Source organism: Sturnus vulgaris, chromosome 6 (genome assembly GCF_052056855.1).
Source record: "Sturnus vulgaris isolate bStuVul1 chromosome 6, bStuVul1.hap1, whole genome shotgun sequence".
NCBI lineage: Eukaryota > Metazoa > Chordata > Aves > Passeriformes > Sturnidae > Sturnus > Sturnus vulgaris.
Window position 1 is genome coordinate 6,177,093 of NC_142248.1, and position 72,089 is coordinate 6,249,181.

At 35.7% G+C, this 72,089-nt stretch overlaps 1 long non-coding RNA gene across 1 annotated transcript; it reads left to right on the forward strand.

Moving 5' to 3' along the window:
• Positions 1 to 14,147: 14,147 nt before the first annotated feature.
• On the forward strand, positions 14,148 to 38,690 carry LOC148223297 (uncharacterized). Its single transcript, XR_015804411.1, has 5 exons — positions 14,148 to 14,771; positions 17,486 to 17,610; positions 30,299 to 30,418; positions 33,577 to 34,447; positions 38,028 to 38,690. It is a non-coding gene; the product is annotated as an uncharacterized LOC148223297 (long non-coding RNA).
• The last annotated feature ends 33,399 nt before the right edge of the window (positions 38,691 to 72,089 follow it).

Sequence of the window (72,089 nt, forward strand, 5' to 3'; positions counted from 1 at the left end):
TATTTTTCTGTGAAGAATAGTCCTTGTCTGTAAATTCTGCAGCACTGAGGACATCCAGTAATGAGTAAGAAAAACTGCTTGTAGGGTTTCCTGGTGTTTCAACATTTCTTTGTAAACAGCTAGGCTGTTCATTGCATCTATCAGCTGGAAAAAGCTGTAACTTATATCTTCTTTTTTCACCTTTTGAGAGAAAGGAAATTTGCATATACCCCTTTTGTAGATGACAGATTTTGCATGTATATTTTCTTCCTCATCTTTTAAATTTCTCCATCTGAAAAGCTTATCTACTAAAACTGCAGTTATGACTGACAGCAGAGAGACTTGCATATGCTCCTGTTGGTCTCAAGTGCTGAAGGTTCTGATTTCTTTTGCACACCAAACAGTTGTTTGTAAAGCAAAAAGATGAGGAAAATGCAGCCAGGCCATCGTCTGTTAATTGTTGCTCAGGTTTGAGGGAAACATGCTCCCTCCAGAAGCACAGCAGAATACACAGAAGTCTGTTGCTGTATTTGTGTGTGAATTTTAAACTATGCTAATTTTATACATAACAGTTGTGCCAGGCAGACTCTATTTACATTATTCCTGTAGTTAGCAAGACATTGATATTTGCTGGCAACGAGTGTTTCCAGAAGAAAACCTGCTATTGTGGTGCCTCATTCCCATGCATCAGTCATATGTTATTATGGCTTGGGAATATCAATTAAACACAAGAACTGAAATTATAACAAATTACAGATCTTTTTCATTACTTGAAGCTAGAAATTTGCAGAAGTATAAAACAAACCATGGTTAAAGGAGCTAATACACAACATTCAGAACTTATGAGCTTGAATGGCTGACAGTGTGGCTCTTCATGACCATAAGCTAAGATCTTTCTGTCACATGAAAGAGAAATGGAGACACTGATTCTACAAGTCTGATCCTTTCTAGCCCTAACAACAGGCTAAATTGAAAGAAATCTGTTAAATTTATGCTATGATAAAGTGATGAAAAGGTGGTGCTTAATCTTTATAATCAAGAGCTGGATTTGATTGCATTTGGCTCCCTGTGTTTGTCAGAGACATTCTTCTCCTGGTCTCTCATTGCACAAAGACTCCTTTTTGCCAAGTCTCTGCTACTCATAAAAACATAAGAAATGCATAAATTCATCAATGCAGATTAGGCTATATGCAAATGTGATGTGATTGGATACAAACAGGAAAATGCCAAAGTTCAAAAGGAAGAATTACATAATGGGGAAAACTGTATCTGAAAGCTACAAATAGATTCACCATTGCACCAAATTTTAGTTGTGTACTTATATTAAGAATTGCTGAGAATTTAAATCTGTGGAGTGAGACACTTTCAAAATTTAATTATGATCTCAGGTTGAATAGGTCTGGGCACTAAAATAATCGTTCATCTCATTTTTGTATGTGCACCACAGACCCTTTATAGAGACATAGAATGTGTCTTTTCAAGCCTAAATTTTATCTGAAGCTGTGCAAATCTGGAAATCTTCATTAAAAAAGTGAAACTTCATATACTTTTTTTTTTTTTACTTCTACAGGTGTGGCTATACCTTCTTCTCTAGCACAGTAGTCTAACTTTTATTCATATACAGAAGGATAAATATACCTCTTAATATTTTCTTACCACATTGCTGACTACATGCCTAGCTTGAATTAACCACAGATTTCACATTTCAAAGACAATTTTCTTTCTCTTATTTGTATTTCAATACAGTTGCTCAGATTCAATCAAGAACTAGGCTATGAACCAGAGATTAGAGCATCACTTGATGTTTTTACCCTGCATTGCAACTCAGAATATCCCATGATTTTGTGATTCTGTGATTGCACTTCTGAATGGCCTTTAAAAAGCTGGGCATAGAATCACTAAAGCTTCAGGAGAACCATACTGAAATACTCCTCACCATAAGGGTTGGACAAATGTTGAGAGTTATAAGAATTATTCAGATAGATCAGAAGCTGGGAAGACAGCTGCTGGAACAATGCCAGGAGGGCTGAGAATTTCCTACAGCTTCCAGGCAGGGACTGGTAAAGGCTCAAAGGCTAGGTCACTTAAAGCTGATTAGCTATAGAGTAGATGAGGAGTAAAAAAGAAAATCTTAGGATGCAGAAAGTCAGCAGGGCTGAACCATGGAGACTAACCAGAAGAATATTATGATACAAAGGTAGGAAGAGCCATGCAGAGATGAAATATGTAGGTAGAAGTGTCTTGTACACAGATGTGAAAAGATGTATCTTGGTGAATTATTCATAAGAAGAAAAAATACTGCACAGTTTATCAGCCTTTGATATGGGGGAAACGATCCATTAGCAGATCCATGGATAATGGAGTACTTCATGGGGTGAGACTGGGTTTAGGCACATGTGTAAGCTATTTGTCTTGTAAGAAAATGTTTCCATTGTGTCATGTGACTATACTATTATTATACCAATATTCTCCACAATAGTTATTCTTAGTACACGATGTTTGCAAGAATCTGCTTTTAGTACTACAAAATATATTGTTCATTTGCTATTTGCTGTTAAAATGCAATATTGTCTCAGTTTCCTTTTAGTGTTTTAATAATCTAGAATAGTTTCCACAAGTCACGGAAAAACAGTTCAAATAATCATTAGCAGGAAAAGGTTAGTTCAGCTAAGATGTAACCTTTTTAATATGGATTTCTAATATGATTAAAGGAAATGGGAAGGGTACAGATAAAAACTAAAAAAAAAAAAAAATTGCATTCATTTTCTAAACATTTAATGCAAGTACATTTATTGAGAGGAAACAATGGTGTGCAAAACACCCTCCAGTTAGATTGTGCAATAAACTGAGAGAAAATATTATACTTAACTTCACCTTTGAAAATTTACTCTCATGATGAGCATAATGGAGACTTTCAATAGCTAAGAGTAATTTTTGCTTATGCATATTTTGTGCATTTCTGTGAAACTGCTTTTATTTATTTATGAATAATCAATGTTTTGTGGCAATAGTGTTAAAATACAACCAAATAAAATTCTTTCTTAGCACTTCTTCCGGTCTTTGGAAATAACCTGGCTGTATTTTATGAAGTTGGGTAGTATTAAATTAATTTTAGTCCAGTAGATATGTCATTTTATAAATGTAGCTTATGTAATTTTCCTTTCTTGCCACAGAGTGATTGACTATCCTCTAATACCACTAAACTGTCCTGTATCTCATAACAGAAAATTAATTGTTTAGCAAGTCTATACTTATTTGTACTTTAACTATTCAACTGTGAAGTGACTCAGAAAATTACTTCAATTTAGTATTCCTCCTGTCTGACATAGAAATCTCCGTGGACAGACAAGGGTGTGAGGTTAATCCACTTTCATATGTGAATGGGAAACCTTCCTTTATTCTCAGTGATACAGTTAAAAAGAAAAGCCATGCAATTTCAGCAGCTATATTTAAATGTTGGAGTTGTAATATATTCATCAAATTGTTTGGAACCAAAATAACTTGCTTTAAACTCTAGGAGAGCACCTTGACAAAGGCCTCCTTTGATTTATAATAAACACATTTGTTTTCTACAACTGCATTTAAAAAAAAATAATTAAAATTATCTGCAATATTGAGTAAATCCTCCTGGTGTTATCTTCTCCTTGGGGGAGGACAGTCATAAAGGTGTCATTTCTGACTGTTTCTAAGGTGTGGTCTCATAAGGCATTTAGGGAAATAAATGCAGGAAAAAATAATTAACTGAGAGTTTCTAAAACCCCTGATATGCTGTGCTGAGCTCAGCTTTCTGCGGTTGCTTGCACTGACTCTACAGATTCTTTATGGCATCAGATGCCATTTGAAACGTGGCTAGAATTAATAACCATTGCAGGGATGGTTTCCATGTTCCTTAGAAATTGTCTACAGTCACCAAAGACTAGAATTTATTTTTTAGCTGGAATCAATTAACTCATGCTGCCATCAAAAAGCCACTAATACAATTCATCTTTGGAGAAAGTATGTTCCTCTGGGGAACATGCACTGCATGAAATCTTACAGTTTCTTAGAGAATCTTAATAAAAGCTGCAAGAGACATTGCTCATGAACCCAAAGGAGAATGCAATTAATGGCTGAAATTCCTATAAAACAAAGCATTTCATGGGATGATGCAAGAAGCAAGAATAACTTGGGATAGCCTTTGGTTGGTCTGGAGCAGACTTGGTCGTGAAAGACAGATCCTAAAAACTTTTTCTCTTGCAAAATGTTTAAGTCATAATTTGCAAATACTGAGCAAAACAATCGGGGTCTTGTGCTTTGAGACTATGTAACTGAAGGAAATGTTTTCTTCAACCCTTGGTGGCATTTGCTAGCTCCTTTCAGTGGCATTTCCTCATGAATTGTAAAGACTCTCTCAGTACTGTGACTTTTTGCTTTGTTGAGGTGTGCTACCTTCCAAGTGCTCCCAGGTTACTGATGGTCTCAGCATTATTCATCCACCAGTCCTGGATTTATTTCTTCTCTAATATCGACATATGACAAGATAGCAGTTTCAAGACCTTCTTTATTTACTTTTAATTATTAATATCACTTAAGTAAACTTTTAAATTTGTTTTTCCTAGTTTATCCCAAGTACCCAAGATGCAGGAAATAGGGTCTAAAGACTATGGCAGTGCTTCTCTAGTTGTTTGGAGCAGCACTTCTGTCAGACTACCATAATTAGAAGTCCTGGAAATCACCCCAGATGGAAGGGCAGATGTAGCATGAAGTCCCCTGTCCAGAGGATTTTTTCTCATGGTAATGTTCACCACATCAAATAGAAAATACACAGTAATATTAAGGAGCCATTAGCATGACCTCTGAGATAAATAAGGTAGGCTTTTAAGAGAAGCATGGTTTGTCCAAAGGCATAATTATAGAGTGCACTGAAGTGCCCTTTCTGATGACATCTGTTTGCTGATACATTTTCCTGCATCTTCCGAGTGGGCAATATTGTCAACATAATTATTGTTTAGGCAAAGAAGAAGCTACTTCCATTCTAATCTAAGAATTATTTCATACTTTATTTTGTGGAGGCTGACTGCACTAGCCCTCAATTACCCTTAGATGGTTTATTGATATTCTGTGCTTCAAACCTGCAATTAGTAACTGTATCTGCTGAAAAGCATAAACTAATTCACATCATTGGGTAAGCAAGAGATCAGCAGTGAATTTGCTAAGGAACTGATATTGTAACCTTCATCTTGGAAGAAAATGTGTACTACAGAAAGGTTATCACAGTTTGAAAATTTAAAAAAAAATAGAATCAATTTAAGTGCATTGAGACCAACCCTGCAGAGAAGGACTGGTGGATGTTCATTGAGGAGCTCAGCATGATCTGGCAGTGTCTGCTTACAGCCCAAAAAGCCAACCCCATCCCAGGCTGCATCAAAAGAAGTGTGGGCAGCAGGTCCAGGAAGGGGACTGCACTCAACTCCACTCTTGTGAGACTTCACCTGGAGTGCTGTGTCCACCTCTGAGGCCCCCAGCTTAAGGAAAACATGGACATGCTAAAAGAGAGTTCCAGGGGAGGGTGACAAATATGATCCAAGGGCTGGAGTGTATCTCCTCTACAGACAGGTTCAGAGAGTTGGGGTGGTTCAACCTGGAAAAGAGAATGCTCCATCAGACCTCAGAGCAGCTTTCCAGGACCTAAAGGGGGCCTGCAGGGAATCTGGAGAGGGACTCTTTACAAGCATGTGAAGTGATAGAACAAGGATAATGGCTTTAAACTGAAAGTAGGTTAATATTAGATATTGGGAAGAAATTTGTTTTTACTGTGAGGGTGATGAGACGCTGGCACAGGTTGCCCAGAGAAGTTGGTGATGCTCCCTCCTTGGGGGTGTGCAAGGCTCAAGGCTTTGAGTATCCTGCTCTAGTGGAAAGTGTCCCTGCCCATGGCAGAGGGGTTGGATCTACATAATCTTAAGGTCCCTTCCAACCCAAACCAACCTATGATTCTGAGTTAGCTTTAAATATGACCTGGTATACCCCAGGCATGCCCCCCCCCGCCCCCGACAGAAAATTTTCTTCAGATTTTCCTGTCTCAAACCAAAAGCAGGACTTACTCTAAAAGACAGGACAATAAAAACCATTTTGCAGAAGGAAATGAACAGAGGTTGGAAAAGAAGGCATTCAGTATCTCATCCTTTTCCTGACTCTTTGTCTCTATTTCCTGCCTGTCCCATCCAATAAAGGATGGAGAGTCTCCTTAGCCCTCATATTTTATAGAAACCTTTTTTTTTTTTGCTGTCTCTTAGGGCAGTAGCCAGGTTAGGCTCTAGTATTATTAACATAATACTTATGTTCTTCTTTCTATACCCCATTTGTGTCCTGGGTGGAATTTTAAAATTTTCATAGTTTGATAAGTCATGATTTTTCTCATATTTGATGGTGTTGCACTGCAATTAAAATTGAATATTCTGAAAGAAGTCAGAACTGAAACTTAAATTAACAAAAAATGTCTCTGTGAGCAAAAGCAAAGCATGCCCCCTTTTTTTTTTTAACATGTGATTAACTTTGAAATAATTGTGTTTATTTTACCTAAAGTACTAGCATTTTTATGATTGGTAACAGTGAGAAAGCTCAAGGACAACTATCTTAGTGAATATGCCATCTAGAGTCAGTTAGCATTCAGTTTGTAGGTGAGTGTGCCCTCTTTCATTTGTGGTTGTGTTTTCTGAGCTAAGAAAGAAATTTTCTACCAATGTAAGTAAATAATAGTAGGCATATATTTTTATAACTAGGAAGCAAGGAAAAGTTGGCAGCATTTAATCATGAGCTGTGAAAATCTTTACTACAAGGATTCAGTAATTGATATCCATATATTTCTCACAAAATAACTTTAATAGCATTGGGTAATTTCAGGTCTTGTACAAAATGTGTTTTATGCATGATCAGATAAAGATAATCAAATTTTGTGATTCTGGGTATAGGGAGACCAGTGTAACAGCTGAAAAATGTACAAACCTCTCCCTCCTCTCCTGATAGATACCTTACAGTCTATCACACTACTGGTGTCCCATTTTATTTTGATAAAATTGGGGGTGAGGGGGAAATGGAGGGATGGGTATTTCCCTCTTTCTGTGTTAGGTATTGACCTAAGATGGTGGAGGGATGATTTCAGGTACTAAATTAGTTGTCAGGATGTTGTGGCATATATTGTGTTAGCACTGGAAAACGAAAAACAAGGAAGGTATAAATAAAATGACAAGTTTGATTAGGCAAAAGCTTAATACAGTACAGTACAAATAAAACATAAAAGCATAGTTTCTGACATTTGATTCTATTTTAAATATTTTAACTACTTACAAGTCATTGCCTCACAACTATATTATCTTCCCTTATGTACAGGAAAAATTAGTATCTGACTTTTGCTATAATAGTAGGAAATCTGCCTTCTCCTCAGATTATCATATTCGAGCAGTAGACAGTGGAATGTTATCAGTAAAAGAGAATTTAATGATCTCAATTCATCTGTGTTTTCTGTTCAAATTAATGCAGTGTTGGAGGAAGTAACCAACTTAAAAAGTACCAACTCAAATCCCAGCCTGTTGTTTCTTCCTTTGAGCCCAAAGGTGTTATATGTTACTCCCCCGCTTCTTGCAGCTTCAGTGATGTGAAGAAATGTATTTTCATATAGAGAACACAGGATCCCAATTATGTCAGTCAGCTGAGGTAGTATAAAGCCTTGAGTCAGTTGCAAATAACAGATAATAACATTAAAGTCAGTCTGTCTCATTACTCCAAGAACATATGATGTGTTCCCATTCTTATAATTACATTTCTTCCTATACAATATTTTCTGAGATCTTTCAGTGGCATCCTCCTTTGACAAGATAAAACCTGAACGGTCAGAGTATCCTAAAGTATCTCTAGACTTTTTTCATAATACTGCAAAACTCTTCTGCTGAAAAGAAGAAGAAAAAAAAAAGAATGCTCCAGTTTCTGTAGGTCTTACTGTTCTAATTAGAAGGCATAGCTCCAAGACTTCTTATGCTATTGCAATTAAGATGCTAGACTTATATTGAGGAAATTTGAGTTAATTTCTAGCTTTTCAAAGCACTCTTTCTAACCTTGTCCTCAGATCATGTCTAATTTTTTTACATTTATATGGTAGAGAATGATTGCTATTCCTCAATCTCAGACGATTCAAATTTTCCTGCACTCATGCTGTTCAGACAACACTGCTTGAAGCTATAGAACATCATATCTGTTAAAAACATAATTTATATGTTGTAGAGGAGTTTAAACATCCTTGGGTAGTGGGAGGGTGGCACCTAAAGTGAAACCAGTATTGCCTGTTTGTAATCCCAACCCTCCACATTTCTGGGCATGCTGAGCTTTCTTCAGAATTAAGAATTCATTACCTTGTTTTACTTCTTCCATTTAACAGCCACAGGTGTATCAGACCACAGCTAATGCTTTCCAAAATCCACCGTGAATTATAGTTTGAGTTGAAACATCACTGCAGTTACACTGAGTTTATTCATGGGGGGGAGGGGGGTGAAGAAAATGAAGATTTTTTTTTTTATTGCTATGGAAATATATGATACATGCAGTAATAAGTTCACAAGATAATGCTGTGAAAATACTAATTTTCAAAGTATTTTTCTTTTTTCTTTTATCAATGCTTGAACAAGTTTTCCTTAAATACACAGCGATATATAAAGGCTCTATCAAAATTGCTCAGGATCTCAGTGTCTCTGCAAAAGCAGCATTTCAAGAGAGATGGTAGCCACAGCAAGTCGATGGCTAAATGCCAGTTTGAAAATTTTATTTTGAAAATACACTTCACAGTTCATTTCACAACCATGGACAGACATGCTTCTTGCCTCTAGAGGCAGAAAATTTCTAGGCTAAGAAAATGGGAACTATTCTTTTAAAGACAGATGAAACGCTTTTTTTCTTCTTTTTCAATAATTATTGATCTTATTGGTGCAAAAGTCTCTACAGATAAATTTTAGAACACCTTTATTCCACACAGGTCTACATTACATAATATGTAAACTGCAATCACTGTAACTCCCTTTATTCAGGGTACCTTTTTTTTTCTCTTGTCACTTTCTCTCCCTTTTGCTCTTTGTTCTGCTTTCATTTTCTTCTTTCTGATCTGAATTTGCCTTCTCTTCATAATGCTGTTTATACATATGGTTTAAAAAAAAAAAAAAACAGGTCAAATGCTGCCAAAAGACTAAATAGTCACCAAGGACTTGCTATGAGGCAAGTGCTACAGATATTCCAAATCATGATGTTCATACAGTTAAAATTAAATGAAGTTGATGTTGAATTCCAAGTTTTGTAAGAATGTTCTATGATATAGCTGTGTTTTTCTGGAAATATCAAGAGAGTCATCATAGCCAGTAAAACCCAGATCTGTTTAAATTTCACCTTAAAATTACACTAGCTCTGATTTTCAAAGGCAAAGCGGAATTTCTACAGCAGTCAATGAATGCCTGAAGTGAAGAGAAAGAACCAGGATCTCTGTGTCTGTCATTAGAATTTCCTGTAGAGGATGGGGGGAGAGGCAGAGCACTGACTTTACTTGTTTGTGCTGCAATAAAAATAAATAAATAAATACAGAGAAAATAAGATGGCCAGAAAGGAAGAATAAAAGTGAGCAGCTTACTCAGGAGTGAAGCTGAAACTCTTCTTTTTTGCCCTCTCTAACCTTAGTCCAGCACTGTAGGAGCATTTCAGCTTTTACAGCCTGTGCCCAGGCTGCCCCAGCTCAGTTCAGTGCTTCCATCTGCTAGCAGTCCAAGGGTTTCCCCTATATTGGTGCTTTTCAGCTGAGTTTTGCTACAGTGTAGTCTGATTTTATTCTCTTTTGTGCGCTGACTGAGGAGGAAAAGGAGTCAGTTTTATTTATTTATTTATTTATTTAATTTATTTATTTATTTATTTATTTATTTATTATTAAAAGGCAGTAGAATTAAAAATGACCCAAAAGAATCCCCAAAGCTTTGACTCCTATTATGAAATGGAAATCAGCTGTGCCCTGGTCTCTATCTAGTCCCTTTATTATTAAGGTCAAATGAATGTCTGCATCCAAGTCCTTCTGAGCTTCACTCTCAGGAGGTTAGACCCCTTTCTAATAAAATCAGCTTTTTTTTTTTTTTTCTTTTTAATACACAGAAGGAAAAAATATAATTTCCTTGAATAGAAAATATCATGCTTGACAGAACTTATTTTTTATGGTACAGAATAGGCTGCTGTGACTGCTAAAGAAATCCAGTTTCATGTGCTGTAAGTACTGCCAGGAGAGATCCTGAAATAGGATATGCTCAATAGGGCAGTCCCACTGCACTGAATTTCTGTTGTGCCACAGTGTGCGTTGTCAAAAGTCAGTGGTTTCTTTTGAAAACATAGTAAGCCCTGCAGGTGCTTCATCACTCTCATTCCTTTAAAAAAAAAAAAGAAAACAAATACCAACAAACCAAACCCCTCGTTCCTCCTGCCATCACAGAATACTTTAGGGAAAGAAGATGCTTCTGTTATTTTCATGCACTGTAGAGTTTATTAATGAAAGAACCAATTCCTACCACCATGGCACCTTTAAAATCTTAATAAATTACAGCAATAATTTTCTGTTAGCCATGCTACTGATCCCATTTGGATTTAAAGTTATGGCTCGTTATGTTTAGCATCTGCTTTATGCACAGTGTTTTCTCATTATGAATAAATCAATAAATCAATTGGGGGCAGTGAGCTTTGCAAAGGCTTGCAGTAGAAAAATTGAAGATTATGTTAGTTAACCCATGATGCATCCAAGTAACTGTTTTCCTATTACAGGCCTATCCAGAAAAGAGAGAATACTAATAGTGCCAGCAAATGAAAAATAAGGTATCCCAAACAACAGGGGAAGAGTTTGACATCCCTCTGAATTAGACTTTCAGGCTACCTGGAAGTTTAAATAAATGTGATTAGGAATAGAATTTGTGGGATGGTTAACTGTTCTAAGTCCATGCTCCTTTCACCATTTGGATGGATAAGAAAGTATGGGAAGAAGATTATCTTCCCCATCCTTACAGAGGACTCATTCCCCTTTTGTTGCTGTCAAATTCTTGGGATTATTCTGGCTTCTATAGATGCCTATGCAATGGGAGAATACTGGAGTAGTAATAAGAAGAGTTTTTGTACATGGCACATTTCCAGAGATGCAAAATTCTCTCAAAATTACCTCACAGAGAACATTTGGGTTCTTTTCCCTAAAATCCATTTACAATATCAAAGAAAGACACTTATAGTTTCAGGGGCATTTTTAATGTTCATAAAATGAAACTTATTTGAAATCCACATACAAAAATACCACAAATAGTCCATTAAAAACCCTTACAGCTGAAACTGAAAAGTCCTCTGATAGTTTTCTGTACTTTCTCTGTCATTTCTTCCCTCTGCTCAGGTGACATTGTGTTTCCTTGGAATCAAGAAGATCAAAGCAACATCTGACCTCAGGTGGTTGTTGTGTTGTGAATTATGGAAACAACTACAGCTGATCTTGGAGACTTCCACATTGCCTGAGTTTCAGCTGTAAATTCAGTAGAATAGCAGGAACTTGAGAGTCAGGGAAGGAAAAGCACTTCTGGGAAGAAGGGAGCCTGTGAATTTGTAAATTGTCTAGAATGAACTAATACACTTAACAACTCATAAAAGCTTGTCCTTGAGTTAATTTTTTCTACTTTACATAAAACAGAATGTATTTTGCTGTTCTTCATGGGAGTGGCAAGAAAGTGAGTTGTCTAATTTCCTTCTGTCCTTCCTATTCTGTCTTTCATGTATAAACCAGAAAATAGTTATTTTGATGTTGGTCATTGCTTGTCTAGAATTTTTGCTCTTCTAACATTTTTTCTTGAGTTAATATTTACTTCTCAACTCCTAATCTGATAAATTGCATGCTTCTACCTTAGAAAAATAAAGGAAAAAATAGCCCACAAACAAACCCCCAAACCAGAATAAAGCAAAAAAAAAAAAAAAAAAAAAACCCAACCCCAAATCTCAAAATTATCAATTAATAATTTAATTTGGAAATAATTTCTCTTTACAATATTGCTTAGGTGGTGAGGCACTGAGACAGGATGCCTGGAGAAGTTGTGGATGCCCCATCCTTGGAAGTGTTGAAGGCCAGGTTGGATGGGGCTGTCCATTGGAAGGTTTCCCTTCAACCTAAACTATTCTGTGATTATCTACAAGAATTTGTCATAATTTTTTAATTTTTTTCGAACAAAAACAAAAGCAAATCATTGAAGGCAAGGGAAAATTTACCCATGATGTTTGGCTTTGCTAGAATTTTGATTTTTTATGTCTGCTACTTTAAAATATGGTAATATTTTGCATGTTCTTTGGATGTCAACCTTTGTCTTCCACAAAATATAAGTTTCTCTAGTACAAGAGCTTCACTTATTATCACCAATATTTTCTGTAAGTATGAAAGCCTTCATCTGTAATATTGCTTAATTTTTATGTTTATTTAGCTTTCTGTCTTTTAGTGTTAACTTTTAGTCAGGACTTACTTTGACTGGATATTTTTCTGTTCTGCTCCTTTTGTTCACACCTTAAGAATTTGGCTCTAGTTCCTCAGTCTTTGTGGGAAACATAAAATCTTTACACTTTTTTTGCAGAATTTGTGCACTATTTTTAAAATTATTTTTAATGGTAATTAAGGTAGCCTTGTCCTCAAGGCTTTGAAGATTTGCTGATTTGCTCAGGGCCTGGACTAAAATGTTAATTTGTAGATTTCTTCAGTTAATCAAGAGCAAAATCTCTTGCAGGCAAGCCTCTAAAGATATGTGATTTGTTTCTAAAACAAATTTTACACTATGGTCTTTTGTGCTTGGAATATGCTCCAAAAGTGACTGGGATTCAAAGTTTTCTCTTTGGAGAGTGAAAAATTGTATTGTCTGAGAATCTATACTAGCAAATCTTTCTTTTTACCCCTTCACATTAAGACTTTCCATTCTGTCTGGAGGTATCAGACCCCTTGCTAGATTTCAGATGCCAAGGTGCAGTAGAGCCCTGTAGCAGTTGACCATGAGATTTCCTAAAACAATATATATATTTATATTTATATTTATATTTATATTTATATTTATATTTATATTTATATTTATATTTATATTTATATTATTTATATTTATATTCAATATTTTTGGGGAAGATAAGCAAAAGAGAAACTGGAGACTGAGATATAAGAAGTGCAACTCTGTCAAGGCTTACAGTGACGTGTCAAAATTGAAGTAACCAATTTTTTAACTCTTTTAGGTCTTTGGTCAGTACTCAGATGCTTTCAAAGGACAGAACCAATCCAGTTAACTCTTGAATATTGGTGTTTAGAGAAAGGTAACAAAGAATTTGTTCAAGCCCAGTGAACATTTTGCTATGTGAATTTTGCCCTGCTCTCAATGTATTGTGGCTAAGACTACTGAGAAATGGCTGCAGTCTTTTGCAAATAACAAATCCAGCATCTAATCTTAATATAACTGTTTCCTTTTCTTGAAGTGTAGCATCTTGGGAAAGAAGTGCTTATTAAGCAGTTGAGCATAAATTTAAAAAAAAAAATTCTAAAGTTCCCTCTTCAGCCTTACCTTACTTTTAAAAATTGAGAGTATTCAGTTTTCTGGAAGACAATGTCCGGTAAGAAAAGCACCATCTCACCTATTTTCTAGTTTCATTTCTTTATCAAATACTTGAGAAATGGAAAAAACAATCCATGATGTGTCAAAGAAAATGCCCATGAGTTTATTTTTCAAATCAATTTGCACGAGAAATTTTGCATGAGTTAATTTGAGATAATGTGTACAAATTTGGACACTAAGAAATGAAATGCTACGAAATTCATTGCATAGAAGTTATCTAATTTTTATACAAAGGTTATTTTACATTTTAATTTGTCTGGGTCACAATTAGATGTGGAAATCTGCTGCAAAATCTTTCTGTTAATTTTTAAATTATTATTTATCTTCATGGATTGCTTTTATTCACTCTCTTCTGCCTGTAAACATGTGACAGGCATATTTTTTATCTGATTGTGGCTATAAACACAAGGATATTATATATCTCTCTGAATATGAACATATCTCTCCTAAGTAGCATGAGACAAATATTCTATTTAAATTATTATTAATAATAACAATGACAATAAATAATAATAGTAATAATAATAATAATAATAATAGTCCTGGCTTTTTTTGACCAATATGTCTGATATGGATTTTGACTTTCTTCCCGTCTGTAGTCTGAGTGATGGCCATGAAATATTAATCAGGAGCTCTGAGTACTGATGAATAATAATCATCTTTCCCTTAGGAGATGCTCATTCATTTCTTCATGCTGTCTTTATGCTGACATGAATCAGTGTTTGTTTAGAAAAGAAAGGCTCTACAGGAACCAACACGTCCAATTGTTGGAGCTCACACATTCCAAATTAGTCCATGCACTTTTCACCATAACGGCAATTAAATATTGGAATATCTACAAAGAGAGATAATGGATTCAGCACCTTTTCAGGTCTTTTCAAACCTGGATACTTTTCTAAAAGTTTCAGTATCAGGGAGAGTTGAGTGAAAACATATTGGTTTGCATAGAAGAAGAGTTGGCAGAAGGTGGTTCAGGAATTTCTTCCAGCTTTTTTTTGGCAGAAAGGGTGTCTTGTGCTATATCACATGAAGTTTTCATTGCCCTATTTCAGAGCCTAAATGGAATCGTTGGTGAAATTCTGGCAGCACTCTAGTGTTCCTGAAGCTGAAATCACCATATTCCTGGAATAACAATTCTTAAAGGTTTGTTATATTGCTACTTAAAATCCTACTGCTATTCCAAATTCACTTTTGTTACCTGTATCATCAACTCAGGAGGAATTAGAAATTCTCAAGGAAAATAACTCTACAAACTTGCTGACCTTGTACTCAGTAAAATTTTAATAAATAGCATTACCAGAATTTAATTTCCTCACAGGATTATTATATATATTGTTTATTTCTAAATAAATCAAGCCCAAAGTTTGTAAGAGACAAAACATTTGAAGCATCAATATTTGATGTGAAACAGGAAACAGACTAATAAGTTCTGAGCCTTTTGAACAGCAATGCCCATATGCCTCTTGGTTATGTCTGGAAATTTCAATATCCATTGACACTTTAGGATCTGGTAATTTTGACTGAAACTGAATGAAAACAAGACCATTACAATATTACACATATAATTACACATTACACATTACAGCATTACACACAATTATACACATTTGTATATACAAGTATACAATATTACACAGTATAAAGATATTTATTAAGTAAATGTAGTTTTTAGTAATATTCTTATTAGAATATTTCCTAGATTTTTTGCTTGTTTGTTTTTTTCTTTTTGTACTGTGTCTTTGTGTCTTGCAGCATAATCTAAATTCGAGATGTTCAATATTTACTTGTTCCCTTTTCAAGATTATCATTACAATGATACCTCACTTTTTGTAATTGCTCAGCTCCAGTCAGCCAAGCAGAGAAGTTTCTTCTCTCCATTGTTTTTATTCCTTGGATTCTTAAAACAATCTATATAGAATTCTCAAAAATCAGGCTCGTTCTTGGATCTCTAAGGTAATTCCCAATCTTTAAAGTCCTCCTAATCCATTTCTCCTCTTCTCCTTGGTGCCTTGAGGAGCTGCAACAGAGGCTAAATACAGAGTTGAAGGGAATAAAATGGGTATTTATTGAGAGGCCTAGGAAAGGCCTACAAAAGCCACGCCCTAGCAGTATCAGTGCCTGTCTGGCTCCAGGATGGAAGCAAAGGAGGGCTTGGTCACAGAATCTCACATTTTTATAGGTTTTGGTTCATTTGCATGAACCCACCCTCCACGTTTCCACGTTGTTTGTGCTTAGGGCCTGAAGTTTGGAGAAACTATCCTTGAGTTCTTAACTGGAATAGCACTGTTTTGTCTTCATCACCCTAGCACATCAGAAAAGCACATCTAAGCCGAATGGGAAAAACTTAAAACTTAAGGCACCATCCAGGCATCATTTAGCTGTCAAGTTATTTACAGCACATGTGGCAGGAGCTCAGAAGAAGCTGTGTGTCACAAACCATTGGGAGGCTCTTGAGAAGCCACAGAGATTGGGCTTGTAATAACTGCTCTGCTTCGGTGACAGCAAATTTGGCTGTGGCCAAAGTCACCTCCTCCTGAGGGATGGGGATGGGGACAGAGCCCTCCAGACTGCCACATCCTTGAGGGAACCTGGCCTCAGCAGCAAAAGGTGCAGAACATTCACAGTGCTGTTCTGTGGGTCACAGAATTCCCCTCTTCTGCTCTCCATGGCATCACAAAATTACTTTTCCCTCTGGCTTTGCTCGGCTCAGCCAGAGGAATTTCTCATTTAAATCAAAGCAATAAGGTGTTGGTAATGGACTGCAGAAATAATGAAATAAAATTTATTGCCCCTGTTGAAAACATAGGAGCAATCGAGAAAACAAAATTTATTAAATTTGTTTGGAAAGGGAAGGGAAGGGAAGGGAAGGGAAGGGAAGGGAAGGGAAGGGAAGGGAAGGGAAGGGAAGGAAAGGAAAGGAAAGGAAAGGAAAGGAAAGGAAAGGAAAGGAAAGGAAAGGAAAGGAAAGGAAAGGAAAGGAAAGGAAAGGAAAGGAAAGGAAAGGAAAGGAAAGGAAAGGAAAGGAAAGGAAAGGAAAGGAAAGGAAAGGAAAGGAAAGGAAAGGAAAGGAAAGGAAAGGAAAGGAAAGGAAAGGAAAGGAAAGGAAAGGTTTTTCTCCAGCTGACTATTTCAACAAGACATTGAGTTCCATTTTCTCAATCACTAGGTAGTAAAACTGAGGTGCAGTTATAACCAAGGATTTATTATTATTATAACTAAAATCTAAAATTCTAACAGTTACAGTTTCAAATTCAGCAATGTCTTTCCCTAGGAATTATTACTGAATGAACAGACCCTGTTTATAGATATATGAAAAGTAAATAGTCCTTTCCAAACCTTTATGCTTGCCCACCTCATGTGCTTCATAATGCTGTAGCTGACAAATTCTGTGTAAACCTGTTAATTGTGAAACCCTGAGCTCTATCACTGATGCACTTTTTGCAAGCTCACTGAGAAGTAAGGCAAGTGAAAGCAAGGCAGCTGCCTCACTGTATTTTTGCAATATGCTTTACTTGTGTTGATGCTGTTAAGAAAAAAATATTCCAACACCTAAATCTATTATTGGTCAGATTCATTTTCAATATTAATAAATATTAATTTTCCCTGAAATGAGAATGGAGTGAAAAATGGCAGTAAAACTGTTTATAATTAACAAACAAAAAATTATGCAATATTTCTGCCTGTTTTCATATACTAACTTGGCCTCTGCTTGACAGAAATTTAAAAAGTGCATGGCAACTTTTTCAGTTTAGCAGATGTAATATACAAAGATCCTGTTACTGAGCCTTAGGCTTGATAAGTTCAAAATGTTCTATTATTATCCTTAAGATCACCTTTATGCATTTCTTAATTTTCAGTCTCTAGGAAGAAGACACATAATAAGTAACTCTCCTTCTCTGATTTTGATTTGGAAAGGAAACACTGGGCCTCCTCTTCCACTGTAAGACTTTCTCTCCTGATAAGGAATCTCAGAGTTCACCAGGTGAGTTTTATTTCCAAAGAAGTATTGAGGTGCTGCAGGGCAAATTACAAGAAAATTTTAAGCTTAATTTATATGTGACAGAAAACTAATTTCCACAGAAATAATTTTCATATAATGTAACCAATGTTTAAATGGTACTGTATGAAAATAATTTTTTTCAGTTTTATTGGAAAGGCTATAATGAAATATTCGTTTCAGGAGAGCTCTACAAAGTCCAGCTTATATCCCTTTTTCTTGTTGCTTTCAATGATATTTTGAGCTTGTGAAAACAATTTTGAAGTTCAGCAACTTATTGACTTAAAATAGTGCAATTTTGTAAAACTCGAGGTAAACTTTGAGTTTTACAGAAAGTAAATAACCTGAGAGTGTGAAATGGGGAAACAACTGTTAGGATATAGACAGATTTTGTTGGGGTTTGAAAAAGTCTGCTGAGTTTTAGCTTGTTTGTTTGTATGTCTGGATTTTTTTTGCTAAATCAAGAAGCACTTTTACCTTAATGGTGTCAGCTGAATGGGAAAGCATTTAGACTTCATCTCCTCTGATATTTTGAAAACGAGTGGAATTTTCAACACATAATTTCTGCTGGTTTAGATGTGGTTGTTTGCGTAGTCTAGATTCATTTCAGATGAGCTCCCAGATCTCTAACATCTATCAATATCTGTCAACAACTCAAACTTTCAGCATACTTCATTTAATTTATAAAGCTGTTCTGGAGCACCAGTGTTTGTTTGATCCATGTGTTCTCTGAGTCTTGTAATCTACGTTTTCATCACAAGGTTGAACATTTTATTACATCAAATGTTGAAAAGAATCGAATACTAGTGAAGTTGAAAAAGAAATGTCTTGCTGTATTACATTTGTCAAAGAAATCTGTTTTGATGATGGAACTGAATCTATAGCCCTTATTTGTTGTTTAGTTGACTTAACAGAGTTTTCATATGGAAGAGAGTTTGTACTGAAAAATGCTGATTGCAAAAAATTCCCCTGGATTCTTTGCCATGTATGTCAGCCTGACAAAACTGGTGAACAAAATGCCCAGGTCTCTCCTTTTCTGCAGCCCCAGAGAGGCCAATGGCCAGAGAGTGCTGAGCTCATGCTTTATGCTGTCCCTAAGCACTGGGATTTAAGCTGCTCAGGTGGTGTGGCTTAGAATTTGGAAACCCAGACCTTCAAGGACTTTTATATACTCTGTTACAGAAATAAAAATTTGGAAGACCTACAAATAGTAAATTCTTTCAAGTCCCTACTTGTAAACCACTCGGGAAATTCTGATGTTTGGTTGGATTTCTGTGGCAGTTGGAAAGCAAACTATCAAATCATCTTCAGTAAAGAATAAACAGCCTGTTAGCTCACAAAGGAGCATTGTTTAATGATGAAGCTTAAAAAACGATCTAAACCAAACACTTGTCAGCTATAAACCAAAATCAGATTTTGTTTGTTTGTTTTTGTTTTGTTTTGTTTTGTTTTTTGTTTAACCAGTCAGGTTTTCAAGCTAGATATAGAGCATTGTATGGTCAGATGAAATCACAGATCTAGGAGAGTGAAACATTACATGAGATATGTCCATAGAGATCAGAGACATTCCAAGGCAGGATATACAGTATTGTAAGAGGTCAAAGACACACACATAGGGAAATAAAGATTTAAGGAGAGAGACAGTATTTTTGGGCAGAGTAAGAATTGTTGAAGAAAAGAACAAAATAAATGAGAGCTATTTCAGAATGTAGCTACTTAGATAATGGTCAGAAAAAGTGTCTCTAGTATTTTCCTATGAGCTCTGCAATCCATGGGATATTATTATTTATGAAAATTGATAAAAAATAATCAGATGAGACACCACTTATGGATGTCAAAAGCCAAGCCCCAGTAGTTCAGTTGCCTTAAAATTTTGTGGACAGTTCCTTTAAGACTTTGGACTCTCTGTATGAACTTTGGGGAATGTGGTGATGCTGCCATTATCATCTGTTGACATTTAGAAACAAAATATTCTGTGTCAATTCTGGATTTGACAGCAACAGACTAGAAACCTTAGTTATCTTAAGAAAAGCTAGATTTGACATTATTGATAATCCTCTTCTTTGTATTAATAATGGATACTATTACTGCAGAATAAACAAACAGGAAATGGCTCATCTAGAAAAGACAAAGCTCTTCAAATACAAACATTTAGTTTATTAGAAAAGGACAGAAAAATATCACCAATTACCATATGACATTTGTTTGAGTGAGTGGTGTGTGTGTATCTCCATGCTCGTTTCATCTTCACTGTCATGTGGAAGGAGGTTTTAAAGTGGCACATCAATGGACATGTAATGTAGTGAAAAATAATATTTTGTGTAATCAGTTGTGCATATGAAAGTTTCAAGACATAACAACGTTTTAAAAGAAAACAAAGTAGTCTGGTCCTCCTAGCTATTTTGTTACTCAATTCTTTTATCTAAGGAAGTTCCTGGGGTTTAGAGGATCCCACATTTTATTTAGCCAAATGTCTTTGCTGAATGGTGAATCATTTCCCAGTGTATGCCACTCTTTCAGAAATTGCAGCAGGGCTATCACTTTGATTTGGCACTCAAAGCCCTTAGCATTAAGCTAAAGGAAATAGTTTTCTAACTTTACAACCTTTGGGGCAAACAACTGTTTTCCAAGGTGCATGTGAACAAGGTATTCACTGCTGTCAATCAGTACTCCAATGTTATCTGGCATTTGCTGTGCTCTTCATTAGGAGAACAAGCAATCCAACTAAAAACAAGGAGACAAAAAGCAGCTCTTAGAAATTAAAACCAGTAAAAACCATTATCCTTCACTGGTTAACTTGAAGGCCAATGGAGCTGTGGGAGATGATGAGCATAAACAAGCTACTGTTGCTGAAGAACTAGCTGCTAAAGTTTTAAAGATGGACAATATTTTGGAGTAAAAAACAGAGGTATGCAGATGCATCTTCTTCATTTTGTTCAATTTAATTAATTTGAAGTGCTATATTATCTAAAAGGGATGACCAATCTTGCTGAAGTAGCTGGGTAAGTACTTAGTGCTAGGCAGAAAGACCAGGAAGCAGCTGTGTGTTTAATTTTAATGCATTAAAGTGTTCAAATAATGTGTTAAAGTGTCTGGGGGGTTTATGTGTTGTCTTTTCTAATGCAAACAGATGCAAGCATTCAAATTGCTCTGATGTAAAGAAGGTAGAAATGAAAAATTTCTTGATAAATTTCAACTGATACAGGCAACTGCTAAAATTCTTTGGTAGCAGGTACACATGAAAGGGTCTGTTGCTTTGACCAGTATGAGAATTTTCCTTCCTCTCCCTTTCTCAAGCGTTAAGGGGGATGTCCAGTGTTCTGACCTTCATAAGATAAACAAAACGTTTCAATGGTGTTGCCACTGGCTTGGCTATACTGGTCATGTTAACATCCTCTAACTCCGCAGAGTTAGAGGCTCACAGCTTCTGTCTGACAGGTGCCAGGGCTCTGCCAGCACTGAGGGAAAGGAGAAAACTGCACTGGGAGTCTGAATGAATTTCTATTTCATTTTAGGCATACTGAAGAGGTTTAACTACATATTACAAACACAGCTTTCAAGTGCAAATTTTTTGGAAGAGGCTACTCCAATTTCACCTGTGGTGACTTTTCAATGTAACAATACTGTTGCTGTTGGCAAGACAGCTGTATCAGTGTTAACAATTTTGGGAGCCTTGCTAAGATGACATTTTCAACATGCAAAGTTAAGGGGCAGAGGTCCAAAAGCAACCAGCAGAAACAGAAAGCTACTTTGACTAGCAGTGATGGTATTTACAGAGATGGAAAACCTGCATGGTAACTTGGTTATACAAGCTGATATATACCTGCACTTTAAATGGCCTTTATTTCAGATTACGGAATGCAAGAGCACATGGGTTGATGATTCATATAATGAAGTACCAAATGTTGCTTCTCTGTCATAGGTGCAGGATAAAATTAGTTGGTATTCTAAATTCAGCTAGTAATGGAAAACACAATATTAAATGTCTAGCAACTAGGCTGGCAATCTGTAAAGAGGTGAAAAACCTGAATGATTAATGACAGATGAACTGTCCTTTAACTTACTGAGTTTATTTTCGAGGTAGACTTAAAAAAGTTTGCAGAGAAATTGTAGAAAGAGACTTGTCATTTTCTACTTCTTCCCTGTGGAGAGAAACTTTTCATTCTGGCACTTTTACAAACTCTCATGTAAAAATCTTTCAAAGCAGCAGTCCTGAGACATTCCTAACTTTTTGACATTGATAAAAGGAAACACTTTCTTAATTATTTATCCATATGTCAGAAATATGCAGAAAAGTACAGAATTATCATTTCCCATAGAGAGTGTTTTATTCCAGTGATCAAAAAAAAAGAAGATAAATAAGAGTTTTTCCATCTCCTGGCACTGCAGTTAGTATATAGACAAAGAGAGCACCTACGATGTCTTTGCAACAGTTTTCATCCATTAGATGTTAGGCATCAGATGACAGGATGCTGCTGCCTCCTTGTCCAGGGACATTGGGAGAAGGCATTTTTCTTTCATCAAATTTTCCACTTCTCTTATAACATGAGATATTAACTGGATATTACAAAATCCAGCTTAATTTCATGATGCGTAATATCATAGAAAACTTAAGAGAAATGCATTAAAAAGGACAAATGTGAATTTTTGCAAGTGCTAGTGTTCAGCCTCTGGTGCTCTGAGCATAAAACTGCTTTTGAGACTTTCCCCTCTCTCTCTCTGCCTCCTTATTCTTATTCTTGCAAGCACACAATATGTTCTTCTCTGGCTAATCTACTTAAAGTGTTATCAAATTTATTCCACTTACTGTAGCTGTTTCTGCCTATTATTTGTAACATCAGAGATATATGACCAGTTTTCAATATATGGAAGTCATCTTTATTAATTTTAAATAAGTCCTTAGCAATCCCTTTTGGATTTTTCTCCCCTTCAAGCTTTAATGAAAAGAAAAGGAACAGAAAGACATTGCCATCACTCTGCTCACAGCAAGCTTAACCTGCAGAGCTGGGTGCAGACTAAGGTGGGTTTTCCAGGTGGCTGAATGCATTCTTTGGGGCCCCAGGGACATTATCAGTCCCTGCCACATCTAGCTGTGCCCCTTCTAGGGACAGAGCTGCATGTGCTACCCCCGCCTGAGCTGTCACAGCTCAGTAAATAGCAGACCTGTGTGATGAGCTGGCTGAGGGAAAGCTGTGAGGAGCCTTCCTGGGGGCTGCCACCCAGTCCCTCTCCTGCAGAGCAGCATTTAGTTCATCCCTGAGCATCACGGTGGATCTTTTGTGCCTGGCTGTGTCTCTTGCACCTTACACTGAATCAAAATTATAGAATGGCTTTGCTGGAGGAAGCATTAGGGATCATCTGGTTCCCACCCCACTGCCACAGGCAGATGTACCTTCCCCTAGACCAGATTGCTCAAAGCCTGGACCAGACAAAGCTCAGGCATGACCTCAACACTCTCTTCCACTCTCTGACAGGAGGTTGTAGCCAAGTGGAGGTCAGCCTCTTCTTCCAAACAACCAGCAACAGGATGAGAGAATATAGTCTCAAGCTGCACCAGGAGAAATTTAGGCTGGACATTAGGAGGAATTTCTTCCCAGGAAGTGTGTCTGGACATTGCAAAGGACTGTGCAAAGAAGTAGTAGAATCACTGGAATTACCATTTTAAAAGGTGTTTAAGAGCAGACTGGGAACCCAGTGCCATGATCTAGTTGACAAGGTGGTGCTTGGTCACAGGTTGGGCTTGAAGACCTCAGAGGTCTTTTCCAACCTAATCGATTCTGTTATTCTGTGAAAGCCTTTTCCATGTCCTGGATAACCAGGTGTCCTGTTTTTCTCTGTAGAGGGCCCACATTTTCCTTACCCTTTCTTATACCACCAATGTACTTATAGAAGTTTTTTGTGCTGCCTTTGAAATCCTTGGCCTGATTTAATTCTGTGTTGACCAGACATAAAAGCCATTCCACCACATCTGTGTGATGTCAGCAAGATCACAGCCCTGTAAGCATATGCCTCTCTAACTCCTCCAATTCTCCTTGCTACATACATTTGTATAGAGACATTTAAATTGGATCCCAGTGAAGCCAACTTACTGGCTGGAGCGACTGGAATTCCTTTGTTCTGCTCTTCAGATTATCTTCTGCTGGCCTGCAGTTCCTCTCCAGGCTCTGGGCATCTCTTGCTGACCCTGGCACCAAATTAGCAGGAGAGGGGGTGCATGGAGGTTCCCCTCCCCTGTCAAGTGACCCTGGTCCCACAGGGGTGCTGAAGCAAACCCGAGGGGATCTGCACTGCTCCAGAAATGCATTCCTGCTCGGCTGCTCCTGGCATCCCCCCAAGGCTGAGCCAGAAACGATGGCAAACAAATGGCAATAGAGATGCTAAGATGTGGACAATTCCCTTTGGCAGACACAGTCCTCAGGGTCTAGTTGTGAAACATCTTTGTTCTTGATGGCAGGACCTCTGGCCTTAGGTTTTGAATATCATTGAGTTCGTTTTTCTGTTTGTTTAATGATTTCTTTATTTTCCCTAGAGAAGATGTATGAGACTCTGAAATAGAAATATTTGGTGTTTTCACTAATATAAATAGCATGCATCACCATGCATAAATGTTATACTGCGATTGGGTAATTCCTATTCTTCCTTATCTAGTGGTAATAAAAGGGCAATTTTTAATTCCACATTCAGTGATAAGGGGGAGCTGTCTAAATCCAGTGGCAAAAATAAGTAGAATGGGAATTACTGTTACCAGAGGCTACTTCTGAGAGACTGACTGTAGTTTTTTTTTCCTTATTTCTGTTTTTGCAATGAAATGAGAGGGACACTTTTTCAAGGTCATTGTAAAAAGAGTAAACTTAATAGAAATGTTGAATGTATGTTGCACACATTTGAACCGGTAGGGATAACAAGCACTCAGAACAGTCTCAGCTGACAATTCACTTGACAACACAAACCACAGGTTTGCTTTACTTCTGTCTAGTATTCTTATGGATTTTCTGATTTTGATTAGAATAGCTAGATGGGGTGGGTCACACTTTGAGCTGACATGAGTACTTGGCTACTTTTTGAAGTAACCTTTAATAGCTGACACCACCTGGTGGTTTAAAGATCTAATCTGTGCACTTTTAGCGTTCTATGAAAAAACCATGGATTATTTATTTTAAAAGACTAAAGGAAGCCATATTCAGCCTTGATTTTTGAAAAATATCCAGCTCAGAAGACTGGTAATGAGCTAAGTCTCCATTTAAGGTCACATTTTAAAGCTTTCCAAAGCCTTTAATGACAGACCCATCATCACATGAAACTTTTTCAGTGTTTTGTGTTTAATTAGCTTTAAACTGGATTCACATAGTCTTCTGGTAAAAAGAAAATAATAAAAATCATTATAGCTGTCTGTGTCAAAAGAAGTGTAAAAGAGTAATATCTCTGTGAAGGCAGAAAAATATTCTGAAATACACTTCATTATGTACACCACCAAAATGCCACCATTATTGTCATCAAAGCTAAGGGAACACAAGTTTATCAAAGACTTGAACACTTCTTGCAAATCTTAGTAAAGTTGCTTTTAAACTATTCTTGACAAAAGTTTTCTGGAGATAAATATCTCTGTCTAAAAGTATCTGTTTTGCGCCTGTTTTAAATTCTGATTTTACTTATTCATTTGCTTGTTTGTTGCAGAGGGTTTTTTGGTTTGTTTCTAAATAAATCTTAAAAAGAAGGTGCATTAAAATTTTACATTTATAGAATCAACCTAGAGCGAGAGTCTAACCCTAAGCTTGCTATGTCCCTATCATTTATCAGAAAACATTTTTTAATATCAAATAATTATCTGAGGTGTAGAAACTTCTTTAGTTTTCTGGTGCTTGATAATATGTGGCTTCTTTTGGGAGCTTTAAAAAAACAAAAATACCTTTTATTCTTAAGCTAATTAACACATATAAAACACCTCCCCCAGACAGAACTTTGATAGAGGTCACCAAACCTTTCTAGTTTGCTTGAGATAAAACTGAAAAGCGTCACCTTCAGATTAACTTTATTCCTCAGAAACACATGTTCACATTGAAATAGATATTATATGTGTGTTTGTGCAAACGTATTTTGCACACACTTGTGTGCTCAGATGCATATAGGCACATATTCAATACACTTCTGTTAGTAAAGACAAAGCCATTTATTTCTGAAATAAAAGTGGGAGTGGAGCCCACAATCCACCTGCTCAGGTTGTATTTTGATTCTCAACCACAGTTCTACAGCAGCTTGAAATAATGAATGTCAAAAAAGTCATTAAAAAGCTACCAAGTCTAAGTTCAAGTATTGTGGAAAATAAGTTGACTTTAATTACTACACACCTTTCCTTTGAAAGATGTCTTGCTAAATTTTTATTTTTAGAAATCAGAGATAAAACAGCAACTCATAAATACAATTAAAGTATCTGACAGAAGTATCAGATGTATAAGAATTATGATCAGTACAACTTGAGTGAATAGAAAAACATCACAGAATTTAAGTTAGTTTTACACAGGAAATCAGTATGGCACACAGGATATTAAACGATATTATTTTTTTTTTTTTTTGTATTAGATACAGGCAACTAATTCAATGAAAAAAATCCAAAAGTGAGAGTGAAGAAAGAGGGGAGAACACTTTAGTTTTTTTCCAAACTAATAGCTAAACCTTTCTACAACCAGTTTTTCCAAATTGTGAATATTAGAATTTCTTCACTTGGTTATAACCATGCATTTGTCAGTGATAAATAGGAAACATAAACTCTGTAAACTTCAGTGAAAATATTTCATTACCTCCATCAGGCAAGTATTGTATTTAATTAAGTAACTCCACTGCTGGTGAAATTCAAATTTAATGATTTACATTAGAGATTAATTTTTTTCTTACAGTTTCAAAAACTATTAAACTGGATGAAGTTTTAATAGAAAGCTATTTGTTGAGTTGATGCTTCCTACAAAACATGAAATATCTTTCTGTGGTAGGTTGGCCTTCAGTGGCTGCCACATGGCCACCAAGCCATTCTATTACTTCCTCCTCAGCAGGGCAGGGGAGAAGAAACTGAGATTAAAATGAACTCAGAGGTCAAGATAAAGGCCATTCATCATTTTTATACTATGTATATATGTAAAACTTATCTAGAGATAGAGGAGATCTCTATTTGTGGTTAGTGTTTGTATTTTCAACCAGTATTTCAAGACTTGAAATTAAACTGTCTCCACTTCCTTGATCTTCTCATGAGGAAAATTTACCATAAAATTTATCTCAGCTTGTAAATTTTCAGTCCCCTGAACTCTGGAGTTCACAATTGTTTTTTCTGCATGTTCTGTGCTTTCCATGTTTAAATATGTGATTCATGCAAATTATTCAGTCTAAGAGTCTTCATATTTCGTTCACAGTTCTGAGTCTGTGAAAGTCTTGGGTTAAAAGTTAATATCAAACCCTTTTGCCAAAGTAAGCAAGAGGTTGTGAAAATATTGACACAGGTGGATAGATTTTTATGAACTATATTTTCAGTCCCTTAAAAATAAAAATCTGTTGGGAAGAAAGCTCTTCCTAAGACTAAATTCTTGCAAAATGTAGAAGTAGGGAGGAAAAAAAAAAAGACAGTTTTTTTTATTAAATGTGACTTTTCTGCAGATCATGTAACATATTAACACAAATAATGAAAATTAAATACAAGAGAAACTGTGCAAATATAGTGAGGACTCCCTAACCAGACATTATGAAATTAATATTTCCTGTATGGCTTGGTAGAAGCTACATTTTGACCTTTATAACACAGAAAAACTCTTATCTATTCTTTCAAGTACTTATTTGAAGGAGTGGCTCATGTTTTGATGGTTAAAGGACTGTTAGTTGTTGGGGTTTTTTTTCCCCTTCCTTTATTGGAACGGAAGACAAAAGTATAATTTTTTTCACTTTTATGTATATTACATTTTTTTTGACTGTAAGATGGTAGCACTAGATCTCAGAGCTCCCTTGGATTTTTAAGTTTATTTTGAGACAAAATCTAATTCACAGAATCAAACATTTAAACTGCTGCTGTTGCATTCACCTACTGTCAGCATTTATAAAGGTGCAAAGGACATATAAAAGGTTGTTATTCAGCTTTTGTTCTACATAATTTTTTTTATTCACACTGTATAATAGTGTAAAAGTGAAAAAAAACCCATAAAAATAAACAATAGAAAGAAAATATGAACAAAATATTTAGATAAGTATTTATTATGTTCCTCTAATCTAGAGTCAATCATTGAACCACACTGATGATGCACCAGAATTTCAAATTAAATTAAATGTTTGCATTTTTTTTAGCAGAGGGCTTTGAAAAAAGAAGGAGAAAATTATAGGAATGTAAAGGTAATTCAGAACAACCTTCTCAGAATCATGATGGCAGTCCCTGGAGTCAACAAGAGGAAAAGAATTGCCAAGTTACTCTTGTTCAATACAAATGGTTCTGAGAAAGATGTTTTAGAGAAGGACGAAAAGCCACCTCAACTGTTTAAAATAAATAAAAAATTGGTGCTGTCTATCACTAGGGGCTATGAAATGACTAATCAGCCCTAAAATTGATAGCATAGCATTTTGCTTAATAATGCCATCTCTTGTTTGCCTGCATTTATTCAAAAGCAGCCCTCTTGTGATACAGCATTAAAATAACACTAACTGCTATGAAGGTATAGTTTGAAAAATAATATGTAATTGAAGTCAGTATTGGCTCAGTCAACCCCTCAGTTAATGCATATCTCAATTAGATAGGGAGGGAGGGAGGAAGGGAGGGAGGGAGGGAGGAAGGAAGGAAGGAAGGAAGGAAGGAAGGAAGGAAGGAAGGAAGGAAGGAAGGAAGGAAGGAAGGAAGGAAGGAAGGAAGGAAGGAAGGAAGGAAGGAAGGAAGGAAGGAAGGAAGGAAGGAAGGAAGGAAGGAAGGAAGGAAGGAAGGAAGGAAGGAAGGAAGGAAGGAAGGAAGGAAGGAAGGAAGGAAGGAAGGAAGGAAGGAAGGAAGGAAGGAAGGAAGGAAGGAAGGAAGGAAGGAAGGAAGGAAGGAAGGAAGGAAGGAAGGAAGGAAGGAAGGAAGGAGTCACTTGACACAGTTTAAAGGACACTTGAACAATGCTCTTAGAATATGATCAATTTTTACACAACCATGAAGTGGTCAGGCAGTTTAGATGATAGTTTGTAGGTCCCTTACAACTGAAATATTCTAAGCTATATTATTTGCTTCAATTCAATTTGGTGTGATTGAGTTCCATACTGTGTCTTACTCTGTTATATGTACTATTATTTATATTGATTCTGATTTTTCAAGGAACAGTATAATTTACAGTGTTACCTCTTTGCCATGTTAACTCAACTTCTGTGGAAAGCATCCCATTCTGCATTTAGCCATATAGAGATGTCTTCTTGCACACAGACCTCCTCTGTACTGACACAGCAGAACTGAAATCTTGATTTGCTTTTTTTTCAACAGAGCCATATATCTCAGAATGAAAATGATAGAGACAGAGTACATAAAGTTCCATTCCAAAATCTTTTTCAGATAACCCTCAAATTTCAACCAGTGAGGTTTCCATTGATTCACTGAAAGACAATATTACAGCCTGTTAAAAGTCACTACAAGAAATTAAGGATTTTATGTGCTTTGTAGGTTACCTCCCAAAATTATATTTGTGTGTACCTAAATCAAAAGACGGTCTTCTCTAATGATAATCAGATGGTTTCCTTTCGCTTCTTTATCAGAAGCCAAAATGGACATATTAATTTTAACCACCAATTAACATGCTCACCATTTGTCAGGAAGACCTAATGACCTAATCATTGGAGCACCATTCTTTAATTTATCACCTCGTTCCCCTGCAGCTGTTCACTGCAGCCTGCTAGCAAGGCACACACAGGCTGCTGCCAGGGGCCAGCTCTGCAGCACTGGGGCCAGGCACCACACACTTAATTTCTCTAGCACTCTGGAGATCTTCTGCACGTGCACTAGAAGGATTCTTATTTCCTTGCATTTACACAGTGATTTGCAATGTTAGGATTTAAGAGCATTTCGTATTTTCTCACTTAGTGAGACGCTTTGTATTAGCTGCATTTTCCAGACTTAGAGTCCAAACAAAACCCAAGTGTACTCTGTCATGTCTGAATCCAAATTATGGACTATATTTCCTAAGCTCCAATACCTCTTTCTGCTCTATTTTAGAGTTTATTCTGATGAGGAAATAACTGTTTATTGTTCAAGGACAGAAAATTGGTGTTCCTGATGATTTTACTGAAGTGAGCTACAAAATCTAGTAGGTTGTGGGCATTACTGGACTGACAAAACATACTCTATAGTATTAATATTCACTGAATGTAGATTCTGGACACTTCAGCAATGTCCAAATTATTAAGCAAATATATACCATCAAAGATTAATAAACAAAATTTAAAATTATGACTATTGTTTTACAGTTAAGGAATCAACACATGAAAGAAATGCATGTCAAGAGCTATTAAACACAAAGTTGAAGACAAAGTTTGGCATAAGATACTAAATTCCAAATTGCTGGGAGTCTTACAGTATGAATTTCTCAGTTCTGATAAATTTTTTTTCCTAAGCATTCACAACTGTCTATCTTCAGAAACACTGTAGTAGGCTAAAGGGATTGTGATAGATGTTCTTTACATTCTTTGGCAGAATAAATCAGTCTTAAAGAGAAAATTTTGAGCATATCCAGAATGAAGCCTTCCTCACCAACAAATATGCAATTGATACAATGAATGAAAACAACTGCTTAGTTTGAATCTACAGAAGAATGTAAGTAAATGTGGGGTTTTTTTTAATTGATTCACCCTGAGATTTAATCAGCATATTGAATTTTAAAAAATCCTTTGCCAAACACACAGCAAACAGAGAGAAAAAAGAGAGAAAAAAGTGTATTCTGTCCTTGCCATTCATACTTTTTAAAATAGTATGAATGCTAAATTGCAGAGTTGTCACCTTCTGGTGTACTCAATAGTCATATTTTACAAGTGAGAATATTGCAGAACAGACTCAACCTCCATTAGGTAGTGGTGTAAGTGGTGATGGAATGTATTTATATTCTTCCCCTGTATATTCCACCTTGCATCTTTGACAAATGTGAGCATCCCAGAGGGCACACAGTTCTTGCAGTCCTGCTATGATTTTCCACATATCCTAGAGCAGTTATACTCTAAATATTATGTGAAGCAATTCCCAGGATTGAGAACTGAATAATACAGGGGAGGTTATGGGGTAAGAGTTGAAGGGTATAGATTCCTGGGTACCTCTGAATTTAGTATTTACATCAACATCCTGTGGCACAGGTAGAAAGTGTTTATGAAGTCTTGAATACTGCTGTAACTTGAGCTGTAGTTCTGCTGCCCATCCCCAGCATACAATTTGCCTTTTGTTGATATGGCACTCTGTTTCTTTGCAAATTTTTTCTAATGTCCTTTAAAATGTGCATACATTCTCTGACTCACCTCTAGGCACTATTCATTTTTGGAATGAGCAAACTACAGATTCAATTGGCAAAACCAAGGCCACATGAAGTAACAAACTTGGTTATGTCTTCAATGTTCAAGTCACGTTTAAACATAATTGCAGAACAGATTATATTGTCTATATACTGGAAAAATGAGTATCAAAAATATTAATTCCAAGAATTTAAACTGAGCAAAATAATTTATCACTTTCATTCTATCATCTGTTTAGTGAAGGACTACTGTGAGAACAATTAAATAAAATCAGGAAATCCCACCTGAATTTACCACTGATGATGATGCTTTACAAATCAATCTCCACCATTCAACTGCATAAGCTTTAGCAAGACCAAATTATTTTCTTAAATAATTCAGCTCTCATACCAAAGTAATTTACATTAGATTGAAATTTTACTTTTTTTAGTGTATCTTCTAAGATTTATTCCATAGTTACTGCAAATCTTATGTCATTGTTATTATCTTCCACTATACTATAAGCACTATACTATAAGCATATGGTTTCATAAGGAGATAAAACTTTTATTTTTTCCCTTTAGTTTTAAGATTTGATGATTTGTGTTTCAAAAACCCTGCTAGAATACCCTTATTCCTTTCCTCCAACTGCTTTGTTTTTCAGAATGCAAACTATAATCTACACTTGCTGCCTTTAAAAATGTAGAAACATCGTTTTAATTCCTGTAAACAAGATTGAATTTACACTTTGAAATATAAACATCACAAGATCTTTCAACAAATGTTGGTTAAGAACAGCAGAATAGTGCATTTCTGAACACCATTTCCTTTCACTAGTCAAGTACTTAAAAGTAAACAGCTGAAAATATGAGTTTGAAAATATTTGTTAATTATTTGGTTAACTTATTCCTGGAACAATTTAATGTTTAATGTACTGTTATTTTTCTCTTCTTCTGTGTTCTTTCATTCCAAAAAGGCATGAGACATGGGATTTGTCTTGCCTAGTTTCAAATATCATGAAGATTGTCTCAATCTAAACTGGTTGTATAAGCTCTCATTATTGAGAGAACTAGATGTTGTAGGCAGACAATTTGTCCAAGCTGTCTCAGATGCTCATCTTCAGTGAGATGAATCATTCCCCAAAGGTGTTTATTTCTCGCCATTGACTAAAAAGGAAGACTAGATGACTAGTTTAGATGACAACTTTTACTTGTCTGATGTCTGCTGAGGAAGATCTAACACAAAGTGCCCCGAAGCATTCTGGTTTATGAGGCTCTGGAGTATTACTTCTTAGAATACCAGATTTCCAACAAAAATAATCTAAAATAGCCTACATCTCCTGAGACAGACCAACCTCCCCCTGCATTCCTTAAATTTTATTTTTATAATTGAAAAAACTAACCAACCAAGAAAACCACAAACAAACAAACAAAACAAAAAAAACCTAACAGAACAACAAACCAGAAACACAAAATGACTTATTAGTGCCTTGGCACAGGAGTAGAATTTTGCCCAAGAGTTTGCATTCAGTATTCTTCAGCCATATTGTAAATAAATAAGTTATGTAAATAGAAAAAAAATTGCAAATATTATAAGAATACTGACCTATATTATAAGAATATTGCCATGTTTTCTTGCTGATAGTCCCCTTTTGGGTCAGGGTTATGAAAACACTGAATAGATCAAAACTGCCTTACTGATTTATTATTTGCCACCAACTCACACTTAATCTTAGCTTTCAGTCACCTACAAATCACCTTTTTATATACAGCTTTTAAAAGTTCTCATCTTTCTTCTGAAAGTGCTGGGATATATCATACATCCATAGAAGTAACCATTAACCAAAAATTCATTATTTTTTGTCAGTGCTACAAGGTATAAATATTTCTCCAGTAAGTTCTTATAATTGAGATAATATCCTCCTAGGCAATATTGGAGTGCTCATCAGTGCTGGCATGAGGCAGTTTCAGGAAGGCTTACAAGGGTCTCTGGCAGAACACACACTTCAGGATGTATACAGGAAATGATGGAGACTGACACAACTCACAGAGCTCTTGCAAAGGGCCGCTGAATTTCAAGCACAGTTAAAAAAAATTTAATCCAAAGAAAGCCAACCAAACAAATCAAAATACTGCAGAGAAAGGTCAAATACAAACAAAACAAAACAGAACTTTGTGACTGGTTGTTTTTATTTTAACAGGATTCATATTAGCCTATGCTTACATTACTGTAACTTTTCAACCACCACCTTCTATTGAGAATAAACTAAACAACGCACGTTGGCTCATTTGACAGAATTATTTTGTTATTCCAGATTCCAGGTCAAATCAGGCTCATCTGGTGGTCCAGTAACTGAGACTGATACAGCATTATTAATAATTTTAGATATTAATGTAAATAAAATCATGATCCTAAATTTATTGTCTTAGGGTGTAGAAGTTCACATCAGTTTTGTCATTTGACCCATAACAATGTTAATCTTTGCTCCCTTTGCAGAAATACCAAAGAATGAGCTAAGGAAAGTAAGTCTCCCCCAGAGAAGAGCAGGGGACTGTGGCCTCCAGGGAGGTTTCCTGAAATGGGGAGCTGCTGCAGAGCCTGACAGGATGGAACCTGGGCACTCCTCCCACCTGACCCTCAAGGCACAAGGGTGGGCACCTGAGGCAACTGTTAGAAGTGGCTAGGCCACTATCCAGCCTATTCAAGAAGCCATGGAGTCCAATGAGGCTCTCACCGACTGGAGTAGGGGAAATATAACCCCCATTTTAAAAAGAGAAATAAGGAACACCTGGGGGAAGATATAGGCCAGTCAGCCTCATCTCAGTGCCTGTCTAAATCATGGAAACTCTGCTAAGGCACATGGCAAACAGGGTGATTGGTGGCAGTCAGCAAGGCTTCAGCAAGGGCAAATCATGCCTGACAAATTTGGTGGCCTTCTATGACAAGGCTACAGTAACACTGAATGAGGGAAGAAGGATTGACATCATCTACCTGGATTTGTGCAGAGCATTTGACATTGTCCCACACAACATCCCTGCCTCTAGCCTGGAGAGACATGGATCTGATGGATGAACCACCCAGGAGATAAAGAGCTGCCTGCAAGAGTGGGGTCAATATCTCCGTGTCCACGTGGGGACAAGGGACAAGTGACAAGTGGCATTCCTTAGGGATCAGCCCTGGGACTGGCACTGTTGAGCATCTCTGTCATTGTCGTGGGCAGTGGGACTGACTGCAAGTTTGCTGTGTGGTGTGCTTGACATGCTGGAAGGAAGAAATTCCATCCAGAGGGAACAAGATAGGCTTGAGAGTTGGGACCATGTGAACCTCTTGAAGTAATTGGAAGTTTTGCATGCCTTTTCAACTCCAGGTGATACTCTTTTTGTGTCACTTTTTATATTGGCATTTCTGTTGTCTGGTCTGGTAGGACTGAAATGAATAACCTATGATATGTTTTGTTTTCATCAACTCATCACCTTTCTCTGAAAACAAAATAAGCCAAAATTACCTAAATTAAAGTATCATGAGCTGAAGGCCTGATATGAACTTCTGAAATGTTTAATATTCACCAATTATTATCAAGGTTATGGATTTTATTACTAGTAAAAAGGCATAGCACTTTGATATAATGATGGAAAGCTTGATGTATACAGTATTAGGAGATTAAAAATAATGTTCCTGTACATGAACTGTACTCTTATTGCATACTTCAATTAATTGAAGGAGAGTAATAGCACTCAGAATAGCTCATTTGTTAACAAGCAACTAAATAAGTTATCAACTCTGATGACCATTCAGTGTAATGTCTCAATAAAGCATATTGTTACTTTGATTAGGTTAATTATAAAAAATCAAATTTGCAATCCAAGTCTCTGGAGGCATTCCTATTTTTTTAGGTACAGAATGATAGAGGTTACTATTTTATTTTCCTCAGAACCTTGCAAAACAGCAGTTTATCAGGACTAACCTTTAAGTTATATGATGAAATAGATTGTCTTTTCAAAAGCAATATGAGCAGGTAATATTCTCTGTTATGCAACTGTACAACAAAAAAACAGGTCAGCATCTGCTCAACTGCTTTAATAATTACATTTGAAGCACTTGTTTAAATTTAAAAATGCATATCAGTACAACAAACTAAATCAAATTGTACAAGCTCTGTTTTCACCCGAAGCCATGAGGTGACTCATCTATAGTCCTGCTGAGGAAAAAATGTGAAAATTCATCATAACCCACAAAGATTATAAAATACAGTCCAGAAGATCACTATTTTTCTATTTCTATCCTCTACAGGGAAATAACTTGAGCATTATTGAACACAATTCTGACAGCTCACTTTTGGTGTCCCGGGGGAATATACATTCTGCAACTGAATCTAACAGATTTATTTTAGGCCTGTCATATTCTATTTGGGGTGTGGCTTGTCAAGTGGTGAAACCAACATCCTGATCAATGTTTACCTGCACTCATCAGGTAGAATATATCTCATGTTTGCACAGGGAGATTGCTGGTTTTAAGCATTGAGCACATGGAGATGGCAGCACAGATATATATATATATGTACATAATATCACACACAAATGTATATGATGCCACACAACATATACTTAAGACACTCTGTGATGGTGCAGGTTCTTATGCACACTTGTAGAGTATTTAAAAGTCTATTTGCACAGTACTGAGGTGAGTATGTCTATTATATTATTTAGTATTATTTATTATATTATTAGTATATTTAATTATTGCAGAATTGTAATGAAAGTCAGTGAACCAGCAAACGCCCTGCCTAAGGTCCACCTTCCATACAGGGATCATCTCCATTGTGGTGGAATGGGGACAAAATTTCACTTCCTTCACATGAAGCTGCCCAAGGAGTCTTTATCCAGTTCCCATCAGGAAGCACACTGGCTGGATATGCAGCCTTGAAAAGCACAAATGTAGCTGCTTGTTATTTAAAATTGAGCCACAAGAGAAGGAAAAGGTGGTTATGCTTCACTGCTGTGCTTTTCTAGGGATTCTAGCAATTGGTCCAGTCTGTCACTCCAGTTCATTTACCATATATATGTTAAACCTCACTGATTAACAAGTCGCTAAAATCCTAAAATTGAGGGCTTAGTCTCCTCCCTTCAAGGAAACTTAACCCTGAAAAGGGGCCACTCGAACCCTCTCTTCCTAGTCACAGTGGAACTCGTTCAAGAGCACAATCTAAAACTAGATTCAATAGGTACATTTCAGTCTTTGTCTTGAACAAGCCCAGCTAGCTAGATTTAGCTATTTTTTTTTCCAAGAATGAAACTCTGAATAAGCATGAGTGAAGTACAAAATCAGAATAAGGTGTCCCAGATAACTGCATAAAGAGAAATTTCTGTGGAGTATTATCCAGGAATAACAGAGGAGGACAAAATTCTGAATAAAACTACTTTCTATAGAACTGAAATTTCTTTAAGTTTTTTAAGAAGCCTATGATGCAGATCCCCATTATAATTGCACAAACTTTAAACATTCCTGCATTCAGTCAGTCAATACCCTGTGAGGAAAGGGACTATTGATATCCAAATTGGCAGACAAGGAAATTGAAGCTCAGAGTGGACAAATGTTTTGTCCAGGCTTACATAGCCCTGCCAGAGAGGCTCAGATCTTGAGTTTGGCTTTTTACCATCTTCTAAATTTTCCTCATAAAGAAAAAAAAAATCACTGGCGAAATGTTAGACATTCTGAAGAGTGACTGTCAAAGCATTTTTCCTAATGATTAATTTTTCCTTACTGCGAGGGGCATGGGTCAATCTCAGTTAAGGTAATACTGGTATCCTTACATCTTCCAAAACAGCTCCTTTTTCTTCCAGAATCTGACTGCTCCTTGTCAAACTGACTTTTTTCCACTTTCTAATGAAACTCTTTCAAATTTCCTCAGAAGTTTATATGTATATTTATTGTTGAAGAGGAGTAATCTTCAGAATAGCAGAAATCACATTGTTTCAGTATGTGGATAAAGAGAGTCCTCTCATAGCCCTTGTCATTTCTGATAGATGATAACACAAAGTATAACATGCTGAAAGAGAGGATTGCACTATTGGCCTTTTTTATCTCCTGCTGTCATCCTAAATTCCTCTGAGACCACCATAGACATGATGTTTTGTATGGCTGACAATACAGGAGCAGAAATATTCTGGATATTGGTAGTCAGATATGGAGACTTTAATTTTGCTACATTAATAATTTCAGATAAAGTTCATAGTGATTAAAATACATTATTACTTGTAGACTGCTCTTTCATAATGAAATTGGTGTCTATCCATTTCTTAATAGAAAATATGAATCTCGTTTGAAAAAAAAGTCATTACAATTGGCATTAAATAGCCCTTTTCAAAGCTGGAATCACCATGGTAGAAAGACATAACAAATACCTTTGTTCCTGAAAACAGGAAAAATTGAGGTGTTTGAACATGTCCTTAGGATGCCTGGCATTGGTAATGCACCTTTAGCAGAATGAAAGGAAGAATAAAAAGAATACGAAGATCCACCATGCCATCTCAAACTGTGCTTTTTCACAGACACAGACTCAATTCTCCTCTTTTGAAGCAAAATCAATTTCTTGTTAACAGCATGCAAATACAGTAAATACAGCTGCTAATGTGTTATTCTGTAGTCATTTGTTGCACCTGATTAGAGAGAGAAATGTAAAAGGTTAATTTTCTAATTGCATACTCCCCCTAGGTAAATTATGCATGTTATCACACACATTGACACTCTATAATGGCCACCTTTTTTACTGCAGCATGATTTTCTATGAAACTGTGTATCTTCATATGTTTTATTTTTAGTAAGCCAGAAGATGGAAGGAAGGGAAAAAGAATATCCATCCTATCAAAATTTCTTAACTCTGTCTGGAGAGCTTGCTGACAGGATATTAAAGCATTCCAAAAATATCTCTTCTCTCTTTCTTCTCACAGCTCCTTTTTAATTTCCATAAAACTGTAATAAATTGAAGAAGAAGAATGAGACTGAGCTAGAAGACACACTAATGCTGGATGCCTCTCCGTAAAATTTTGAAAAGCAGCAACATCTGAAATGCATATTAAACAAGAATTTCCTCTGGATACAAAAGCATGTCCCTCATGACTGAGCTGCCCGAGATCACCAACTATAAAATCTTTAATTGCCAACCAGGTGCTGACCACACTTAATCTGAAAGCTGTCTTTCACTCTCCTTGTGCTTTCTAAAACAGGGTCAGTGCATTAGGATCAGTTGTCCCCAAAAGGTGAAAAAAATATTGGTTTTTTTAGGCTACCTGCTTTAACTTTCAATTACTAACTCAAATGGTGGAACAGAAAAACAGGTGGTCACTAATCATTTAAGATGTCAGTCTTTCTTCAGTCTAAAATCAGGCAGTTTATATTTGATAAATTCGTAATTTATTGAAGATAATAAATTAAACTGTGGGGAAAACAAACTTAAAAGGGGAGAAAGATGAGATAAAAAATGATGAGGATATTTCTTTTTATATTTTTCCCTATCACAGAATTAAAGTTGTTAAAACTAGAAGTATGTTAAAAGAGTAGAGCAAGGGATTGTTATGGTTTCATATAATTTGAGTCAAATTCAATCATAATAATATAACACTGCTTTGTATATATATATATATATATATATATATATATGAATGTGTGCTTATATTTTTTGTCAAAAATAATTTCCAATCCAAAACTGTTTCAATAAAAAATTTCAACTATCTCTAATGAACATATTAGCACAAAGTAGAAATATTTCATGATCTTATGATCCAAAATTATGTTGTTCTAAAAACCTGCTCAACAAAATCCAGAGGACTGAAAGCAATATAAAATTTTAAACTGGCAGAGTAGACAGAGGAAAAAAGCTGGAAAAGAATTCTGAATTAGTGGAGATCACAGCCTTGTTTCATTCCCACTGACAATAATCCATTTTTCATGCAGCACTGGTGCAGTAGCAGTTCTGTTCTCCTTCCCAGCCTCTAATATAAAGAGGGTTTATGGTCCTTTGCTGTTCTGTATCCTTTGTATCTCTTCAAACTTTACTTCTATAAGCTGTGTCTGGTGTAGGCTGTGTATTTACTACATCTAGTCTTATGAAACTAAAGCAGGATAAACAAAGTGTTTACTGTGTCTGAAATGTAGCTACTACTGATGGATTCAGAGAGCTCTGCTGAAACTTAGTTGAGTTATACCAATAAAATATTTGGCCCTTCAGTACTTTTAACATCAAGCTAAATCTCTGACCTTTCTCTCCTTTACCTTTTCCTCTTCAAAAAGGAATTCTGAAGAGTAAACTGAAGTTTCACTGACTTTGTTTCTGCCATGGCAATTTACCATAACTTTAATACAGGAACAAAACTATTTCTTTCCAATTTTTGATGTTTTATCTCATGAAAAGCAGCCAGTGTCCTTCTCTCTGCCTTCAGGTGCATAATTCTCAGATTAGTCAACCAGTGGAAAAAAGATGATGATTCCAAGCTGGTCACAACTGATGAAGGTAAAAGGACAGAAGGAGAGATCTCTTAAAACTATAGTAGATTAGCAGCTCAGGTGAGAAAGAAGCCAAAGGGATTTTTGTTTGTTTTTAATTAAATTAAGGTTACATGAAATGCAAGTGTCAAAACCTATATGGGGCTTAATAAAAACAACTCTTAGGAGCGTTTTTAAAAGGTTAGGGAATGTTTCTACTCTATGACACTAATCAGTTGTCTAATTAATCCCAGTTGGGATGAGTAGTTTTTCATAAATTAGTTTGGGTCTGCTCCAGTCTTTCATTTTATGAGGGTTCTCCCACAAGTCCAACACATTTTGGATCAAGCTAACACAGAAGCAAGCAGAGGTCATCTCCTTTATAGTCTTGTCTTGATATTCACTATACTGTTGGTAAAATGATCCAACAGTATTTCCTACATATACATGGAGAAATATATATATATATATATATAAAAGACAGAAAGTTCCTGTAATGGGAACCGCATCAAATGCTACATGGATTAATAGAATTATTAACTGAGTTAGTGGGACTGAAGTTTCAGGATAAGCTGCTTGCTTTTTTACATTCAACTTTATTTGTTATATTTTGGCTAGGTTGTGTGACTTTAATACCAAACATTTTTTGATGGTGATAGTCCCTGTGATTATGGGCTTATTGTTCTTTTGTTGTTTCAAGAATGAAATTGATGTTGTATTTTTGAAGAAAAAAAGGCCAAAAAGAAACATAAATACCTACATTTATCCTAAACAGTGTCAGAGAACACTACTCAAATACTGAATATCTAGTTCATTCTTTAGAAATCAAACTGTTCCCCCCCCCAGCTATGAAATTCTTTTGTATTTCACATTCCACATCTTCCAGGAAGGCAGACACCACCATAATTTACTGCCCTTGTGCACACTTACCCACCAACCACTTTGATCCCTGGAGTAAGCACATTCATTCTAATGGAATTAGACAAAGCATGAATTTGGCCTGCATTATTTATTCATGCAGTAAATGCTGTGACTGTTCACCCATCAAATCCAACCCAGGATTCACATTCCCTCCATTCTCAGATTTCTAAGCAGCTGGTGCAAGAGGGGTGACTGGAGGCCCAGGACCTCTGATATAGCATGGTTTACATGCAGTCTCCTGTGACTTGGATAACTGGAAAATCCAAGAAAGCAATAATCAGCTACTGAAAATGCCACCGAGGTCTTTCTTTAAATCTCTTGGCATTATTTTAAAATAAATAGAATAGATCTCATATAATGCAAATGTGGATTGCATATATACAAAACATGGAGGGTCTTTCTTGCCCTTTATGTTGCTGAATACTGAATTGCTAAAATTGCAGTTGTGATCATATCATAAGACTTTCTCATTTTCTGTCCCTTTTCAAGGCTCTCAATTTTCTGTTTTCTTCTGCTGACTAATTCTAAAAATCCACATGAAAAATCCATCCAGCTCTCTCTGTAAGTTTTTTTCTGCCCAAAAATTTCAAGAAATGAAGTCTATAATGTATTTTATTTCAGCAACATATGAAACAATATAATAAAAACTTTACTTGCCACCTGCTGAAGCTATTGACATCATACTTTGAAAGCTTTTAAATCCTGTTCTTGATGCTTGCAATGCACAAACCAAAGCTATTTGGTTCATCGAGGTTTAAGCAGTGAATCTGAAGAGCTAAAGGCTAGTTGCATTGTTCTATTAGATTTCACAGTATAAGATTTATTGCTTGTATTTACTATTAAAGGTGTTTTGAAAAACTTAATGTCTGTACCACCCTATTTTAAATGGAATTTAATTCCAATAAATCCCATTTTATGCTGGTAGTAAAGCATACCTTATAATTTATTATTTGAAACTAATCTACAATGATTCAAGAAAAAAATAAACCGAATGAGAAATATAGGTCTTTTAATTTAGCTAAAGCTATGGCTCACAGCAAATTAAATTTCCAATGCTGTCTCTTAACTTAAGGTTCAGCATTTTTTTTCGTATCTAAAAAAACGGTTGGATTTTTATAAATAAGATTACATGTTTATTTATGTTGGTTTTAATTGATATCGTCATCACTCAAAAGAATCTGAAATCAGCTTCATTCTAATGTTAATTTCATCTCTCACAAGTTTTAAATTGGCTGAGGATTTCAGATTTTGTCATCAAAATTTAAATCTTCTCACAGGATTATATTCAGCAAATATACATTAATGATGCATCGCTTTTTCAAAACTGGCTTGAAATTTACTGCTCATCAGTCTTGCATAAAACTTCAACTTGTGTTCTCTGGGCCATCAACCACCATAATCATTCTGATACTGTTAGAGTATAAATGTCATCTGTTGAACAGTTTTAGGGTTTAATTTTTTTTTTTTTTTCATTTAAGAATTTTTGTACATGAGTTGAATTGATGAACAGGAATTTTTGTTCTGTTGGATTAATGCTTTTAGTGACAAAGCAGTGTGTTACATTTCCTTGATAGCTTTGATCAAATAATCATATACCTGTAAAAGCTCTAACATGGTTTGCTGCAACTTAAAAAGACAAAAAAAAAAAAAAAGGATAATTTTACAAAATCCTTTTAAGACTAGGTAAAAAAAGGAAATTAAAAAAATTAAAAATAAAAGAAAGTAAGAATTACCTTTTTTTTCTGCAGACTTGATCAGAGTAGGTGGTAAAAATGACAATTTTCAGGAGCAAAGAGATTTACATCAGAATTTAACAAAAATTCTCAGACATCTCCATGATAGTAAGGAAATTTAAGCTACAAGTAGTCATATATGTGCTTCCTTTACAAGAGAAATCATTTTTGCAGTAACATAGCACAGTGTTATGATTATCAGCTGCCATATATGCCTGGGGAAAGAAATTTAAACGATATTGAAACTTAAAGGAAAATGTGTTTAAATACTTGGAATACTGTAGAAAGCACAACTCTTGGATGGGCTTGTTTTTATTTTTTTTTTTTTTAATGAGTTTTGGGCAGCTTTTGTTCGAGAAATGTTTTGGATAAGCTATGGAAAATGTTACTGGATGGTGAGTCTCCCATGCAATTGCTTTGTGTTTTTTGCCAGCTACCAGAAAGTTTTTTATCTTTCATTAATGCATGGTTATCCAAATTTGTTGGCGTTTGAAACTCAGAGGGGCAGTGAGGAATACATTTCTCTTTAATTCCATCAAGAAAACATTGCTCTTTGGGATTATGTGATGATGGTCAAGTAGTCATTGAAATTTCGGCATCGTTCAGTATCAGTTTAGACCTTTTTTTTAGTTTCTGTGGAGAAAGTTGGTTGTTTATCCCGTTTGCATGTTTGGAAACAAAATTAGTATCAATTGTACTGTTTAGTTAGTGTTTGATCTAGTTCCGATTTACCCCATTTCATCTGGAAAGATTTGCTGAGTCAGAAGATACCTGAAGATATATGTCACTCCAGTTCAATCTATTTTGAAAATGAGGCAGGAGTATACACTCATTTAATAATAATTTAATTATACATTTGGCTTGATTTGTAAAATGCAGGAACAAAAATGCATTTTAAATGAAGTTGCTAAACTTTTAAAATATTTGAAAATCTTCAATATTTATTTCAACTTATTCTTCAGACTCAGTTTACTATGAAGCACTTTACTTACTTTCAGATTTCTTTTAACTAAAAAGCTTCTTAAATAGAGAACTGCTGGCAGGAATCTCCCAGTAAAATGTCCAGTATGTCTTTAAATATCATGGAGATATTCTTTGTTTAGCCCTGCCAAGTGGCTGATTGCTGGCAGCAGAAACAAGGGACAGATGGCCATCCAGCACTATCTGCACCCTATTGAGATGAATAAGTGACAATCTGCAAAACACTCAGAACTAATGTAAACTGGTTTAACCTCAGCAAACCCAGGAGCCTCTTAGGTTTCTTTGGTGATGTGCAGGCAGAATTTGTGCTTTTTGACAAAGGTCTCAGAGCTCCTCACACAAATGCAGCCCATCATGGCCCAAGCACAAAGACAGCAAGCTGCTGTGAAAAACCTGCAAGGTCGGTGCCCTGCAAGTGGTGCAGAGCAATGTGCAGAGTTGGACACTGCACCCATTCCAGGGCATTCACCAATTGTTTTAAGACAGCACAGTACTGGTACTCACTCAGGCCACATGTGGAATTAACCCTGAAGGTTATCAGACATCTTATCAGAAGAGATGGAAGACCAAAGGATAACTGAAAGAAAAAGCAGTAATATTAATGAGTTTAGGTGTATCAAATTTGAACTCAGAATTATTTAACAAAACACTTCTAACAATGGATTGGTGCAATTCTAAGCACAAATAAAGGCTGTGTCAAGAATAGGTTAATATGAGACCTGAGGACAGGGGTTTGAAGTTTTGGTGGAGAAGATTAGCATGACAATGTGTGCTTACAGTCCAAAAAGCTAACCATACCCTGGGCTGCATTTAAAAACAAAAACAAAACCAAAAACAAAAACAAAAAACCAAACAAACAAAAACACAAACAAACAAACAAAGAAACAAACAAAAACAACAACAACAAAAAAACCAAACCAAAACAAAACAAAAAAACCCATGACCAGCAGGTTGAGGAATGAGATTTTCCTCATCAGCTCCATGCTTGTGAAACCTGGAATTTGGTATGACAGAGTATATATCTATGCTGGTTGTTTTATTAGTCTTAAGTCCTGTACCAATCTGTACTCCTGAAAATGAGGCTTCTTTGCTGGTAAAGTAGGAGTAGTAAATTCAGATTGACACTCTAAGCAATCCATACTTCAAGAAAGTATTTATCAAGGACTCCAATCCTTTATGTCCTTCCAATCTAATAGGATATTTTTTTACCTTCATTGGCTTTGCTAGTAGCTTGAATTTTGTTTTAAATGAACTCACATTCTTTGCTTTACCAGGGAATTACCACATTCAATACCACACCAAGGATATCATCCTCAGGTTTTTCCAAGGTCTGGCCCATTACTCAATAGATTTGAGACTTCCATTGAATTTCTTCCGGGATGTGTAGCTATACAGAGTTTTCATAAGTTATTTGAGAATATCACTTGCAGAATAAATTTCATTTTAACAAAGGAAGAGGACATTCTGGCATGTATAGAATGTAAAAACTCATAAAAACTCACTGGAGGTGGAGCACCTGATAAACTGGTGTGTGTGCACTGGAATCCTGTCTGATTCCATTGTCCATTGCTGGGGGCAGTAAGATGATGTGTACAAGCAATCTGGATGACCAGAACTGTCTCTAGAGCAGGGTTCTTTCATATGGTGTGCAAGGGCCAGTCAGCACCCTGAGTCCCTGGTGGTCTTGGTCCAGCACATTATAATATAATTTACATACACAAATTACCCTCAGGAGTGTGTTTTTAAACATTATCATGATCTAAAGCAATCCAAGGTGGTATTTTCATCCTATCAGCCACCACCAAGTTATTATCTAAACTTATACTTTATTATAATTTGTTTGAATGTATCTGAAGAATTAATTGTCAACAAAATAAAAACTTAATGCATTATTTTTCTCCTGGGAACTCTTCACTGTTCCATTGCTCTGACACCCTATTTTCATGACTTCAAGACCAACCCTTAATTGCAGTGAAACTTTTTAAGTTCTTCTGACATCAATGCCACAGGCAAACCCCACCATTAGTCATACCACTGATCAGTTTATCTATTTGTACATTGGTTTATCCATAAAGCATTACTACAGAAAAGTCTACTTAATACATGTGGGCTACACCATGAAAAGTTATTAGCATTGGGAATTTCAGTGAGTGTAATTGAACATTTTATAACTATGGCCAAGTACAAGCCCAATTCATCATCATTGCAGAAGAACGCTTGGAATAATAATCACTTAAAAGTTTTCTGAATGTATTCCGTCCTTGAACAAACTTGATTGCCCGTTGCTGACCAACATTAGCACAAATAAAGCCACAGGAAAATGCACCCGAATGTGAGATAAAACATTTTTACTATAAGGGCGGTTGAGCACTGGAAAAAGTCCGGGGAGGTTGTGGAATTTAAATCCCTAGAGATATTCAACAGTTGACTGGCAATCTTTGGCAGCATGCTGTAACTGACCCCGCTTGAAGCAGGGGGCTGGAAAAGAAGAATTCAAGGCGTCTCTTCCAACCTCAATCATTCTGTGCTTAGTAACAAATAATGGCCTTTTCATTGTTAGTTACACAAGCGAAAAGCTATTTGGAAAAAGAAATCATATTGGCTGTGAACTTTGACTACCAGGCTCACTCCTTCAACCTCCTCGTTCAAATGAAGGGCAAAGCCAAACCAATCGTGAATATATTGCCCAGGTTCCCTTTTTTATTTTCTCCCCCCATGGGCACCTGAAATACATAAATAAAGTACAAATATTTCAGAAGGGATTCATGTTCCCTGAGCACTAAAAGCTAAGGATCTTATGTAATTTAGGTCATTAAGATTCTCTAAAATCAGGGAGGATTTGATTTTAAAGTGAAATTAATGTCAATATAGATGGAATTGGAAATAAAGGTAAATAAGTCTCCAGAAGTGCAGATCTCTGCTTTCTGTGGGAAAAGACCAGCATAAAATATATAATCCTGAAATTTTAATGCTTTTAGATGACAAATGGTATGTCTAAAATTTTCTCCCTACTGACTGCCTCCTAAACACATGGATGTTGCTGGGAGTTTTCTGTAATTTGGTTTGGATTTTTACTGCTTTTTAACTCAAAAAATCAGAACAGTCCTCTTCATATTCAGCGTCTGTATAAATATAATTTTTTTAATCAAATACCTATGAGTGTGTTTAATCTTTTAAGACTTCTATTTGTCTTAAAGAGTTTTTTTCAATATGATTATATAGTCAACTATATTTAATGTGCAGAATGTCTGGGAGTATATTCAGCCTGAACTCTTTGAGTACACATATAACAGAGATAATATTTTTATAATCCTTCAGTACTGAAAACCATCTTCGGAGTTGCTGAGAGAGAGATTCTGTTAGTGTTTAGTATTAAGGACAGGACTGCTAATGCTGCTCAAAAAATATTTTAGGTACACAAATACATACAGGTAGAAAAAGCATTTTTAGTTAAATAATTTTGATAAAGCGAGAATTCCCAAAATATTTCATGCCTTCAGTTTGAGTTTATCCAAGCATTAGCATGAAAAGCTAGAATGAAATTGTAAGTCTTAAGTTGTTCAAGTGTGTCAAGTTAAATGGTTAGATTTTGACTAGTGTTCAAATTACTTAAACATTGTTTTAAAACTTTCAAATTTAATTGACATGTTTTCTAATGAGAAAATGTTTGAATTGTAAGTTAAACTTCTGTGAGGTTTTTTTTTTTAATTATTGTTGGTACAAACATGTATTTTAAACTTTAAGTAACTAATGATGGTTTACCTGAAAGATAATGTTTATGAAATCTCATCATCAACAACTTTACCATAACTGCCAGAAGCCTGAAATATATATTATTTACATAGCTTTATCATTCTGGATCTTTAAGGGTCTTCTGGCAAATGCTATGATGAGTTAATTGACGATTTGCAAGGAAATGACTCACGTTAAGCTTTCATTTCACTGATGACAATAGCGTTAAGAGATTACATTAGTATTGCTTCCAAACAATGGAAAAATGCCATGCCTAGCATTGTGTGCAAGCCCATCCAGAGTAATTAACAGGTGTGAATTGTTGTTTGCTGGGATAAGCCTCCCACGGTGCAGCACTTCTGCTGGCTGCAGGCTGCTTTCCTGCTCTATTACTGCTTCTAAACGAGTCAATCTCACTTTAGTGCAAGATTTACATATGTTACTTCTTGCTACACTCGCCTATTTTTAAAGTAGTTGGGGTAATAACAGTGAATCTTTTCAAAAAGCTTGTATTTCTGCGAGCTTCTGTTTACTTTGCACATCTCCAGCCTGTTTTGTCTCTCTCTTTTCAGCAGGCTCTCATTCAAATAAAAGGAGCTCTTGTAGTAATTTGTAGGAATATCAGCGTGTCTCCTTAACTGCAAGACCCAAGCCTGTTCTGTGGTTTATAAAATCGAAATCTGCTGCACTGGATCCTTAACGATGTATATAATATAATATATAATATAATATAATTTTCTTATATAACGATGAGTTATATAAGAAAATTACAGAGATTACATACAAGCTTACAGTCTTCTGTATCTATGGGCTCTCAAACAGAATTTCTAATTTTGGCTTTGAAATTATCATGCTTTGCAAATTCCAATTGGGCTCATCAGTAAAGACATAATGGAAGTCCTGAGCTGTAAAAATTTTGATGTTTTAGAAGCTCAAATAAAAAAGCCCTCAACATTTTTGCAGGTTTGACATGTATGGATATTTCTTTATTTAAATCTCAGATTAAAACTTGCCTATAATGATCTTCTACTGTTTGTGTTCTTAATTTAGTTGAGGAAGGCAGGTCCAGATATAGAAAACACACAAAGTAGCAACTTCTCCCCATGCCCCTCTTTCACATAAGAATTATGTCACACAACCGTTTTAAATGGTTTTACATTTTTATAATCCCATCAAAAGAAAAATTGAAGTGTTGAATCTGGTTTTTTACATTTAATACAACCAAGGTGTCAATTGATTTAAGTTATTGTAAAAATAACACCTTTGCCCTATTTTATATTTTTTTTTCCTTGTTAGTATAGGTCTAAACACTTCTTGAGGTTATAGGTCATGTTTTTAGCCAAAGAAACAGTTAGGTAGTCGGATCTCTTTTCTACCATCAATAATTTCAAGCTCAGAACTGAAAAGTTGGTCTAATTAGGAGAAGATGTGTGTGAACTTCTTTTAACGGGACCTCGGGACAAGCACTTTTCCTTGAACTTTCTGACGCTGACTCATTCTGCTGATGACTTTTTCTGCCACTTTGGAAAATCTGGTTTGAGACTTACAAGTACAGATAAGTGATATTATTTGGTTTTGGTTGTTTTTCTCCCTGAAGCTAATCTAACACCAGTAATTTATTGTGGCTGAAAGCCTGATGTTTTTGTTGATGTGTGGGCAGATCCCAGGGCATCTGTTTTCCACTATCTCTGGCATCCAGGAAATACTATTTTCCTGTTTTTAAACTGTATATGTTTTTTTTGTTCTCTAGTGTAGTCAAAAGGCTTTTTTCTTTCCCCTTTCTCCACACAAGAACTATTGTTATCTCTGAAATTCTCTGAAAAATGCTGCAACAACTTAAATGCATTGTCCCTTCTCATATTTTATTTTAGATGCTATTATTTGCCAAGCTATGGAAAACTAGAGGTCTTTTTTTAGAGCAAATCTAAATTACTACTACCCTCAGATTCAGTTTTCTGGAGAGAAAAATATATTTATGATACATTATGTTTTTCATTTCTATTGGAGTACTGGGTATCAGTGGTGATCACATATTTTAGACACATGTTTGCTAGAAGACTATAATTTGGACAAAGCATCCAAAGCTCCTTAGAAGGATAGTTAAAGTGTTGATCTAAATGAGGCCAAAGATATCCAGTTAGGGTGTTGCACTCCACTTAAAAGAGAAATAATAAAAAGCCTTTGCTTTCTTTTGTTAGATGAGTGCAATTGTATTGTTGGACTGTTTAATTATTTGATAATACGGAAACTAATTTAAAAATGCATATGATATCTGTTTCTCCATTCCAGAGTTCAGTTTAGTAACTAGCATGATTCTTTATTTTTTTTCCTAACTACATCTCACAGTAATGCCTCTGCTCTTACCTGAATTCTGTGGGAAATTATTTCTTAAATTGTGTTTCAGCATTAGAAGATTAACACAATGCCTTAACAATTTCACATTGGCACTGGTAGAGCTGCATTCTGAAAAGAGCTGCTTGGTAATTTGCAGAGTTGAGATCCGTAGCAATCCACCAAGTTTGGGAAAGGGAATGCAGCAAATGTCTCTGCAGAAGTTACCAAAACCTCTGCAGCTGTTGGTATTGTCCCGAGTGGGTGTGCAGCACAGTCACACACCAAGGCAAGACGTTTCTATTTGTAATTCCAGTTTATGCAAAGGGGGGAGCTGGGCGGGAAAATCTAAGAAAATTTAAATCAATCTACTACATTCTTACATTCAAGGCATCAATCAGTGCTGGAGGCAGAAGCTGAAAGGCTACTCAGTTCAGGATTTTTGCTTTTCCTGGCTGCCGTGGTTTTTAATATGGCTGTCAGGTATCATGGTGATGAATTCATTAAAGAGAGAAGGAGAGAATGAATTATTATCCTATCTACTAAAATCCCTTGACATTAGATGGAAATCTCTACTTTTCATCAAACAGCTTTACTAATATTATTGGACAGTGCAATATAAAATCCTTATTTATAGCACCAAAAAGAGCTCAGTGTGTGACTGATGTTACATATGTACACCTCACCTTTTCAAATTGATCCTGGTTACTTGTTCTAAATAAGAATAGCCAATGCAATGTAGTCACTGCTTCTGTGTGATTTCTGCATGCTAATAATAATTTTTGGAGGAAAAGGCCCTCCTTTATACCCACTGAAATGCCTTCATTAGAGATTGAGAATTTACCTTACACCTTTTGCCATCTTGCTATATGAAGAAAATAAATGTCATGCATTTCTGTGTCTCTTTTTGAGTACCTATACTCCATAATGAGCTACCTGCACTTTCTTTAAGGCTGAATGTTTTGAACTCCTAAAGGGCTTTTATACTGAATAGATTTTTTTAATCCCTTGGAAAGTTCTGTGTTTTGAAGAACATTGCACAAAGCTTTTGTAAATAGTCAACATAGAGCTCTGTATGTAGATTTATTACTATCCCTCATTTATGTTCATAACTGCTAATAACCCTTCATATATTTTTCAGACAATGTGCACGTGCTGATAATTTATACAATCTGGTTAGAAAAAAACAGAAGTATGTTCCTTCTCTTCTTTTTCTCTTACCCTCTCAGCCATTAGCTTCAATCTGTTTATAAATGTGAATATTGCATGCCAATTACTGCAGAAGAGATTTATCAATATTGGCTGATATACATTAAAATCATTTGGTTTACCTTGATCTATATATTGGTCAGGATCACCAAGAGGAAATATTTAATGAAATTATTTCACTGCCTGACATATTTTGGAACAAGTCAGATGTAGACCTGTAGACAAAGTCATGCTGAATATTCCAAAATATTTAAGTAAACAATAATTCAATCATTAGACATTTTTTTCCTATCTCATATATTCTCTCTCTCTCACTCTCTCTCATGACAATTTCTTCTAGCTCATGTAAATTACCCAAGAGAAATAGAGAACAAATACCTTTGTTTTAAACAGAAGAAATGTCTTTTGTATTTATTTTTGCATTGATAAACATTTTGCTGCTTTTGCAGATTTTGAAAGAAAATGTGTGCATTGGGAAATGGATCCTCTTTGTTAAGTGTGCAAAAAATAGATGTTGTATAGTAAAATACTGACACTAAGCAAAAATATCCTGCATTTCATTGCTATCATATTACATTATCAGCATATAATATTTAATTTAAAATCTCTTTCTCAATTTTTATTCTCATTTTTTCATCATGTTTCAATCCTACTGCACCCTGGAAGATGGGATAAAAGTTGCTGCCAAGTACAGTCATAAAAAGTGAGAAGGGATTGAGCAATTTTATCTTTCATTAAGAATACTTTCCCAATACTTAATAATGTGCTTTATATCCATCATAATACATAGCTACTAAGACTGGACACATCTATTGGCAAGTGGCTAATAGCTGGATTTAGAATATGATATCCAGGGAGAGTGGAAATAGGCTAGCTGGAACATATCTCTGCAAAGACTGAAAATCCTTTCAAGAATCTCAGTAACTTACCAGCTTGTTGTCATATTTGTAAATAAACAGAATTATTTTTATAATAATTCAGCAGTGTGTGACATTTATTTTAGCTAGAGATCTGAAGAACAGCTTTAGGGCTGAGCAGTGACTATATAAATATAAACACTGAGACAAGCAGACAGATTTCCTCTCTATATCATAAAAGCGTGTGTTGTATCAATGCCAAAGCAGCAAGCTTGATATACAAGAGAATGTCTTTAAAAAAGAAAAAAAAAAAAAAAATAGAAAAGCAGCACTGACCTTATGAGCTCCTGGCATTCTCTTTTCTCTGATGAAGAGATGTTTCCTATCTGGACAGCACAGAAAAAGGTTTTATGAGTAATTGCTTGGCACACTCATTCTTTAAAGTTGCCATGTTGTGCTGGGGTAATTAAGTGTCCCATTTCAACTTAGCTGGATTTACTGGGACAAGCCAAATTATTGATTATAGAAAGAAGAATACAATATTTTCCAGTATTATGAATGTAAATCAATTTCATTTTAGAATGTGCTTTGAATGAAATTTTGGTTTAGGTGAGTTTTTTGTTTTCTATATTATGTCAGGGATGTGTTCTCCAACAAATTTAATATTTCAGACATTGAATCCTGTAAGCATTACTCCTGAATACTGTGAAAAATCTCTGATCTCAGTCCTGTTTCTGGATCATTGTATTTTTTGGACTCTGGCAGAGCCAAAATAGGCTTGAGCAAATTCCAAGGTGCTCAACCCATTTCTAAGGTAAGACTGACTTAAATGATTATTGCTTATTAAAATATCAATGCAACTTTTCACAGCTGGCTTTTATTACAATGCATATCCATACCAGCGAAAAGTGGATATAATATGTGTATATGTTTGATGTAAAATGAGTGGTGATAAGAGTAAGGGGAAGGCTGTCTAGCTGCCAAGCCCTTCACGAGAAAAGCTCAGAATCTATTTCAGACAGAGTGGAAGCACTCAGCAAGGTGTTGAAACCCCTGGTCTGGAACATCCCATAAGTGTCTATTGTCTAGATGTAGAATTGCTCCAGGCACATTTGCCTCCCAGGTGGACTGTTACAAATACCTTGTCAGGGCATGAAAATACCTTTATAAATTATGTCACAAAATGCTACTTCTATAGGAGAATCCCAAGGGCAGCAAAGCTTGAAAATAAAATCAAAATGTAAAGGCAGCCCTAGCACTGGAGAATCAAAATCAACATTAATGGATTTGTAGAAATCCGAATGGAATTGTTTTACAGGTTTTCTCAATCTATTCTTTCTCTGTCTTCCTGAATACTTACTGGTATATGTGTAATGAATATCTCTTGTACTCAGTAAAAGATGGGAAACAGTATGTGACAGGACAGGCCACCAGACAGCTTCTTTTTAGGCAGGTGTATTGGTGTATTGACAAGGACTTGCTTGATTTTTTGCACAAGGGCAATTGATTGTTAGAAAGGCTGAAGATCTGTGCTCTAGTCATATCTAGATATATTCTCTAATAAAAAAGCTATCAGATATGAAAAAATATGTTTATCTTGGGCCTAGAGACACACACTTCTAAGCTGTATTCTGTAGCCAATCTGCTCCACATAAATCCCGGGATGTCTCAGTTTTGGATGGCACAGAATTTATTTTTGCCTGAGTAGCTGGTGTAGTGCTGTGTTTTGTAGACCTAGTATGAAAATAATGCTGGTTACACACTGGAATTGTGGTTGCTGCTAAGCAGTGTTTGTCCTAAGTCCAGGACTTTTCAGAATCTCCTGCTCTGACAGTGAGGAGCTGCACAAAAAGCTGGGAGGGAGCACAGCCAGGCCAGGTGACACGAACAAGTGACACAAAGGGACATTCCATAACAAAGAATGAGGGGAATTACACAAAAAAGGGGATAATTGCTGTCAGTCAGGCGGTGGGGAACAATTGTATCGTGCATCACTAGTTTCTCTTGGGTTCTGCTACAATTATCATTGTAATCATGGCTATGATCAGATTGTTGTTATTGTTATTATTGTTATTATTGTTATTATATTTCTTTTCACTTATGAGATTGCTCTTCTCTCAAGCCATGAGCTTTATCCTTTCCCTCGTATTCTCCTCCCTGCCAGGGAAAGGTGACTTGGAGTGAGTGAGTGAGTGGCTGCCTGGCACTTGGTTGCTGTCTGGGGTTAAAACACGACATAAGGAAAACCCTAAGAGGAATGACTGAGTTGACACCAAATAGAAAGATTTAACACATGAGCAAATTCCTGTCCATACCATCTGCTGAAAAGGACCCAGCAACCTCAGAATTTGCAGTAGACTCCAAACTGTGGTTCATGGAAACTGCTTTTCCACAGGGATCAGGGAGCTGAGCTAAGACCAGTGAAGCAGTATCTACAAAAAAATTAATTACAGAGCAACCTTCTTTCTCTGCAGATTATAATTCCTATATATTTATAGTAATAAAAAATGGACATTAGAATGTTTTGGTGCTTTATGATTTAGTTTCCTTTTTTTTTTTTAGCGGGGGGAGGAATTATAGCACTGATCAAAAATGTAGGATTTCTACTGCAAGGCAATGAAACTACAGTTTTGCATTTACCATATCCAGGCAGCATCTAGTGACGAATTTTTTTTCAGGGCAAAGTTATTATTGGCATTAAATCATAATTTAGCCTTGTGACCAGGAGACCAAGCCTCACTTCCTGCTAGAAAATAGAGCTTTGAGGAGTCAACTGAGCTGTTGTTGTTCCTCAAAATCTTAGAGTTTTTATTTGCACTGTTTGAATTGCAGTGCAGCCAAGGAGACCTGCGACATCTATCAATTGTAAGCACTTCCACTAAGTAGGAAAAAATTACTATTAATGTGCCTTGAACCTAAATATAAGCATCCTAAAGTAGTTTTAACTAACAACAAATACTTCATAAAACTGTCATAACGTAAGCAAACACAATGGATAAATGTATTAAGTGAGCATATGAGCAGTGTAAACACCAGCAAGTGTGAATCATCAAGGACCAGACAGCTGGTTACATAACATTCTATGCTCACAACCACTTTAGCATATAAATGTTTTGTAATGAGTGAACTTGGTCAACTTTGTTTTCAAATATGATGTTAAGGTGATGTATAAGTCCCCTACACTTCCACCACAGCGATACCTAATTCCCTGATGTATACATTACCTAACATATTTGCTTGCAACAAGAACATCACGAGACATTTTGTTCTCTGCTCCCCGTTGAATCACTTATCCTTATTTTCACACTGGGTCATTAATGTGAACACAACTTAGAGTTGTGGCCTTTTGGCCTGGTCTTCCCATTTCTTTATGGTAAACGGATATTTCCTTCCCTTTCAATAACACAGTTAACTAAAATAATAGGTTTTACCAAAGTGCAGCAAAAACTGTAGCCTCTCATCTATCTTGCAGTGTGATGATAATAAGACAGAAAAACTTGTTAATTAGTAACGGTTCAGTCACAGGTCACCTGGGCCCAGATAGTGCTGCTGTCAGATTTCTTTAAGAAAGGTTACCTTTGAGTAAAGAAGGAGCTTTTATTCCTCTACATGGTAAGGGAGGTGACTGTTTCTTGCATCTCTGCATTAGCAGCTATGAATGATCACAAAGCATGAAGGCAAATAAATAGGAAAGTGGCTATTTTGTAAACACTAGGGATGTGGAACACTCTCTCTCTAGAGCTGCAACTGTTTGAAAAATGTGTTTAATAAAGCTTCACACATTTTTAAACTGACTAGCATTTTAAGGCACAACTCAACTCAGCATGGCCCAGACCACTGAGCTATATGTTCAGCTTCTTAACTAAGACATCAGTTGCTTTAGAAAAGTTGTTGGAAGGTTGTACAAAACAAGATGTACTGGTTTTTGTGCCTCTTTGTCTTCCTCAAAATATGTCTATGCCTTTGTACATCTCATTACCTGCTACTGAACAGCATGGCCATCCTAACAATGGTATCGTTTTACCACATGCTTCCCTATGCCCACAGTTTACTGACACTTTAAGCCTAGGCTCTGTGGTTTGTTAGTTTGCAATATGAACCAACCCAGTAATCTATGTTTCAGAAATGTTTCTTTCCAAGCACCCAATGGTTTAAGAAAAAAAAAGCAGAAGAGTGCCAGGTCATTTATTCTTTCTTCTGTGATTTTCCTTACATGGAAAGGCCTGACATTTTTATGCTGTTTGCTCTCTGCCCCCAAAAACATGGGTTCTCTCTCTCCCCATGCCACTTAGCATCATTTTCCTTTCTTCAGGTAGAAGTCCCACCTATTTGCAATCCATTGTCATTATCTTCTCCTTTGCTTGGCAGCTCTTATCTCTTGTGTTTAAAAACATGCCTGTCTTTCTTTGCCCATTTGTTGGTCACATGCTCAGAGTCATGCAAAATACTGACAGATTCTGGGTGGCTATGCCATCACAGTGTTGTAAAATTCCTTTATAGACTTATTTGCAATCTATCTTTGTCTTCAAAGCTCAGTAATACCAATATCACCCTACCAAATGCACATCAAGCTTATAGGTGTCACAAGCTTTGGATGCATTCCTGAAGCCTTTTCATTCCAAAAGGTGTTAAGATGCCTAATATCTGCCGAGAGATGTATTTTAAAAACATGTCTCTTGTGCTCTGTTTTTCCAATATGACTTTTTTTTCTCTTTAAGCACTAAATGATACTACATATTTAGGCAGTTATCCTAGGATTCCTCTGGCCTAACTTTAGCTTAGATTAGATGTCTTATTTTTAGATGAATATTCCCTTATGCTTCATCCATAGTCAAGAGAAAGAGAGGCACAACAAGAAGTGATTCATCTCTTCCTAAAATAGATGTTTCAAGTAGGTGGGCTTCATCACAAGTAACTAGCACATCAGCTGTAAAAAATTAAATCTAAATTTGATGTAAAAAAAAAAGACATAGCTATCCATAAAAGGGAATTTGTAAGGTTTCTACCCTTTCCCATGCAAACCATAAAAACTATAAAAATAGACTTTGGTTATATCATTCTCTATCATTCAGTGTATGCTAATGCTCAATTTTCATTTTTGCACTGAATAAATTAACTGCTATGCTATTGCAAGAAGCAGATGAATGATGCTGCTTTTTAGGGCCTATAAAATGGATTCATAATTAACTCTTACAGAAAGTACAGACAACTTGCTAGGTAAAAAGTGAATTACTATTAAACTGATTGAAATTTCACATTAATGTAGATTGAAAAAGTTTGATTCATTTGTTGCTTTGCCAGTACCACTGTTGGTACAGCTACTGGTATCTTTGATAACATGAAATATTTAGAAAAAGTTTCACAGGGCATCTTTTTCTCTTAATGATTATCACGAAGTCTTGCTAACATTGCATAGGGATGACAGAAGAATATATTAATTATTATCGAATGTAGCCTTGGACAGATTATTCATGCTCTATCAGGATGAAAGTATTTATGCTATTATTGTCTTTTAAAACTCGAATAAGAAAAATTGGTAGGTTCTATTATCCTATCATGCATTTCTGTAGTTCAGCTACTGCATTCCAAAACCTGAATTCAACAACATTTCATATAGTATTCAGCTATCAGCATAACTTATCAGAAAGAAAAGCAAATATCTTCTAATTTTCCTCTTTGGGGATAATGGTAAAACTTCAATTATTCAGTTTCTTTTTGCATTCCCTGATTGCAGTCCTTTCAGATTTCAACAGGAATGTTTTTCCAGATGAGAGCAAGTGAAGATTTTTTAGGTGCTGCACTGTAAAAGTATTGCAAGCTGCCATTTCCACACTGTGCTTTCAAACAGGAAAGAAATCTTTAATTCTTCACAAGAGTTTGACATTTTTGAGTTTCAGTTCTGTTTTACTTTTTCTAATGGCAAATCCTCAGTGCATAAGAGTCTCCATTGAATTTGTTTTGTGAATTGTACAGAACTTAGCAGGCATTTGATGATCACGTGTGCTGACTTCCCTACCTGGTGATAAAATCCTCTTTGGGAGGTGTTTATTCTTGACTTTGATATGAATTTTATCCTTTTAGCTCATATTGGCATAGAGGTTATTGCCATAACCACTGGGGACAGTATGAACAGAGAACAAATTGCAATAGCAGGGCATAAAAGCAGACGGATGAATGGCAGAAGGCTTTGCTGACACCCAGACCAGCAGGGCAGTAGGGTCACAGGATATGCACAGGCAGCTTCTCAGGGCACACAGATCCAAAGATCAGGAGGGAAACGGAAAACAAGGGGCAACCTCTACTGTGCATTTTGTTTCTTTCACCTATGTGTCTTCTCTCTGAAAGTCTCATAAATATTTTGGGATTTTTTTTAAATTTTTTTTTATAGTGACATTTTTATTTTTCCCTTTGTATGAATTGTCTACAGTCAAGTAAGGCTTATACCAATCCCAGACAAGCAAATTTAAAATCATATTTAAATATGAAATAAAAATAATCTTCTTTTTCTATCAGTAGTATTAGCTATATTGCCTATGATTTTTCAGGAATTAATAATGACCAAATTATGTAGCTTGTGTCTGTATAATTACCCAAACTGTCTCAAATTGTGTTGCTTAAATATATGACCAAGTTGAAAGTCCTGAAGGCAGTTTTAAAATAATGTCACTGCATTACAGTTTTTCAGAATTTCTTATTGTCATTGCAATGCATGGAGTAAAATCTGCCTTTTTATCTGCATTGAAAAGAACCAGCAAATGAACACAGTGCACACAGAGCTGAAAAGTGAAGATTCAGCCTTGTCTTTTTATTCAGGGCAAAAGCGTATGTTGGAATGAACATGGTGATTTGAAGAGTATAAACCCTGTTTCATTTAAAATCAGCATCTGAAGTGCCAAATGCCAAATTACTAATGACCTACTTGATAGTCACATGAATATTTATCCAATTTAGAAAACAACAAGGGTAGTGGCCATTGTTGAGAAATAATTGTATTATGTAGCAGAAGTGGAGTCAAGTAGTTTGGTTTCATATTAGGCTGTGCACCTGCTGTGCTGTCGATTCCAGTGCAGATTCCTGCTTTATTGAGGCTGCAGAAAACTTGGAACACAAATACTTGGAAGGCACTGGAAGAGTATAACAGGGTCAGTATGCAGCTAGATGAATTAAACTGGAGACATCAGCTGTCTCTCCTGCCACCTGCTCACCTTGCAGGTGCTGAGAATACCTTCCTTAAAGCTCAGGAGTTCAATGCAGAATTTCTAGGCTTCTATTGGAGTAGGAAGGTATTCCATGGAAAGGGATGGCATGGAGGGATTGAGAAGAGGTTGACCTAAAGGCAAATGAGTGGAGGGATGGGCAAATTCACATTACAAAATAAGATGTGTCAAGTTTTTAAGCTGGTTTTCACACTGAGATCTTATAAAAGACATATGAGAAGCAAAAATGATATAAAGCTATTTTTTCTGACCAGAGCACGATCCATATGGTAGCTATTTCTTTGTCTTTTCTGCCAACGTTTCAGATGATCAAAGACTTTCATCTTATTTCAAAATTTGGATGTCTGGACAGTCAAAACATAAAAAAAAATTCTATCTTTATTTATTAAGTAAATGCTCTTACTTATTTCACTTTCTCATGTAATAAAAAAAAAGAAAGAAAGAGAAAAAAACTTTCTGAAAATTTTACATACAGTTACCATGGCAACAAAAGTTGCTCAAACCACAGGAGTCTCAGTTAGAACCTTTAAAATATATAATTTTTAACTCTGGCCAAGGTTCTTTATGTCTCATTTTTAATATAAAGGCATTATTCTCTCTCCAGTACTACAAGAGTAATAAACTGAGAATTACCACCAGTGTATACTGAAAAACTGAGCATACTACATAAATTTTAAAATAAAAAAAAAAGGAAGAAAACAAGCTGCCTTGTCACAATGTCACATAAGGTGTTGGCTATCTTACTTAGTAAATGGTTCTAAAATATCCCAGCAACCTTCTATAAAAATAAGAACTGGCATGGTATTAGACAGGTATCAGAAATCTAGGCCTCCCTCAGTCCCCAAACCACTGACATATATTACATTTCTGAATCATTCTTTCTAAAATCCACACAGTTATTAAGCCTGACATTTCATTTTTCTTTTTTTACCAAAACTTTTTCCAAGACTTTGCCAAATCTTGTTCTTCAGTATTTGTCTCATTGCAAATATATTTCCTATCAGGCTGAGCAGCTCTAATGTCACACAGATATTTTTAGTCTAGGAAAATTTGATACAGTTTATCTCAGCCACTTCAGTTTGGGACACAGAAGAAGATTCTGATTTTGGTTAGGAACATTCATAAAATGATAGGTATCACAGATGAGGATTAGCTTACATGACAGCTTGTGCATTTGGGTAAAAGGTAAAGAAAGAAGGAAGGAAATACTGCCATGCAACATCAAAGCAGAGGTAACACTGTCCTTCATTTTTAGACTGCCTATCTGTCAAGTTTAGAGGTAAAAATACGAAGTGAACTAGATGATCTACTAAAGTTTCTTCTAAACTTCTTTCTGTGATTGATCTACTTTAAAATTTTCCTTCTGATCTGTTCCTCTAACACCTCTCTGTAAGTGTTCTGCATACCTTGTTTCTTATTCCCTTGGATGTTCCAACGAAAAAAATATAGTTTATTCAAACAAGAAGAAAAGTTACCACCCATTCAATTAAAAGTGCATTTGAATGTAAGCTAGGCAACAGGTTTTGTCCTTCTTCAGCTGAGAACAGCTGAAAAGTTCATTATAAAATTGTCATATTAATGATGTCCTTGTTCTCTGTATATTTTAAAAGCTAGGAAGACAAAACCTCTGACAACATAATTCCATCAGAAAATAGCTTAAAAGAATTTTTATCCTCCACCCACACCTCTAAGAGAACGAATCTTTCTTAATCTAAAGGCCTTGTTCTACCCAGTAATATTATCTTTGTCCCCAGGGTAGTCTCTGACTTCAGAGCCTGACAGCTTCATCTCAGTTTTCAAATTGCATTTTTTTCTCTGTTTCAAAGCAGAATATTTTTGCTAACCTCTAACTGGAACCAGGTCACCAACACTTCTTAGCCACTGGGGCCTGGTGCTGATGAAGATTTTATGCTAACACTTTCACATCAGTGTTTTGTATTGTCCTCATTTTTAAACCGTATTTGTTACAATAGATGTAGGTGTTTGAGTCAGAATGATTGTGTAGGCTTGGGTGGGACAAAAATGGAAACCGTGTGGTTAAATCATGGTATTTGGAGAATTCACTGTTGCATATAACGTGCTAGACACAGACAGAAAAATGCTGCTGCTGCTTTAAGGAGTAAATGTAACAAAATCTGATTGCTTTGTGTCTCTGTGTGTATGGAAATCACACCAATATGACTAATCCTTTCATTGAATTTTAGCTGCTTGTGTTCCACTGCATAGACACAATATTTAAAGATGTAACTGAAATAAAACTGCAGTTTTTCAAAGTCACAGAAATCTGACACGCTTGGACATGGCGGCTGCTTTTTCTTGCCCAGTTAAATTGAAAGAAATCTGGTGCAATTAAAGAAATGTGTTGGGTTTTTAATGACTAAAAGTCATGCAGAACACGTGTAACAGAATTTAACTTGAGTCAGAGCAGCACCCATAGTCCAGAACCTGTCAGTTTCTGTGGGGTAAAATGGGTTGGGAGCAGAAACACCATGTCTGACCACCCACAAGATTGTTCACAGCTTCTGCCAATGTACATGACAGGTAATTTTTGCTAAACAAAATGCACATTATTAGAATGGCTCAAACCCAACTATTGCAATACAAACCAGACATTCTTTCATTCACAAAGAGTGTAGATAGTCATGCTTTTTTTTTTTTTCCTTTTTAAGCCACTTCCTTTGCGAGTGTTGGAAATCTCTTGTTTTCTGTCACATCTGCAGGCAAAGTTAAGAAACACTTTGAATGCACAAGCCTGAACACATTTCATATGAACTTTTTCTATATTGTGCATCATTCTAACATACACGTGAAAAAAAAAGAAAATTTAGTGCACATATTGGCAATAAAAAGCCTGTATGCTCAAAATAGGAGGCAAATATTTGAAAATAAAACTTCTTGGTATTTGCAATAATTTTCTTCTCCTATCAATCATTATCTATAAATTCATTCTTGTAATTCCTTTCTTCATTTCCTTCTTTGCCATCATATTAAAGCTGTCATTCTCACCTCCAAAGCTCTGCAGAATATTGTGTGACCTTATATCTCAGATCTCACTATATCCCTCTTCATTTTTGTTTGTGCTGCTGTAGTTACTGATGCCAATATTCCTATTCTTATTTTCAGGCATTCTACCACGCAGTTCCAAGTATAGAAAACAATTCATAAAATTCAGACTTTGCACAGTGACTCAAACTCTATGTCAAAGAGAACTTTTCTACATGTAGAGATTTTATAAGAAAAATATGAGTACTATTAAATTTCAACTCCAATTTGACAAGTGTCTCAGCATGGGCACATTTAATTTGTTTTTATCTTTTAGGCTGAAATCTTTTTGTGTAAAAACCTGGTAAGATATACTTGAGAGGACATATGTACCAATTGGAAGTTAAATTTCCATCGCTGAAAAGAGAAGCCCATTACAACTTTTTTCATTAGCAATGCAGTTCTTCAGTGAGGATTGAAACAGTTTAGGACTTCAGTGCTCCTTACACATGTGTGTGATGCAGTGGGGTATCACTTTTTGTCTCTGGATCTACAGGTTGGTCCTAATTTTACAACTGATCTTGGTTCAGTAGCGTGGCTATAGCTAAAAATCACATGCTGTGGATATTCTTATGTTAAATCCAGATTGGGAGATTAATCTACATACGTAATTTCTGCTGTGAATAGAAGGGAGAAATTCTTCTGAATTTCAAATTCAGAGTAAGTAAATAAGTTTCTGGAGGGCTGTAACTTTTGTTTGCTGAAGAGGGAACTTATAGCATTGCCAGGCTAAAATAGACTCACTAAGCAAGGAGTTTAATATTAAAACCTTCTGATTTTTCCACCAGAATTGCTATTTTAATGAATAAAGTTAACAGCTAATATTATGACATTAATTACTATATTCATATTTCTTTTAAACTAGATTTCACTGAATATACGGAAATTCCATACTGATAACTGTGTGTCAAAAAGGCTTTACATTGGTAGCTCTACATTGTGGGTGGTAGCTTGTATAAAATTAGTGCAATTGCCACTCATAAACATTCCAAGATTATAGGGAGTGGAAAAATCAGGATGAAATTGGGTTAGGATTCAACAGGAAGTACCAATTATGTATGTCATCAGTGCCTTTTTATAAGCTGAATAAAGTTAAGCAGTTCAGTTTTGTTTATTTGTGTGCTGTTTATCTGGTCACAAGTCAGAAATGGTAGAACAAGAACCACTCTTCTGCACAGACAGTAACCTCCACTTCCCCATACTTGATACTGGAGAATGTGCATCATGATACAAAACACCAATAGATAGTAAAACAAATACTGAGCCACTTTAGTTACTCATTCTTCATCCTTTCCAGAAAATCTCAAGTACCAATCAGTTATCTGAATCACCAGGTAGCTTTTTTCCTTTGTAGCACCAACTCAATAACTTGAAATGGTTCAATGATCTGTAGCAGTACTTACACTATTCAGCTGCAAACACAAATTACCTCATTGGTAATGATGAAACCAAGAAGAAACTGAGGTTTTGCCTGTATTCTGCAGCCAGTCCTTCACGGTATAGCAATTTGGTTGATTTCAGTTATGATTTGTGTGTTAGACTCAGTTTGTACCTGACCAGGTTAGCATCCCAGAGCCTGGACTATCAGAGCAGACTCAGGAGAGAGAGGACAGTGCAGCCTGCTGGCTCCTGCTTCCAGAAGTCCAGTAGAAAGTGGAGGGCACAGGCAGAGAAGGAAGATGAGAGGATTATGTCTGCATGATGATCGGATCTGTTTCTGGCAATCAAACTTGAAAACACCTGGACCACCAGGTACAAACCCTCTGCAAAATGAATAGTTTCTTATACATAGTCTTTCTGGTAAGTCGCTGAAGTTATTCCCTGAAAAAAATAAAAACAATCCCTCAACCCTAACACTAAAGACAAATTTGGGTGCCCCATGGCCACACTGGGTGCCCCACAATCATTCCAAGGTGCCCCATGGCACCCTCTATCCCATTAACCGTGTTGGGTGCCCATGACCACCTTAGGGATACACCTCTGTATAGGAAAGCACTGTGGGGCGGGGAAAAAAACAAAACCAAAACTAAATTCTTTCCACACAAATTTTCTTGTTGAACTCATATTTTGATTTCTTCATTCATTATATGTTGTACCATTTCAGGGCTGCCAGGGAAGAACATGCCCCCAGAGGATTCTAGTATATCCTTAATATCCCAAGGGCAATTACACATGGAATCTTTCATGTTTTTCTCACAGATGAAACAGATCTCACTATTGCTGTGGTGTTTTTAAAAATTCCCTGAGGTGAAAACGGATGACAGCATCATCCTTTCAAACTGCCAGAAGGACAAAATTCAACACATTTATAATAAGTGGATGAGAACTTCCTTATTTGTTGTGCTGTTGAAAATCGATTTATTTGATTTCTACCATATAGCCATTGCTAAGACCAACCCATGACATTATCTGCATTGTCCTCCTGTGCCCAAAGCTGAACCCAATTAACAAGTTTTGATTTAAGGGACTTTGTACAGGACATTTGATTCTAGTTTCTCAGTCTCCATGTTATCAAAGATTCATATTCAGATTAATCTGAATTACCTCTGTAGTTCTAATACTCTGGTACTAAGAATCTGGCAATTTTTGAAGTCAGAACTATGTATTTCACAATTGCTAGCCTGCTTCAATCATGAAGCGTTGGTGAGAGATTAGGCTAGGTGGAAAGATAGATTCACTGAATTCAGATCAGGTTTATGTTGCAAAAATTTTACATGCCTGCAGTATAAGCATCTCATATTTTTAAATTATAAATGGTGCAATCATTCATCTTATATATGTATTACATTATTTGCTTTTCTTATTTTTCTCTCTTTCCCCTCTGCATTCCATTGAACAAAGATCTGACTGGCCAATTTGTTTTTATTTCTTTGGTGATTACTGGTACTGTTGTTACTAAAAGACTCAGTTGTTATGACTGACATTGACTTCTCCCTATTCTTTGTTTTACTTTATCCATGCTAACAGAGAATAAACAGTTGGGGAATGGACTATTCTTCTCAACCAGTTTGTACATAGCCCTACACAACAGGACTAGAAATGATTGTAAAAATTAGTATTACTGTGATGGGCCTATTTAGCATATTTAACATTTGTAGAGCTGTAGAAAAAGTCGGTTTGGAGGGATTGTTTGGAATTGTTGATGTTTCTGTTTGTTTGTTTGTTTGTTTTGGGATTGCTGACTGAACAAGCCAAACAAAAAAAAGAGAAGGGGAGGAGGGGAAATGAGGGGGTTTCAGGTAAAACAATGCAACCTGAGATTCAAATGTTTAGACTGAGCAACATGTGCTCCATGTACAATCAGTGGAAATAAGTTTGTTCAGAAGATGATTCATCCTACTTCTGTGAATAGATACATAAAGATGAAAAATATTTAGAAATAAGTCTCACTTCTCTTTTCAATAGCCTCAGGGCTAGAAATAAAAAGAAGTGATCCTAGAGATGCAGATAGATTAGATATCTGAATATTATTATTTATTTGGCCAAAGTTAAATGCAGTAAATCCCATTTTGATTACCTGCCTTAAAGGGTGTGAACATAATCTAAATTTCTAAATAAAATACTCTTTAAGCTGAAAACCATCTTTATTTTTTGGCCAAACTGATAAAAAATTTGGCCAATTTGATAATCCAAAACTAAAAGCAAACTCAGAATTCATGTTTTATGTGGATTTGAGGAGAAAATTTTATTCAACTCCAGTGCTTATCATAATTGCTGTCTTATTGCAGGTGTTCATTTTGTTATAACTGATTGATTGATTCTTTCAAAACAGGATCCTATTTGCTCATATATCATTATCCTCATGACATTTACATCATAGAGCCCAAGTATTTATATATGTGTGGCAGACTACTGAAGAAACAAAGATGGTATTTGGAACGAACAATGTGTACGTCTGGTATAGTGCTGAATTTTCAAGAAAATTTTAACCCGCACTGCTCACAAGGGTGTGAGCTATGTGTTTCTGAAAATCTGGGCTCTTATACATGCCTTCAAAAACATTTGGAGAAAAGTACTGCTGGTGGCAGCAGTCCATCTATGGCTATTTTGAGCTATCAAAAACTAAATTGTTATCTAAAAGTCCATTTCTACCTATAGCACTAATTGGACCTGGGAGATTCACGCACAGATTGTTAAGGTGACAATACTTTCAAGATAAGGGCTCTCCAAGCTCCAAGAACAATAGCCAACAGACCAGACACAGTTTGCCCTAGGTCCCTAATTTCTCAAATACAAAGTCTCCTGCAAGGCTGCTGATACAGGGATGTCCAGGAGAAAGGGAAGCAAGTGAAATCAGCTTTCAATTATAAATCTCTATTGTCTGCATCCCCAAGAAAGATGGAAAGGGTTGGCATAGTTGCTTTTTCAGTAACATCCACCTCTGCCTCCAAAATAGCACTGCAAAGTCTGGAAGCAAAGTACAAAGGGATCAGAGCAATACAAATGATGGTGCACAGATGATCACAAGGTACTTTAGGTAATTTTCTCTGTACTTAGTAGTTGTTGTAACTAATAGCATCTCCAAAACTTGGTGTTCAGCTTGGACAATCATGCAGACCAGACACAACAACTTTGAGGCCAACTTAGTGCTTTTGGCATTGAAATACATCAGAGGAATCAGTTGGTTTTCTTTAAAAGTATTCAGCAAATTGCCTGAACCCTTCAAAGATTCCTTTTCTGTCAGAAAATACTACACCAATAGAGATAGAAAAATTGACGGTGCTTAGACAAACCTTTAGGATCTGTAAAAAGGCATTTCCCCTTGAGAATGTGTTTCACATCTCACATTATTTTTGAAGGAGGAAAAAAAAAGCAACAATTAGATTACAATGTTCTAGACTGATCTCTCGTGGAGGCATCAGCATAGTTTCTGAGCTTTGGGCTCATCTCCTGAGAAAATTTTGTCTATTTTAGTATTTAGGTGATTAGGACTATCACGAGAGGTGACTAAGCACTAAAGAACATAACATCTTGATAAAATTAACTTGTGACAGCTTCCTCCTCATTACCTTTTTCGTTCTGTGTTGTCAGAGCACAAGACAAACTGCAAGAATACATTTTAATCAAAATCTCTGCTCCTTGAGGTTACTGGTGGCCAAGTGGCATGAACAAAGAGCTTTACCAAACAGGCATAAAGAAAGAGCAAACAAGGATCTTGAGAAAATTCTGCATTAAATTATTCCTATCTCCTGGACAGTTGTATTACAAGATCATAACAAAATCAGCACGCTTCTGGTATTTTACATTTTCTTGAAGAGTTTGGGATATACACTTAACAGTGGCACTATCAATAGAATTCAGGGAAAGGCATTAGCATTGGAGCCAGCTTAAGTGGCTTTCTTAAAGGCAGCTCACAAAGGTAGGAGGGTCTCTCAAAAGGCCTGAATAACTCTGCCAGCACAATTGCTCTCAGCAATGCCAGGGGTCATGCTGCAAATGTAAACATTTATTTACTTTTTATTATTGCAAAAGGCTAAAACGGTGCTTTTCTAAAGGGAACAAAAAGCATCAAAACCCATGAAGCCTCTACTTTACAGGAGAGAGATTCTCATAATGATAAGGAATAAAGAAGCTGGAAAAGACAATATGATAGCAGTAATTGCATAAATATATATGCAGTATAGGAGAGGCATTGAGAGAACTGTTACTGATCACAGTCCTGAACAACATGGCCATGAATTATGTGAGCCAGTTCAGTGTCATTGCATTTCTACTCTCTCATTGCTCAGGTACCTGCTAGAGCAGAATAGAACTACCACATTCGTCTTACCAGGTCTCAAAAAACAAAACAACTCACGACTCTCAAAAGCAAATTTGAATATTTTGGTGATTTTTCTCTTTTTCTTGCCAAGGATTTCTCCTTCCAATCCCTTTAGCTGCACAGACAGAATTCAGAACGCACAATCCAATTTGGTTCCAAAGAAAATGCTCTATTTTCAAAGAGGTGTATTCCATTTAGAAACTAGTTAAGGAACTCTTCACTCTTCTTATTATATGCAATTTTCACTAAGCAAACTTAAAGAAGATTTCAGCTTTCTCTGAGTAGAGGTCAACATCTTTTCTTGGTTATTTTGGTGTGATGCTGAAGACAATTAGAGTTAGGCTAAAGTTTACTTACATTGGTATTTCCAAGATAGGAATTTTATTCTAATATCTTCCCTGTAGAATTGCTTAAGCAGGAAGATTTCATAATATGAATGAAAATTTCTACACAAAGGAGTTGATCATGTAAATAAGAGGTTTCAGATACTGTCTTCAAACTGTAACCACCTGGCCTCTCAGAAAGAAGTACTTTGTAACTAATGACCTTCTACATTTAGAGGACTTTTTTATCTTTTAATAATCTCCAATGCTTTAATGAGTTAAGTATAAGAAATTACATTTTGGTTGCCATAGTGACATAATTTTCCTTATATATTCCCAGGCTGAAAGCCTTTTTCTTTTCCTTGTGCTTTGTTTTAGCAGGACAAAGGCTACAGCTATAATAAATTCAGCTTCATTATTCTCTATTACAGATAAATGAAAGAAAAAGGATATATGCTCTAATAATAGAATATGTTCATACTTAATTACTGGGTGCCATTATTTTGAAGGCGTAACGTTGCTGACAAACATAGTGGCTCACTGCTCCACAGAGTAATTAATAGTGTTGTTTATTGTACTATAAGTTTTTCTCTTTTGTCAGACACAATTTGTTAAGTAAATTAGATACTGAAATTCATGTGGGTTTAAAAGATAGTGAATAATATAGTATTAGCAAGGATTTAATGATACTGAAATAGCTGGAGAGAGAAGTAGTAATCTGATGCAAACAGTTTCCATGGTAATGACTTAAATCTTTCAATACTGAAGGAAAAAAAAATCATAATTGAAAACCTGCATGCTTGTGTATACATTTTTAAAACAGGCATGCATCAGGCATGCACCAGCACTCCATTCCAGACAAAATCTTTAATCTTAAGATTTACTGCAATCCACAGCATCAGTGGACAGACATTTCTGTCACAGAATATCTGTCACCTCTGCAAGAACCAATGTCTTTTTGCCCTTCAGCACAAGTGAGATTGTTTTACTAAAATCTTTTAAATTTAAGACAAAAAAATATCCAGTATAGAAATTAGCTCTGTCTTTATTAAGCCTAATTACATGTTATCATCTAGCTATAAATGGTGACTCTTTTCTTCACAGTTTTGCTGCCTAAATTTATTAGCCCATCAAACTATGGATATGAGTTGTGAAATTCTTCTGCATCACAGAAATTTGCTTCCCTTGAAGTACTTCTCAATACACCAAACAGAGAATAATTAATAATAAAAGAGACTAAGATTATGGACTTCAGCTTCTCAAATTAGGCCTTAAAATGTCTCTTGCAATTAATAAAAAAGCAGCACCTGCATTTGTTACTGTTTTTGAGAATAAGTACAGTCTTAAGGAAATTTCTTTCCCATTTATGGCCAATTAATTAAAAAAATTAAAAACAAAAATATAAGTTTTACTTTATAAATGGTTCTTTGAGTTTGCCAGGACTGTAAACATACTGTTTACACCTTTCCTGTTTACACCTTTTCTATCCCACCTAAAGCTTTGATTTTCATGTCAAAAGAATTTGGTCGTTTCAGTGTGTGTAAAAAGAAATACAGCATGTTGATTTAGAAGATATTGATTACAAATACATATGACCAGGAATATTCTGGCTGAAATTTTGTTTCTGAAGGCTATATGAAGAAAGGCATTTTTCTTTTGACTAGAGACAGAAATTTCTACCTAATGACTTAAAAAATGTGTACATGTTCTCTTGGCTTTTACAGCTCCCTGTGCTCCTCACACAAAGGGCATGACAACACTTAATTCCCTTACTTTGTCTTGGAAGAACAAAGCTATTGAGACGATTAAGTTTCTCTGGAGAATCTCTAATTATTCAGTTGAATAAATGGCAATGCTCATTCTAATTATATGTCCATACAAATAAGAGAAAACTTCTAAAATCCTTAATTACCTATTTTCTTTGGTCAGCAATTTAATTTGTGATCCTTTCTATTAATATATATATATATATATATATACATTTGAAGTTATTCTAAGTCTGCACCAAGACCAACTACCCACTACAACAGAAACCTCACAATGGACTAGGAATACCAGAAATAAAAAAATTGAGTTGCTGTTTATAGACTTAGATTAGAACTGTGTTTGCATTATGAGCTGACCTGAAATCAAAAGCCTGTGAGATTCTATAGACTGGATATCAAGGAAAACTACATTTTTTGTAATGATATTTTTCAAATACTCTTAAATGCTAGAAACATGTAGAACTGTGAATGTGGTTTCGAACAAATCAATTGTTTGTTCATTTTATTTAATGATAATGATGTCTGTTAGAAATAGAACTAAAATATAGAAATGTAGATTGTGGGGAGGGGGGTTTCTAACTAATCTCCAGAGCAAAAACAGAGTCAAATTTATATTGAAATTATACTTCAGGTTATTGAAAGTAAAGATCAGGAGTCAGAAAGAATTAGACTGAGGTCAGTCATTCTGTAATTAAATTTATCATTGATATATTGACATTGCCATGTTCTTCAGTGAAAATTATCTAATACTTACATTATTACGGAAATGTTATTTTCATATGAAGTATCACTTTTGAAAAATGAATTATTTCAGTGATGTTTGACAGTCATGTTTAAAGATCTTTAAAAGATCTTTATAAAACAGATGTTTTCATAAAATAGATGAATAAAAGGGCTTTCTTTTGCACACAATGATTTGTACAAAGGGACTTTAGTGTGCAGAGGTTGAAGATCAGAGAGAGAAAAGAACATGGTCATAATTTTCTTAAGGGAACCCTCCTTCTCTAACCTCTGTAATGTTCAGTTTTACTCCTTTTCAAGCCCTGCCTGAATGAACAAAATTACATAACAGAAAGGGAGTGAAAACAGAGATCTAGTGATTCTCTAGGATGGCTTCTATGTTTTGTTTGCAAGTATTTACTGCAAATGCTATAATTGGCACTGAGGGGGTCTACTGCAGATCAGAGTCTTTAATGTATCCTATAAAGTGTCATCCACACAGAATTCAGTCATATAGCCAAATTTGCACAAAAATAATGAAAATAATCAAAATTTGCAGACAAATCCTCTGATAATTCCCAAGGACAAAAGGATCACGGCTGTTTTGATGCCTATTTGACTTGTGATATGTATGAAAGAATCATTGAAATACATATGCTTTAAAAAAATCTCCTTTTTTATACTTAAAATTTAGAGTAGGACTAGAGAGTTGGGGAATTAGCTGATTTCTGCCAGGAAATTCACAAGAGGAGGTTTCAGCATCTAGATTATTAAAACCAAACAGATTCTTTTCTTCTTTTACATATTCTTGTATTTCTGTACATCTATACCACACACATATTTTGCAACAATGGAATGTCTGCTGCTGAGAACTCATCCAATGTCAGGTGCTGCATTGTACATCCTCACCCAGGAGCAGTGGAAGCAAAAGTTCATATGTGCTGGCTTTAGTCAACCACTATAAACCACTGGGTTAAGTGTGTAAAGCTGGATTAGCTGAATATTTCTCCCTGATGATCCTTCAAGGGAGTGTAGAGTAATAAAACCTAACAGAAGAAGGAAACTCTGTCTTGGTTCATACAGAAAAAAAAAAGATTTCTCTTGAGGACAGGTTTCTAAGTTTGCCTGCACGAAATGAGACACACTTTTAGCAGAATAGGCATTAGAAAAGGGAAGGAAATGAAGCTGAAAATTTTGATAAACAAATAAAGATATAAACTTCTTGCTGATATAAACAGACGAGTTATTCCAAATTTAGATATCAAAGAAACAACGACCTTATCCACTTAAATAATAGGTCTCATGTCTGTTTTGGATTTTTTTATGAGCTGCAGTGTGAAAAAGAAATGAGCTGTTCTTCTCTCATTCAAGCACCATATCAATTTCTGCAATCGGGTGTGCTTAGGTCCAGGAGGAACCATTAGATAACTTAGTTTCACCATAAATGATCACTCAGTGTATGTAGTCCAATTTATTAAGTCTAATATTTTTAATTAAGCTAGATTTGCACTAGACAGAATTTGGAGCAAACATCTGGAACATCTGTGACATTATTACTTATATTTAATTGGTGTAATGTTAAGAAACAAACGTACTTATCACTAAAAAAGACACACCACTAGGTTGCTTCTTTCATTTACTACAATGTTGATTGTGTTGCTTATGACTCAGAGGTTTGTGCCTTTGTAATCTTAGCAGATTTTGAGGGAAAATCATCAGGAAAAAGCCTGAGGTGTTCTCAAGAGATGATATCCAAATGTTCATATGAAGTGTGCTATTTAAGAAAGGCTGGAAAGTGAAAGCAAAACCAGCACTAGGAATTTATCAGCCTAATCAAGAAGGAAGTTCCTGTCTGACTCTAAATTAAGTGAACAATATAGCCCTGAGCATATAAGCAAGGCAAATGAATTTGACACTCTAGAGAGATTTTCATAATAT